Source organism: Arachis ipaensis, chromosome B4, assembly GCF_059453495.1.
Source record: "Arachis ipaensis isolate K30076 ecotype BB chromosome B4, ASM5945349v1, whole genome shotgun sequence".
NCBI lineage: Eukaryota > Viridiplantae > Streptophyta > Magnoliopsida > Fabales > Fabaceae > Arachis > Arachis ipaensis.
In genome coordinates this window covers 89541587-89613675 of record NC_142439.1, presented here as the reverse complement: position 1 = coordinate 89613675, position 72089 = coordinate 89541587, and the positions used below count along the sequence as shown (strand labels likewise).

Sequence of the window (72089 nt, the reverse complement as noted above, 5' to 3'; positions counted from 1 at the left end):
GATACAGTGGTGAACCCAAGAGAAGATTGCAAGGCTATCCAATTGAGAAGTGGTAAGGTAGCTGGTTCTGAGACTAAGGTCAATGAAGATCTAGTTGAAAAGGAAGCTCCAGAGGAGAAGAAGAAAGAAGCAGCACACGCCCCTCCTAAACGTGCAGACAACCCATTTCCTGACTCTCTTGACACTTATCCCACCTTGCCAAAGGCCCCTGAATACAAGCCAAAAATGCCATATCTTCAGAGGCTTCAGAAGGCGTCCAAAGAAAAGCAATTCTCTAAATTTTTAGATGTCTTCAAGAAGCTGCAGATCAACATCCCTTTTGCAGAGGCTCTGGAGCAAATGCCTCTCTATGCTAAATTTATGAAAGAATTGTTGACCCACAAGAGGAATTGGAAGGAGCAAGAAACCGTGGTGTTAACCAAGGAATGCAGTGCTATTATTCAACACACCCTTCCTGAGAAGATGCCAGACCCAGGGAGTTTTGTCATTCCTTGCACCATTGGAGAAGTCGGCATTCAGAGAGCTTTATGTAATCTTGGAGCTAGCATCAACCCCATGCCACTTTTAGTGATGAAAAAGCTTCAAATTGAGGAGGTAAAACCTACTCGTATTTCTCTTCAACTTGCTGATCTTTCTATTAAATTACCTGTAGGAGTGGTTGAAGATTTACTTGTTAAAGTAGGACCATTTATTTTTCCTGTTGATTTTGTTATATTAGACATGGAAGAGGAGGTAAAACCCTCTATTATACTTGGTAGACCCTTTTTAGCTACAGGTAGAGCTCTGATTGATGTGCAAAAAGGTGAATTAACCCTGAGGGTCAATGAAGAACAGGTGGTCCTAAATGTTTTTGAAGCCCTCAAGCACCCCAATGATTCTGAGGGGTGTATGAAAATAGATGTTATAGAACCACTTGTTCAAGAAGTACTGGAAGCTGAGGTACTTGATGATGTTCTGGATCCTATTTCTGAGTGTAAATTAGTTGAAGTTGATGATTCACCACCCCAAAAGGAGCTGATGAACACGCCTATAAAGGGGAAGGAAGCCCCCAAGCTTGAGCTCAAACCTTTACCTCCTTCTCTAAAATATGTGTTCTTGGGTGGAAATGATTCATACCTAGTGATTATTAGCTCTTCTCTGAAGCCTGAAGAAGAAGAGGCACTTGTTTCAGTGCTCAAAAGTCATAAAACAGCTCTTGGGTGGACCATTAGTGACTTGAAGGGGATTAGTCCAACCAAGTGTATGCACAAGATCCGTCTTGAAGATGATGCTAAACCAGTTGTGCAACCACAAAGGAGACTCAATCCAACTATGAAAGAGGTGGTCCAAAAAGAGGTAATGAAGTTATGGGAAGCAGGTATTATTTACCCTATTTCTGACAGTCCTTGGGTAAGTCTTGTGCAGGTAGTTCCCAAGAAAGGAGGGATGACAGTGATCAAGAATGAAAAGAATGAGCTTATTCCTACAAGAACAGTCACAGGATGGAGAATGTGCATAGATTACAGGAGGCTCAACACTGCTACAAGGAAGGATCATTTCCCCCTCCCTTTCGTTGATCAGATGCTTGAAAGGTTAGCTGGTCATGCTTTTTATTGTTTTCTAGATGGATATTCTGGATATAATCAAATTGCAGTGGACCCTCAAGATCAAGAGAAGACAGCATTCACATGCCCCTTTGGAGTATTTGCCTATAGGAGAATGCCATTCAGACTCTGCAATGCTCCAGCAACTTTTCAGAGGTGTATGCTTTCAATTTTTTCTGATATGGTTGAAAAGTTTATTGAGATATTTATGGATGACTTTTCTGTTTTTGAAAATTCTTTTGAATCCTGCCTTAAACATTTATCTCTTGTCTTGAAACGGTGTCAAGAATCAAACCTTGTTTTAAATTGGGAAAAATGCCATTTTATGGTTACAGAAGGCATTGTTCTTGGACACCGGATTTCAAGTAAGGGAATTGAGGTTGACAGAGCAAAGGTGGAGGTAATTGAGAAATTACCACCACCAACTAATGTTAAGGCAATTAGGAGTTTCTTGGGTCATGCAGGATTTTATAAAAGATTTATAAAGGATTTTTCTAAAATTGCTAAACCATTGAGTAACCTGTTGGTTGTTGATGTTCCTTTTGTTTTTGATTCTGATTGTCTGTATGCTTTTGAAACTCTGAAGGCAAACCTTACCTCTGCTCCCATTATAGCTCCCCCTGACTGGGATTTACCATTTGAATTAATGTGTGATGCTAGTGATTTTGCTGTAGGAGCTGTTTTAGGACAAAGGCATGGTAAGCTTGTATATGTCATTTATTATGCTAGTCGTGTGTTAAATGATGCTCAAAAAAATTACACAACTACAGAAAAGGAATTATTAGTTGTTGTGTATGCTATTGATAAGTTTAGATCTTATTTACTTGGTTCTAAGGTTATTGTTTATACTGACCATGCTGCTTTGAAGTACCTTCTAACCAAGCAGGATTCTAAACCAAGATTAATCAGATGGGTGTTGCTCCTTCAGGAGTTTGATATTGAGATAAAAGACAGGAAAGGGTCAGAAAATCAAGTAGTTGACCATCTCTCCAGAATTGAGCCTGAAGCAGGAGTACAACCACCCACAGCTGTGACTGAAACGTTTCCAGATGAGCAACTGTTCCTCATTCAGCAGGCTCCATGGTTTGCAGACATTGCAAATTATAAGGCCATGAACTTTATCCCAAGGGAGTACAGTAGGCAACAAGTAAAGAAGCTCTTAACTGATGCCAAGTATTACATTTGGGAGGAACCATACCTGTTTAAAAGGTGCTCAGATGGTATCATCAGGAGATGTGTCCCAGATGAGGAAAAGCAGCAGATTCTTTGGCACTGTCATGGGTCTGATTATGGAGGCCACTTTGGTGGTGAAAGGACAGCTGCAAAAGTCCTTCAGAGCAGATTTTATTGGCCGACTCTCTTCAGGGACTCAAGAGCATTTGTGAAGCACTGTGGCAGATGTGAAAAAGCTGCAAATCTCCCTGCCAATCATGAGATGCCACAACAGGGGATTCTTGAGGTTGAGTTGTTTGATGTGTGGGGAATTGATTTCATGGGACCCTTCCCACCCTCACATTCAAACAACTATATTCTAGTGGCAGTCGACTATGTGTCCAAATGGGTGGAAGATGTGGCTTTGCCCACCAATGATGCCAAGGTGGTAATGAGCTTTCTTCAGAGGTATATCTTTAGCCGGTTTGGTGTCCCAAGGACACTCATTAGTGATGGAGGAGGTCACTTCTGTAACAGACAGTTGGACTCTCTTCTGCATAGATATGGCGTCCATCATAAAGTGGCAACCCCCTATCACCCTCAGACAAGTGGACAGGTTGAAGTTTTCAACAGGGAACTTAAGAGGATTCTGGAGAAGACCGTCAGTATCTCAAGAAAGGACTGGTCTAGGAAGCTTGATGATGCTCTCTGGACTTACCGGACAGCATACAAGACTCCAATTGGCATGTCCCCGTATCAGTTAGTCTATGGCAAAGCCTGTCACTTGCCAGTGGAGCTGGAGCACAAGGCTTATTGGGCAATTAGGTACCTGAATCTTGATTCAGAAGCTGCAAGAATTAAGCGGATGCTTCAGTTGAATGAGCTTGATGAATTCAGATATTCAGCCTATGAGAACGCCAAGCTCTATACGGAGAGAACCAAGCTACTGCATGACAAGAAGATTGCCATTAGAGTCTTTGAGCCAGGACAGAGAGTGCTTCTATATAATTCAAGGCTCAAATTCTTTCCCGGGAAGCTGAAATCCCGATGGTCAGGACCGTTTGTGGTTACCAGAGCTTCACCATATGGTCATGTGGAAATCCAGGAAGAGAATTCTGACAGAAAATTTACAGTGAATGGCCAGAGGTTGAAACACTATCTTGGAGGTGAGATTAATCGCCAGCGGTCCACTCATCTGCTGAACTAGCAGAGCTGATTGTCAAGCTAGTGACGTTAAAGAAGCGCTTGTCGGGAGGCAACCCGATAATTTCGTATCCTTCGCTATTTTTCGTAGTAGTTTTTATTAGTTATTTTATTTTTATTGAGTTTTTACTAATTCTCTGATCATGCAGCTATGTTCTTCCAGGAACAGACCACCTCAAGCTAAAAAAAAAAAAATTGCTACGCGACGCGACCGCATCAGCGACGCGTCCGCGTCGCAAGGGGAGAAGAGAAAAATAAAAACGAACAGAGAGTCACACTGGAGCGTGGCTGGAGGCGTGCCAATGGCACAATTCGTCCCACGCGACCGCGTTGCCGACGCGTCCGCATCGTATGGGCGTAATGGCCTCCCACACGACCGCGTGACCCACGCGGCTGCGTGCCCTGATTTTCGACGTAAAACGGGTGCACAGCTGAAAGTTGTGCTAGAGTGGTGCTGGACTGGCGCTGGATGCGCAATTTCCTTCACGCGACCGCATGCCCCACGCGGCCGTGTCGTACCCCATTAACTGCCCACTCGCGCGATCGAATGCCCCATGCGATCGCGTCACCCCAATTTTGGCAATTATATCAATTTGAACAGAGAGTTGTGCTGGCGCGAGGCTGCACTCGCGCCAGAAGCACAAACTGGGTCACGCGACCGCGTGACCGACGCGATCGTGTCAATCAGTATAAGATCAATGCGCGCGACCGCGTGCCCCACGCGGCCGCGTCGCTTGCGCCTCCCAGTTTTCTTTCTCTCTCTCTCCCAATCCTACTTCTCTCTTATTTGTTATCCTTTTATTTTTTCTTTCATTTTAATATTTGTCTTTTCTATTTTCAGTTCTTCTTTGCTTGAGGACAAGCAAACCCTTAAGTTTGGTGTTGACGCTGCGCTTATAGGTTTTCTAGTACAAAAGGGAGGTGAATCATCTTCGCGAAGGAGCACAACCTGAAGAATAAAGCGACCGCTAGGATAATTAAGGTGGTTGAGTTCCTTTCATTTTTTATTCCTCCCCTCTTTTTCTATGTTATGTTCCGGTTTCCTGTTATTTTGCTTTGTTTGTTGCATGATCCTTTATTAGTTAGAATCCTAGGACTAGTTTAGTTTTCCTATTTCTTTAATTCTGAAAAGATGTCTCATGTATTACTCACTGAACTTAAATTAAAAAAAAATATAGGAGTGATATATTGCATGAGAAAGTGGGTCTATATTGAATAATAGTCTTATTTACTTAAATGTGGTGGTATTTTCTATGATTCTGAATGCATGACATGAACAGTGCATATTTTTTGATAGTGAAGTTTATGAATGTTAAAATTGTTGGCTCTTGAAAGAATGATGACAAAGAGAAATGTTATTGATAATCTGAAAAATCATAAAATTGATTCTTGAAGCAAGAAAAAATAGTGAAAAAACACAAAGCTTGCGAAAAAAAAATAATAATAAAAAAAAAGAAGCAAGCAGAAAAAGCGAATAACCCTTTAAACTAAAAGGCAAAGGGTAAAAAGGATCCAAGACTTTGAGCATTAATGGATAGGAGGGCCCAAGGGAATAAAATCCTGGCCTAAGCGGCTAAATCAAGCTGTCCCTAACCATGTGCTTGTGGCATGAAGGTGTCAAGTGAAAAGCTTGAGACTGAGCGGTTAAAGTCGTGATCCAAAGCAAAAGAGTGTGCTTAAGAGCTCTGGGCACCTCTAACTGGGGACTCTAGCAAAGCTGAGTCACAATCTGAAAAGGTTCACTCAGTTATGTGTCTGTGGCATTTATGTATCCGGTGGTAATACTGGAAAACAAAATGCTTAGGGTCACAGCCAAAACTCATAAAGTAGCTATGTTCAAGAATCAACATACTGAACTAGGAGAGTCAATAACACTATTTGAATTCTAAGTTCCTATGGATGCCAATCATTCTGAACTTCAAAGGATAAAGTGAGATGCCAAAACTGTTCAGGATTGCAGTTGTAAACCCCACTATAAGAGAAGACATGGGCTTAATTGAACTCTCATTCTCATGCAAATTCACATCCTAAGCTTATATTAGTTTTGGTTGCTTGAGGACAAGCAACAGTTTAAGTTTGGTGTTGTGATGCGTGAGCATCTTGTCTATCTTTTCCTAGTGAATTTGCATCTAATTTATTGAGTTTAATTAAGAATTAATTATATTTTAGCCACTATGGATGCTATTTTGAGTTTTGTACAATATTGTTTATTTTAGGTAGCATTTGGCGGAATTTGATGGAGTTTCTGCAGAGAAAGAGAAGAAGCCAAGGAGATGACCAGCGAATATCGACGCGGACGCAAGGCTCACGCGACCGCGCGGGATGGAGGAAATCACAATGACGCGATCGCGTGCATGACGCGATCGCGTGAACTAGAATCTTCACAAATGACGCGAACGCGTAAACGACGCGGACGCGTCACATGCGCCACGTGCAGAAAAAGTAGAAAAATGCTGGGGGCGATTTCTGGGCTGTTTTGACCCAGTTCTTAGCCCAGAAATGACAGATTAAAAGCTGCAGAATGGACAAATCAAATGGTCCCACCCATCAGCTGAAGACTTGTTAATTAATTCGAATTTTAAATTCAAATCTTATTTTAGGAAAAGATATTATTTTAATTTTAATTTTAGATATTTGATTTTTTAATTATTAGGATTAGATATAAAAGGGATCCCAATAGGGTGGTTCCGGAGAACATTCCACAACATTATTCCATACAAATTTACATTTCATATTCCATGAGCAACTAATCCTCCACTGTTAAGGTTAGGAGCTCTGTCTATTGTATGGATTGATAATATTATTTTTCTATTTTAATTCATGTTTTGATTTATATTCAATAATTGTTTTCGTTCTTTATTTTATGACCTTGGGTGGAACGGAAGTATGACCCATGTTCTATTTGAGTTCTTGTAAAACTTGGAAAAGCTCTTTACTTGAACAATAGCTTGAAAACATATTATCCTGAATTTCTAATTGTTTGTAATTAACGGGATACGTGACATATAATCCCTTTATTTTTGGATAATTAGGATTCTTGTGGCATATAAACTAGAATTTGATCATCACCCTCTAATTGGAATCAATTGACCAAGGAATTGGCAGTTGATGAATTTTAGAGGAGACTAGGAAGGTCTAAGGAATTAGGGTCTAGTCACAAATAGTTTGCCAAGAATTAAATCTTGCATGATTAAAATAGTTAATAAGAAAAGTCAATCCAGAAAATAGATAACTCTGAAACCTTAACTGCCTTCTCCATATATTATTCCCAACTTAGTTACTTGCCCTTCTTCAATATTTTTGATATTGTTTAATGTCTTTTATACTGCATCTCAACACCAATTTTTGTTTGTCTAACTAAGCCTATCAAATACTATTGTTGCTTAGTCCATCAATCCTCGTGGGATCGACTCTTACTCACGTAAGGTATTACTTGGTACGACCCGGTGCACTTGCCGGTTGGTAAGTGTGGTTGTAAAATACCGTACCAACTTGCTGATGTTTTGTGGTTTATAAAATTCGCATCAAGTTTTTGGCACTGTTGCTGGAGATTAATCATGGTTAACAAACTACCAATCAATTGATTACCTAGATTAGACCTTTTCACTTTTTGTTTATTTACTATTTTTTTTTGTTTTATTCCCCCTTGGGAATTCTCTTTACAACGTGAAGAGAGTTTCAATTTGATTTCCTTGTTGTCTTTGACTATGCAGAATAGTAGGGATAAAGAACCTCTTCAATATGATCCTGAGATTGAATAAACTCTTTGGCGATAAAGGAAGCAAGCTAGAAATCAACGAGTTGAAGAAGAGATTGACGAAGTGGTTGGAGAGGAATTTGAGCAAAACATGGTAGAGAATAACAATGCTAATGCTCCTCCACCTAGGAGGACTCTTGGATATTGTGGTAGGTATGAATATGATTGTGGATGTGGTAGGTATGGATGTAGTGTGTATGCATACGGTTGTGGACATGGTGGTTGTTCTTGCTGAGGTGGGTGTTGTGGCTGAGGTGGTTGTTCTTGTTGATGTGGTTGCTCTTGTTGCGATTGTTACTCTTGATTGACATACTCGGAGAAGCACAGGTGATCACCGAATATACAAATATGCCAATCCATGTACTGGTCAGATGGTTGATAGTGGTTGACTAGTGCACCGGTCAATACACATGCAGGACTATTTAACCATTGTGAGATATATTTTCGTGCTCTACGACCCAGTTCTTGTTTTTTAGACCCGTCAGGACTATGTTATGAGACGCTCCGAGTTTCACAGGTTCGACCGGAGGGGGTCTTAATGAAAGCCAAACTGTTTGCTGACCTTATCATTCGGATGCCACTCCACAACCTCAAAGCATATTAAAGGCACAGTTGCACTCCAGAGATCTGCACCATCATTGATCTCAAATGGAATAAGATGTGGCGCAATCCTGTTGGGACTGTATGTGTCCTACATAAACTGTAAAAATATATCAAATCTCAAAGGTGTAAATGCATAATCATCAATTTAATTTAATATAAGAAAGTGTAAATGGCATAACACGTACCTTGTCGAGAGAAAGATCGTCCAACCTTCTCCTAACATTAGTGGTTGTCCAATTTTTATATCCCTCGATGTTTGGTTGATAATCATTCCACCTGACATATTGTAACAACCCATATTTTTATAAAAATTCGGATATAACCTCCCTTAAAAGTGGAGTTAACCACCTTTAAGGGTTCCCTCAATTCATAAATCATTTGAACCATCAAACACAATATCATCAAATTAAATCATGACTTATTTGTAATATCAATTACTACAACAAAAATTACTAAATTCACATCTTTGCTAAACTTTACCTGCGAGCAAGTGGAAAGTTGGTATCCATCGGCAGCGGTCCTATTGACGGCATCGGTGTCCGGGCCCCCACACATTGAGCAACGTTAGAGGACCATCCATGTCCTTGCAATCATACCTCGATGCCTGACATAGGGATCGATACATGTGTGCAAGGCAAGCTGAATCCTAACTAAACTTATGAATCTGAGAAAATTCATGAAGCAAGGGCAAATACTTCCAGTGCACAGTGATTCTAGACTTGTCTCTAAATAACGTCGTTCCAAATAAACACATTATGTGACATTTCACAAAAATTTTTCTACTTACTTGGTCAGTCAAATGTTGGCGCCGCTTTAAGGTGTGGAACCATGCCAGCTTGATTCTGCTTCCTCTATGGTCGTTCGGGCAGGAGCACTACCAAATTGGGTCATGCACTTATTCTCTAGCCACTTGTGATGTGATTAGTTGATCCAGTCACTGGAAAACCGTGAGTTCAGAGTCCAAAAATCATGGCGACGTCCTCCAAGGTGATGGTGCACTCGCCGTGTGGAAGATGAAACATGTGCGTCTTAGGACGCCACCTTTCAACCAGTGCATCTATACTCGGACTGTGAGTCAAGATCCTTCCTATCTAAGATATATGATAGAATCCGCTCTCTCTGAGTTGTTCTTCCACCCTAACATCATATGAGTCTATTTGATGTAAGTGTCTCGTGTGCAAATTTCTTGAACACTGAAAACAAAAGTAATAATTAACAATCAATAATTAGAACTAGTCAATAATTATTATACTAAATTACTACAGATCCAAATAATTTATAGTTACTAACTGAATTATTAATTATTAAATACTACAGTAAACACAAAAATTACTTATATATAGGATGTTGAAAATAACGTGAGATATACTCGTGAGCATGTGTGATGTCACGTTTTCCTATCTTCGTCTTTAACTCTACGATAAAAAAACATACGAACTGTTAATTATAATTATATCCTATTTACTGGTTATTAATCTTTTACAATCATTATTTGAAAATATATATTGTAAATTAATAATAAATAATTAAAATACTAATAAATTACTGTTTTATTGTTAAAAATTTTAAATAAACCATACTCTATTAAAAATAATTCAAAACATTAATATTATTAATTCTAATTTTCTATTTTTAGAAACAAAACTAAAATTAATAAATACATGTGCTAACAATTAATAACATTAATTCTACTACAACAAATTCGGTTTTATTATTAAATATTTAATATAAACATACCCTAAACAATAATATTAATAATTATTTTCTTAAAAACATTCCAAATAAAACTAAAATTAGTAAGAATATAGGTTAACAATTAACAATATTAATTCTGTTTTCTATAAATAACTAGTGTAGGTTCCTGTACTCTGTACGAGATAATACATAAATATAAATTTAAAAAAAAATTAAATAAAAATATATAGTAATTATTATTATAAATATTTTACAAAGTTATAACTAAAATCAAACTCTCAAGATTTTTAATATTAAAATATTAAAAATAATTAGTATTTGTCTTAATTAATTTGAGTTTGTTATGTGATCATCTCACTCATTTGCTTAAACAATTATTAGAAGTTAGAATCTCACTTTGTGTGTGTAGCAATCCATTGGCTAGCGAAAAAATATTAATAAATAGAGCATAAATACGTGGTTAGACTTGGCAGGAGTACCCGGATATGTGGATACCCGAATATGTGGATACCCGATCAGTCCATACCCAGTTGGAGAGGGTAATAACTTACCTGAGTCGGGGCAGATTTTGCTCAGGACAGGGCATGGTCAGGTTCAGAGTGTACCCCGCGTCCAGATATATACATATAAACACTTTTCTAGGTATTAGGATTTTCCTCATATTACAAATTCAGTGATTCACAACTTCAATCCATACTCTATAGCCACGCAAGAGAAACTCAGTCATCCTCACCCATAGTCTTCTTTTTCTCGACTTCTTCACAGAAAACCTCATAGCTCCCATCATCGTCGTTGCTGAGCCCATCACTGCCTACCCCCTTCACAGCTCATGTCGTCATCACTGCTTATCCCGTTACCGTCGCTATTGAGCCCATCGCCACTTTTCTCCTGCTGAGTCCCTTTTCTCTATGTAAATTTCTCCTCTCTCTGTGAGTCTGTTAAGTTCTTCTCTTCTTCCACAGACTTATCACTTAGTCACCGTCACTATGAATTCGGACATTGCTGTTATAATTTCATCTGAGTCTGTCACCGAATAAATAAAATTTTTATTCAAGTTGAACCAGTTGAAAATAGGCATGCATGAGATCATTTTTGCATGTAATTTCTAAATTTTCACATCCAAATTTGATCTACGTGGTTGAGTATTTTAGTTTGGCGATCATCGTGGTTTCGTTGCAACATTACTGTGATAAAAGCTACGGTAATTTTATAGCTAATATATGAGACAGACCAGATTATTAAAGTAATCAGGGAAATAACATTTAGACGTACGCATAAAATTTATAAGATGTGATTATCTCAAAAAAATATATGTGTATAGCCCAAGTGGAAGATTGTTAGGAAATTATTATTTCTTAATATATTTATGGATAATACATATATTAATTATAATTTCAAATTAAGTAATTTCACATTAAATGACTTATATAACGGTGATCTTATCTATTGTCATAAATATTAAATTAAATAAGTCATTATTACTTTTGATTTGGATAAATGAGATTAAAACCATAGATACTATTTGAGTTTTAGGGTTTAATGAGTGTCACACTCAAATATAAATAATGACTTCAGAATTTTGGTCTCTAACACATCAAACTCGCCTCCGTAGCTCTTTTCCACAGTGCAGTTGTGATTCAGCCATATCAGGGATATAGAAGATTTTGGTTGACGAAGATCAAAGAGCCACAAGAGCCAAACTCTCTGATCTCAATCATGCTCTCAAATGAAGGGACGCTTTCACGCTCTCAGTTATATTTCTTAATGATTTAACATGTATGAATGATCTTGAGATTGACAAATTCTAAAATTTTCAAATAAAATAGAATTTTTATTCAATCAAATGATGATAAATAATTTTATTGAAGTAAATTATACTAATATGATCATTGGATGATAAAGAATGCTAGAAAAATAAATAAATAATATTTTAAGAGTATAAAAATATTAAATTGTCATTTCACTTTACTTTTTTAATCAACGACAACAAATATCATGAATTAATTACATTTTTATAAAAAATTATATACCTAAAATTATTTTATTTTTTCAAAAATCTTTTGAACATATAATGGTTCAATGAGAGGTTGACTATTGAGAATTGAATATAATATTTTTAAATTTGTATTTTCAATAAAAAGATGTACTTAGTTCTATCCATCCTAAATAATTCTATATTCACTATTACTTATCCATCTAATAATGTTAACATTGATAGAATATTATTTTTAGATGCAAAAAATTTAAAATATATTTATTCTATTTCAAAAATCAATATTCATATTTAACTTAGAATTTCAACAAATATGGCAAAAAGATTATATTTTTTAGTTAAAAAAGTAAAATATCTATAAATATATTTTTGTGCTTTAGCTTTAAATTTTTCAAAAAATTTGACAAGTTAATGGAATAAAATCATATTTCTATAACATATATAAGAATATATATTACACATAAATAAAAAATGTTAGGTGTAATAAGAACAAATACATAAATTAAACTAAAATTTAAAAAATAAGAACCAATAAAATATTGAAAAAAAGAAATATAAATGGAAGGGAAACAAATTATCAGACGGAAGAGAAATAATTTAATAATTTTATGTGTATATAAAAGAGGAATAAAAAAAAGATATACAATGCCTTGTTTAATATAATTTAGTAAGATTTATGGGAATAAACACATAGAAATAAGAAAATAAAAATTAATAAAAAAACATAAATATCTGAATTAATATAAAAAATAAAAAGTAATAAAATAATGATAATCCATCTATATCTTAATCTTTTAATATAATTAATTAATAACAATATAATTAGTCTACCATAATTTTAATCTAATCTTTTAATATAATTAATTCTAATTAAGTAATCAAATAAATTGAATATAAAATGTCTAATATAATCATATATATATGGGATAAAATGTCACTTTAAAATGAGATTATTATTAATGATGTATAAATATTAAAATTCTATTAATGCATTAATTGAAATACATTATTAGAATAAATAGTTGCAAGAATTAAAATAACTGAAATTTATTAATTTTAATTAGTTAAATTAGCATAAAATAAGAAAAAGATTATTAATCAGATTAAATAAATTAAAAAATATTACTGAGCAAACTAAATGTCACAATAATTATATTACTAATTAAAAAATCAATTTAATCAATTCAAATTTTTTTAATAGACAATTAAAGATCAACAATGAATAAAAATAAATGGGATATAATAAAGAATAATTTTGGTAGTATAAATAACTAAATTAAATTATTATATACAATTTTTACTTACCTTATTATAATTTAAGTTAACATTAATGATAAAAAACTAATTTTAAATAGTCCCAATTTGTATTTTACAACGTAACTAAAGCACAATTCACAATTTTTTATTTTGTGATTAATCAACATTTTTTAAATTTTTTTGTTTAAATCTTCTGTATTTTATGATTGATAATTTTTTCTACAAAATACAAATTTATGATAAATTATTACAATCACAATAAATTAAGAAAATCAAGAAAAAATTATAAAAAATTAAATAAAAGATAAAAATAGAGTAAAGATTTATTTTGAAACTAAAAAATTGTCAATTATGCTAGAAATTATAAAAGTTTGTATCTTATTATATAATCAATTTTGTTACTCACTTCAACTTCGTTATCCCTTTGTATCCAAAAAAGTATATAATGTCACATTTATTTCAAAAAAAATGAAACTCTTCAAATACACGATATAATGTATAATTTAAGAATAATAAAATAAAAAATATCTAAAATTTAATAATAATATTTGAAATTTTCAATAACGATAATACAAAGAGTTTAAATCTACCAAATAAATTCAATAGTTACCTTTTGCACATCTTATTTAAATTTGAATTTTAAAATTTAATTTGTATCTTCTTTATTTCTCCTAATATAAATTATTTTTGACAAAAAATAGGAAAAAATCTATTAGACCAAAAAAATATTCTATCAAAGAAGTATTATAAGGAAATTTATAATTAGAGAAGAAAATAATAAAAGTATTAATAATAATAAAGAAAAAGAAATGAAGCTCATATTAAAGAATATTAGAAAAAAAAATCATAAAGTTCATATTGATAATAATAATGCTAAGTAATGATATTGCTGTTTTAGGCTTCTAACCTCCGCCTTTGGCTATCGTTTTTTTCTTTCTTTGATTTTTTTTATTTAAATTATCAAGTCATAAAAAAATAAAGAACAATTCAAGAAAACGAAAATAGCAAGATCAATTGTAATAACTATATAATCAAAATACATCGGAGAAAAACAAACTATTATATGATAGAATTAACACGAGTATATTCAATCATTAAATAAACAAAGTTAACGCAAAACAAAATTACACGTAAAGAGAAAAAAAGAATTAAAATATCAAAGTGATAAAAAGATTATTTTTACAATTTTATTTTGTCATGTTTATATATATAGAAGACTATAAAATAATGAACATCTAACTAAATTAAATTGTATTTATTATTATTAGAAATGGTAAGAGAGAGTAGTAGAGAAAAAATTTGTATGTATTCAAGTTGTGTAGAATGATACAATATAGAAGGGTATTTATAGATGCTAAGAGAATCGAAATAATAAAGACGTAATATCCTATAATAAATATTCAGATATGTTGAATAATACTAATTGATCTAATTGATATACATAATATTAAATTGTGTGATACTTAACTATCTAATCAAATCAATTAGTTGATATAATTTATCTATCATAATGAATTATATTTAATGAGTTAAAAGAAATAAATCAGGAAATACTTTTAGAAGCATGCTACGTCAACTTTATCATTAAGTGCAAAAACCTGATTTTTATATAATAGAATAGATTAGAATACTAAAAAAATCCAGTCTTATTATTAAATACTAATAATTCTATTTTTATTTATTTTAAAAACCTTTCAAATAAAATTAAAATTAGTAAAAATATATGCTAAGAATTAATATCAATTCAGTTTTTTTAAATAAATAATTAAAATACTGAAAAACATTCAGTTTTATTATTACATATTTCAAACATAACTAAAATAACTAAACTAATTATTAATAATAATCAAGGCCAAAATATTTTAATAAAATTTTCAAACCTACACCACTAAAAAACATATAATAACAACTATTTATTAAATAAATTTTAAATCTGTTGTTAAAAAAAATAGTTCAAATAAAACTAAAATTACTAAAATATATACACTACAAGAAATTACTAGAATAGCGACCGATTTAGTGACCGATTCTGGTGGTCGCTAATTAAAAAATAGCAACCAACTTCGGTTGCTAACGGCTAGCGACAGATTTTAGCAACCGATTTTTAAACAAGTCCATCAAACCTTCACCAAATTTTCTGCCATTAAATCAATCGTTGAATAAATCACTCGCTAAATAGTGACCAACTTCTTGGTTGCTACATCGGTCGCCGATGAAATCGGTCGCTAAACTAGTCGTCCATGCCTGATTTGAAAAGTCGCTAAATTGATCACTAATTCTGAAACTAAAAATCTGAATTGGTCACTGTTCCTGATCCAAAACTTAATTTTCATAATAATTATATTTGCACAAAATATAAAAAGAATCAAACATAGATCATTTTTTCAAATAAATAACAAAACCATTCACAATATCTACATAGAAATATAGAATTTAAAATATTAAAAATTCCTAAATGCATCAAATTTATGATCCACAATTTAGACTAAAACATAGTAAAAATAATTCAGGAACAACATAACTATATTCTATTCAATATCTACTTAGACCAAGCAATTACATTTATCTCAGCTTGTGCACTCTGTTATAACTCGAGTCTCTTTCAAGGACACCACGTCTTTCCATGATCGTAGGATTCCCACATAGTAATGATGACAACCGCTTTTACTGCAAAACAATATATTAAGATCAAATGAAATACATCATAAGAACATTAAAAAATAATGTTCACTAAATACATGAAAATATTACAAACTATATCAAATGCACAAATGTTCCAAACTATTACAAGCGACTTAACATAATAGTTTAAGCTCTACTCACAAAAAAAAAATAGTTTCAGCTTTAAAAAGAATTGGTTCATACCAATTATATTCTAAGTTCTAATGTGAAATCCCTAAATTACGTAATCTTTTGTTTTAGACCTATTCTAAATTCTAATGTATATTAAATAAATGTTTACTTTTCCAATCTAGCAACTATTGTTCTCTTCTGTAGCATTCAGAATTTGAAATTCCTCACTCAACTCATTGATTACTAATAAGAAACTATCCAACACTAAATATGTAACAATCCTGAACTTTATTTATTTTACTGATTTATCGTTGTTACTTGATGGAATTTTCAATGTCTATCACAAACCTATACTTGACATCTTTATTTATGATCCTTTCAAAAGCTTCATTAGCATATTCAATGGGAATCACTTCTATATTTGGATAAATCTCCTTTTCAGCACACAAATCAATCATTTCTTGGGTATCTTTTATGCCTCCTGCAGCACTTTCAGAAATGCTTCTCATCCCTATAAACCACAAATAATGCACATTCAAAGTTTCATTGCTTCAATATAAATTAGTGCTTATCATTACAAAAATTTATTTTTCCATAATTCAGAAGCAACATACCACCAATAAGGCTTCCTGGGCTTAATTTGATTTCACTTGGAGCCCCAACTAAGGCTAAGACAGCACATGTTTTCAGAAGAAACATGTAATAACAACCTACTTACACTCATTTGTTCTTAATTAGATGTAATAACAATCTCACTAGCTCTCAATCTCATATCTGCTTATAAGTTATAACATGATTTATTATTTAAAGAAAAGGAAATTATGACAAACAACAACTTAAAGAGGATAAATTATTAAGTAAAATAAATATTACCATTTAACAGTAACATCACATAAGAGAGATTTAATGTATTTTAACATTTATGCAATTTATCTTCTAACTTCTTTCTTCTTTTTCTGAATATATATGTAACAACAGGCCAATATCATTATCATTCCAAAAATTGTAGCAATTGTGCTTCCTACTATTATTCCAACTATCTTCTTGTGATTTTCCCCTCCAGATTCTGATATCCAAAATTCACCATTTAATATAAATATGAAACTAACATTACAAAATACACTTTGATAAAAGAAATAATAAACAACACAGTGACAATTATAATTTTTAACAAATGTGGACAATAATTAATCAATGATTAAAATAGGTTAATACATACTGTGTTTCTCTGAAGCTGACATTCGAATATAAAGATCAGCAATAAGAAGTAGTGTGTGAAAGTGAAATATAGATGTAAGAGAAGCATACTTGAACTCAACCTCAGGCTTGTTATGCCTTTCAACTTCTTGACAAGGGAAGTTTTGCAACCAACCAAAAACCACAACAATTCTTAGTTCCACAACAACAAGAAACAATAATAATTAAAAAATAAAAGGTGAAAAAGCAAAAACATACCTGGAGGCACAAAGCAGCGTCAAGGGTGTTGCGAATGCACATCAAGTAAGGGCGCAAGGTGGAGGACTGCAAAACATTCAAAATAGAATGAATTGAATTGAATTGAGGAGCTAATAACTGAAAAGAAAAACAAAGGTTCATTGAAATTGAAGTACGTGTGGGTGCGTACCATGGGACTTTGGTGGTAGTGGTGGTTGCTTCTGAAATCTGAATCTTCAACAAAAGAAAGAAATGGAAGTGATCCGAAATCAGAAAGAAATCTTGGAGTATAAGCAAATCAAATCAATGAATGTGTTTGAGGCTTCAGAATATCAAATAAATTAGTTTGAGAGTGAAGTTACCGGAGAGACAATTGTTGTTGTTGTTGCCGGAGAAGAAGTTACCAGAGGAGGTGGCGGTGAGAAATGAACTACACGACAAGGAGCAAAGGCAGATCTGGACAGCAGGAAACGATATGCAACAAAAGAGTGAATAGAGGAGGTGGCATTACCAAAGGAGGTGGCACTACCAGAGGAGGCAACGGTAAGAAAAGAACGGCATAACAATGAGAAAGTCAGATCTGGATGGTGATGAGACGATCTGCAAACTTAGACGATGCCAACGCCGCCAAGATCTCAAAGATGAAGGCGGCGATGCCGAGACCTCAGAAGACGACGGCGATGAGACCTCAGGAGACGGCACTATAATCAGAAGATGACAAAGACAGCCATGCGACAAAAAAGACGGTGTTGTGCTTCTGGCAGTTAACTCGGTACTTTTTTGGAGGAGATGAAAATGGGTGAATTTAGGGTTTGCAAAGGTATTTTAGTAACTATATTATTTTATTTAAATTAGTGACTGATTTAGCGACCATTGCTTTAGAGACCGAATTAGCGACCAAACAATTTTTTTACTCTATCTCTCTATCGGTTGCAAAATCGGTCGCTAAGTTAAAAAATAGTGACCGATTTTGTGAACAAGAATCCCAAAGACATTACTTCTCTTATTTTGGTTGCTAATTCGGCCGCTAAATTAAAAAAAATAGCGATCGATTTAGCGACCAACTTTATTCTAGTTGTATAATAAACTTATCGGTCGCTAATTCGGTTGCTACTAGTGACCAATTTTGTTGGTTGCCAAAATCGGTCGCTATCTTAACAATTAGCATAGCGACTGAATTAGTGACCAAACAAATTTTCACCCTTTTTCTATCGGTTGCAAAATCGGTCGTTAAATTAAAAAATAGTGACCGATTTTGTGACCAAAACTCCCAAAGTCATTTCTTCTCTTGTTTTGGTTGCTAATTCGGTCACTAAATTAAAAATATTGACTGATTTAGCAATAACTTTATTCTGGTTGTATAATAAAATTATCGGTCACTAATTCGTTTGCTATTAGTGACCAATTTAGCAACCAATTTTTTTCTGGTCCTAAAAATTCTATATCGATCGCAAATCAGTCGCTATTAGCAACCAATTTTTTCAGTTGTTAAAATTGGTCGCTATTTTGATAATTTTTTATGGTGATACTAATAATTAATTAATAATATCCTAACAATAATTAACTAATACTAACCCTAGAACTACTACTACAACTACAACAACAAAATTATAAACTATTTTTTCACTATTGTTTTCACCTTAAAACAAATTAATAATAATAATAATAATAACTAATAATCCAACTTACCTTGGTCCCACAAAGTTAGAATGGAGAAAGCTTGTCCTCTTGTTCTAGCAGAGCCATTTTCTTCAAGGGCAATTATAATGTACAGACCCCGAGTATGTAAGAATTTACAGATTTTCGATTGGAAGAACACAGCAGCAACACATGTCCATGAGCCATGCGTCTGGGTGCAGCATGGAATTGAGTGGAGAAAGGGGTGTGCCCACCACGGAGCTGAGCCTCCTACGCTGGGTCATGGGATGGCTCCGTTTGGTTTTAAATTTTTTGTTTGGACAAGCTTCATATGGATAGGTGGACCAAGGCATGGCTTTGTAATGAATGGGCCCGGTCAACAAAAAAGTGATCAAATGATGTTGTATGAAGAACATATAATTGAAGGGCTTATGACTCAAATGGAACAAAATATATATATGATGAAAAAAGGATTATTAATTTAATATAATAAATGTGATTTAAGCAAGATTTAATATGTGGTTTGACACTGTTGTATTAATGATAGATGTATGACACAGTTTATGTTGCCAAAAAATTATAACGAAAAATTTTTTTGAAGGTAATATACTTTAGAGTTAAGGATCTTGAGTGTAGGATTTATATTTTGGGAACTAGTGTGTAGGTAATCGTAGGTAGGATTGGGGTTTTAGGATTTAGGGTTTAGGAACATAAATTATTTTAATATTTTCATGTATTACTTTCTGCTCTGCTCTAAATTTTTCGGTATCTGTCACTGGTTTGCAGTATAATTACTGAATACGAAACTTTTAGTCCAGTGTGCAGTGTTACGGTGACTTAATTTTTTCCTTCTAAGTATTAACGTTAATTAAATGAAGGCAAAAGGAAAAGTGAGCTTGGTTAGTGTGGATGTGGCTACGCCTCCGATGTGGAAATAGAATTGTTGACCTGTAGAATGTAAAATAAGAAAATAGTCGGTCTTCACTGTATTCTGAGTGGAAGTTATGAAATAGTGGAAGTTATGAAAGTGTGGAAGAATTAAGGACGAGACAAAATGAACACGAGACTCATGATTAATACAAACGAGTTGTTAATTCGTTGTGGTGAACATAAATTGTCACATTAAATCGTAACATTAAACTGCAAACACGAGAGTGTAAACGCTGAACCCTAAACTTGAGCCCCGGAACATGGACCATGAGCCCTGAATCCTAAACAAGGTAAACCCAAAGAACAGAACCGGTATTCGTAATCCACAAAGAAGAATTCGTATATCCGTTAGAGACGGAATGCTATATACAAATTCGTAGGAGAGAAATCCTGAACCGTGAAAAGTCAGTTGATTTGCTTATTCCTTTCTGGGACAATACACGGCGAGACACATTCCGGAAGCTGAACCCCGAATGTCGAACCCAGAAACTCCTAATCGTGAAAACGATGAACCATGTTGTGGGAGCCCGAGAACCAAATTCCGTTAACACCGTATCCAAAATCTTAAATCGCAGTTGATTTGTTTATCCCATTTGGTGAAAGAACACCATGACCCTATATGCTGGACCCTGAACCCTGAACCGTTTAGGATGAGATGTGAATCTGGAATCTGAATCTGTAAACCAGAATTCGTATTCCGAAGTCCGTTAATGTTAAACCAGGATCTGATAAACTGGTCAGTAGAGTGGGTTGAGTCATAGATGAAAGGATTGAACCGGTGAAGCTATTGGTTTACTATTATTTCGGTTTAACCGATAAGTTACTTGTTGAACCGACAAAATCGGTCTTCCTTGGATAGAAAATATAAAATAGTCAAAAGTATGAAACTAAAATTTAAGATAGATGTGTTCACTAATATTTGTGACAGTACAATCTATATTTAGTAAGTTATTTTCACCAATTTATAATTCAGTTATCACTAAGAAACATTATAAGTATATAGTATTTTTTCATATTAAATACGTAGCAAGTTTGTTATTGCACTGAATGTGAGTATTTTAGATTCTGGTATCTGAGTACGTCGTCTATAATTATTATATTGTGTTTATTAGAATAAAAATTCACGTAACTCAAAGAAATAAATTGCTTGAATGGCCTAAAGTGAGCATACTGCTTTTCTTTTCCTCTTTTACAGATGACATAAGTTATTGTTAGTGCTATAGTGAGTAACAATGAGTATAAATTTGTTTCGCGCATGTAGTTGGTCACCAGTTAGTCCGCAGATATGATCAGGGACCAGTGACGGAGCCAAAAAATTTAAGGGTTAGGGACAAAAATATATACACTAAAATAAATTTTGTTGAACATTATTAATTATACAAAGATATAAAAATTAAAAAAAGTTAATGAACACTTTTATTCTTAAAATACTATTCATTATTTAAAATTTATAGAAAATATTTTTTTATTTATAAAATTTGAACTTAAAACATTTTAATTAAATTATGTATAACTTGTTATTCTAACTAATTTTTTTATAGACATTTAGTAATAAAAGGCTGAATCAACTGGCACATTAGCGACTAATGATACACTAGTATTTATAATTCAAAACTAAAATTATATATAAATACCAGAGCATGTAAATATGTATATAAAAAGTATGTTTGTATAAAACAAGAGAAACTTAATTTACAATTTTTTTCTTTCTTTCTTTTTAAAATAATTAAATTTGTTATATATTTTTTAATTTAATTTTGATATAATTTTAGATAAAGATTTTATTCACCTTTTTAATTATGTATTATAGTAAAATTTTTTGTCATTACTATTTCTAAAAATAAAAAATATATTCTAACGTAGTAAATTAATCAATTTATTTTAAAATTTTATATGCAACATAAATACATACAATAGTAATGACATAATAAAGGTAAAAAACAAGTAATAAAGATGAATAAATTGATAACAAAATAAAATATATAAAATCATGAAGAGAATAAAATATTAGATTAATACCTAAACTATAATTGTTTGAATTAAAATTTACAATTGAAAATATCAAAAAGAGTAGCAACGAAATTGGAAGATACATAGAATTATAGAAAGCTATGTAAAAAACTTCACGCATCAACTTCAATTGTGTCGAAACAAATGGTAATTCAAGATTCAAATAAATTTGTAACTATAGCCTTTAAAAAGAAAGGAGTGAAATAATTACAGATTTGTTGTTTTATAACTCCAATCTAATAAATAAATTGAAAGTATGAAAAAATTTGTTTACATACTTACTGAATATCACTATTATGCCGTGTGTGTATATATGATAATTTGTTTAAATTAGAGGTAGTCACTAATTTGATATCAAAAGATTAGTGCACACACAAAATAATTTCGACATAATTTAAAAATTGTGATAATTATAAATAATGAAGATTATATTTATTAAAAGTAACAAAAACAGCTTTTGTATTTGACGAGTGACATATTTATTTAATCTAAATCATTTTGTCAATATTTGAATATACATTTAAAAGATGCAAAAAAATATTTAGAGCAAAATCTGATTGGTAGATTTTATATTTTTTATTTTTCATGAAAAAAATTTAGTGATTCACAATTAAAAGTTTTTAAAAAATTCACTTGACATAAACGCTGTAAATTTTTGAGAATGCAAAGATCATAATTTTTCAATATTACTTCCAAAAAAATGCATCAAAATGTGACATCTAAAGTAATTTGTTAGAGTATATATTTAATGTATATCCACTTCTTCGGAACTTATTTGTTAACACATTTTAGAGTTATATTTTGTTAGCAATGTAAATTTTTGGATACTATTTTCGTTGTTTACTCGTTTGAAATAATTTGTTTCAAAACATTATTCTTTCTTCTATTAATTACCGTTAGGTTAGCAACTTTATTTTAAAATAATTAAAATATTTGATAGTCAATAGAATTCAGTCTAATATTTTATTAGATTTGATTACAAGTATATAAAATTATTCTGTTAAATTAATTTCAAATTAAATAAATGATATTGTTAAACTAATTTTAATCTTAAAATAAAAGATGACTGATAAAAATGTTACTCTTATGTTGACTATTAAATAAAAAATGGTTAAACAAAGGATAATACACAAATAAGAAATCAAAATAATACTATTTATTTATTGGTGTTTTCTATTTTTAGTTTAACTTTAGTTTGTTCTGAGACAACATCAGTTAAAAAAACCTTTATAAATATAAACATTATAAAGCATCCATTTTGTAAAAGTATGAGAGTTGAGTTTTCAAATAATTATTCTGCGAGAAATATAAAAAAAAAAGATGTTTGATTGTATTGACAATAAAGAGATTATTTAATCTTTTTAAAATATGAAACCTGAAAGAATAAAATTTTATTATTTAATACTTTTAAAATATGAAACCTAAAAAATAGAAATATTTTTTATATGTTATTATTTAATATATTATTTTAGTACATTAAGTTGTTGGTTAGATAATTTAAAGAATAATTATATTTTATAATAACAAAGTATAATTATAAAAATTATTATCATATTATGTATATTTTGTCTCACTCATAAAATTTTTTAGATTTGTTACTAGATATAATATAGAAGAGTAGTTTTGCTATCTAAATGTTGATCATATATATATATATATATATATATATATATATATATATATATATATATATATGAGTGAAAAACATGACAAACTTATTGTTAAAATCGTTCATGATAAGGATTTTTTTTTTTAAATTTTGTACCCTAGTTATGTAATTAATTAGGTCCCACAGGTTTGCAACACTAGTTACATTGATTAAAATTGAAATAAAATAATTAAATAAATAACGTAGGCGGTTTAGGGTTCCTCCGGAAAGCATACAGAAACGGCCCCGTAAGTGGGAGTCAGTTTCGGTGGAGTCACTATTGCTCAGCGTGTGAGTGCGAGATGCTTTTTTGGTCTATGATTTGCATGTTTATTCACTCAACAGTTAGATATGAAGGGAAAAATTCCATGTGACTGGTACAGCTTGAAAAAAAGTCACGTAGAATCGTTTAACACCAAATGCATGCATGGATGGCCCTGAACCTGATAATTCATGGAAGTTGATGCCAACGAGGTGAAAAGTAGCCGCGAACACCCTATTACGCCCTTGATTGAATGATTCATGTCTTTAGTATGGAGCAAAAAATATAGGGTCCATATAAATTACCTTGGACACACATATGTGATATCTCATATGAGGGAACATCTAACCAAGGATAATGCATACGTTATGAAAAATATTTTTTTTTTTGCGTTAATAAGAAGGAAAAATTAAGTAAGTATCAGTGCGACAACTAATCCATCGGTTGGTGTTGTGAATAAAATGACTAGAACTTGTTATTTGTTATTTATATTTTTAACAATAAATAAAAGTTGACATGATCTTAATTTCATCGCAAAAAAATTATTAGAGATGGGCCGGAATTCGCAGAAAGGTATTATAGATATGATTGTTGAGAAGAACACCATATATTGATGGTGGAAGACATATTCGTTTATAAGTGGGTGCTACCGATTCTTCCAAAATAGTTAATGAAATGGGTTGGAGAATTGTGATTAAAAACATGATTGTAGTAAATAACAAGTGATCCTATCTCTGCTCTTGAACTAGAAATAAATGTACACTTAACAATGACGACAGGAGTTAATCTAGGTAGAAAATGTAGAAAAACTGTTTTCTTGACTTGCATGGACTGATGCTAGACACATTGGTAGATCGACAATCTTGCAAGTCTTCGTGGCCTCCTTAAATGTGGAATTTGCCGCGGCGTGCAATAATGAAGAGAGTAGTCGTAGTCAGAGTCTTAGGAAGTTGATAAACTCCTTGCCAATTTCACCTATTCCCATCGTTCGATTCGGTTAGTACCGTCCAGGTCGTGGAAGTTGATCTTGCAACGTGTGGGTGGTTTAGTTGCATCAATGGTGGTTATTCCATGCAGCCTTGGCATTTTGATGGCATATATGTGTGGTGACATGAGTTTAAGCCTGATTGTGTATGCAATGTAGTTGAAGGAGGGAGAGTAGTATTTATAGCAAATTATAGTAGAATCCTATGCCTGTGGCATGGACATGTATGACCCCTTGCTATTGATAAATTTGTATAAGCATGGTACTGACCTAGCACTGGTTCATCGGTTTCTTGGTTCAGCCGAGAAGAAACCTTTTGAAGTGATAGGACCGGTCAAAGATAGTTAAAAATGCATTTAGACATGAAGAAATATGAACTTAACCTTTAAATCCGAAGTGAACACAGCTTCCACAAATGTTAATAAAGAAGTTATAATCCGGTGAATGTGAATTAATAATATAAGGTTCTATATATTTTTACCTTCAAAAGATTTACATTGTAAGGTGCAATTAAGGTTAATTTTTTTTGATTCAGTACCTAACTAACTAGTATACATTTCATGATGTTCCCTTTTCCTTGGTTAAAGTATATTGATTAAAGCTCGACAATGTCGCAATGGCGCTCTGGTTTGGCCGGTTGCACACCGATTTTCTCAGGCTTAGGTTTGGCGCCAAAGTCGCTTTTCCATTTGCACTCAGCTGACTTGGATGCAATGTCTGGAATGACAGACCTATCTGCACTCTGTAAGATTCATTGAGAAAAGGGCACACATTAATTACCATTTTGGACATGGAGATGGTGGTGCGGGTATACATTCATGTAGTGGATTAGTCATGCAAGTATATCATTTGCTATTTAGAGAAACTAGTTAGGGTAATATGGTCCAACTTTGTACTCGGTCTAAATTAAAGTTAGCACCGCCTCAACATTGCTAGAAGAAAAGCTCCAATGTCCATGGTCTCTTAGCCAATTGCGATAGGGCGTAATGTCCATGATTCCCTGATCCCCCGTGTGATTTCAAAAGCACTGGCGACTGTTTAGTAGCACGCGGGAATCTTACGAAGCTAGGAAACAGGAGTTACCAGGTGGGGGAGTCTTCCGCACCCGTGAGGACCAACTGAGAGCGAACACGTTCATCCTCGCATGCAAGAAAGTATTCCCGGTCCAAGTCACGTGTCGTTGTAGCCCATGTGAGTATAATCGTGATTACGCTATATCTCGCAATTTACTTCTTTTTTAAGCACAGGTCACATTTTTGGAATGCACTATCATCCTGTTTTGTCATAACTATTAATACCCTATACATATCCCCATGCTTGTGTTAGTGTTTGATTCATAGCATCTTTCCTCGTGACTTTGGGGAGCTAGTGATTTAATAGGTAGCAAACGTTAATGATGTGGATATGTGAAATTTCTCTTTAACTTGTGCGAGATAATCGGAAATTAGGTCGTCTTTAAATTTATTTTACAGAATCTTGCTATCCATGGACACAGGGAAAGTGGTCTTTCGTGTCACCGTTCCTAATTTCCGGAAGAGAGACGACGTCTTTTCAAAGTATGCGAAATGTGGGGTTGCATTAACCCAAATGAAGATGTGTGTTTTTTTTTGGGACATGAAGATTTGTGGTTTTTAAGTCCTTGCTAGAATATAACAATTTTTTTCCAACTGGGCTCTTAGTTAATTTCACCCAATAACACAATGCATGGTTACAACGGGCTTATATTGCATAAGCCTAAGTGATGAGAGATACATGTCTTCAAATTAGGAGAAGGTAGGTAACGAAGGAAAAAAAGGACTGGGCTTAGCTATAGCCCACTTCTACGTTTAGTATTCTGAAATGGACCACCTAAGAAAGCAACCTAACATGGAAGGCAATCATTTTGCAAAAGAGGGCGGGTTTACATGGTAACCCGATCTAAGGTTAGGGGGTGATTGAATGCACAGCCTGGGTTAGTCTTGTAGGTATCAAAGAGTTAACGAGGTCTTTGCGAAAGATTGAACCCATCGCAAGTTGACCGGCGGTAAAACCCCAACCGGCGTCGACTAATATGAGTCGGATCCGCATCCTCCACGCTCCCGTCATGAGACCAAAGGGGATGGCCCCTCGGCCACTGCATGGCCTCGCGTCACTTGTGCTCAGGGTCAGGGATATACCCATGCGGCCGAGCTTTAGGCGACGTCAGCTTGAACGGCGACGTTGTCCGACTTTGCCGGTACATGCACAAGCATGGAGTCCTTCTTCGGCAGACACAGCTGGAGGGCGCCGGCACCGGCCACGTGGTCCCCAGACCACATTCCGTGGTCACGTCACTTCTTGCCACAAGGGGTCATCATTTTCAAGGGATTGGGGCTGAGTGTATATCGAGTCTTGGATCTACTGTGCCTCGCCGGTTGAATGAGGTATTTTTCTCTTATTTGGCCTGTTTGGATGTTGCACTGTGTGGTTATGAATTTGATGCTGTGAAGTTCTCTCGATGTCGTTTTTGGGTTTACAAACAAATACAATAAAGTCGCCAATAGGGGACCATAGGAGACTTTGTAAGTTTCCTCATTTATTGGGTTACTGGAGATTTATGGTGTTTCTCGGTTTGAGCTCCTTCTCCGTCGGTCTTCTTCTGGAAAACACTACGTATATGATAAATTAAGCATTGTTCTTTCATGAATGTGACCTTATCTATTTCCAATCATAGCCTTGTTTTGCTACTTTCTGGTGTGTCCTTATCATTGGTTAAGAATCCCGTTTGATATTGTGCAGCACGCATGCTGAAGTGTATATTTTGCATTTTGATGCAGGCATCCCCGTCGTCTCTCGTTTGGCCCAAAGCCGAGTGACAATGTTGTACATGAAATGAAGGGATCCTTGCCGCTTCCCCCCTTCTAGCTCAAGATGTTCCCTGTCGTGTGCTCGAAAAAGGCCGACGACAAGCCTTGTCAGGTAAGCAAATGCCTACTTCCTTATTGGTTTGGGGAGATTATAATACGAACGTCGTGTGCTGTGTCGTGCATTGTGGTACATGATAACTGTTTAGTTGACATTGTTCTTTCAGAGTACCTCCGGAAGTGGACGACGAGCCACTCGTCTCGGCAGCGAGCTGTGACTCCGTGTGTCCAGGGCCCAACAATGTAAGCATCATAGACCAGTCTTTCGATGTCGTCCTTATTGGCCAGACCATTCGTGATTAATAAAATGCATTCTTAAATCCTCACAGGAACGCAGTCCCATAGCAATGAGCGTGGTTAGTAGCGTATCCGGGATGCAGTCCGATATCAGGAGATTGTCTGAGGCCATTCGTCGCCATGATGCGGTGGTGTCGGAGATAAGGGACACTATCAACCTTCTAACCCAACAAAAGTCTTCAATCGTGGTGGATGCACCCAGCTTTGCACCTTGCACGCATTGCAAAAGCTGCCGAAGGGAAAGCGACGTCAATCGGCCGAAAGGGAATGAGACAACCATGAAACCTGTGAGCAAGAGTTGTCGTGGAAAAAAAACATAGCCGCTTGATCTGGCATCAACTCCCGTAATTAACACCACCTTCACGGTTGATCACATCCCTTTTTTCACCAAGAGAAACAAGAAGCCCACCCGAAAACTATTCCCAACTCGGAAAGCGCTACGATCTATGCATGTCCCCGAAGTGGTGCGTACCCAGCCGCCTTTTGTATTTATTTGAACTGTAGTTGATTCCAATTTCTTTTCTTCACTGGTAGTCACGACATAATCTCGTTGCCCCATTTTTAGGTGGATCTAAGCTCGGACGACGACCTGGAGAAGACAGCGCGGCACACTAAATCCAATAGGGGCTTGGAGACATCGGGACTAGCTGGACGGCAAAGGCGCGATGCTCCTGCCCTGGGAAAAGAAGGAGTCGTGAACTTAGGCCAGCTACTAAGCATGAAAGTCGAACGCATTCCAAAAGTGATTAAGTATATATGGGTAATCAAATAAGTAGTTCTAATTGCCTAGTCCGCTCAGGGTGTCATATCCACTTGAACTGAGTGATTTTCATTGATTATTTATAGTCCATGAACTTGATCTTCCCTCCAAATAACGAAATGAATTGATTAGGTGTGAAGTTGGCCGTTGCAACTTACATCTTTGACAAAAATCTTCAAGAGAGGTATGCAAACCAATGACAATCAGTTAAGGATTATCCCGTTGCATTTTACTGCCCTGTCCCCATTAGGATCTTAGTGCCCTACCCTCAATGCTAGTCATCTAATGCTTGGGTATACTAATCGGTTGATGTGAATGTTTGTGTTAACCATAGTGAGCTTTTGATTGACGCCGGTGACTGCATAGCTAGCAGGGGAGCGCTCATGACTCTTGTCCCTAAGTGCGAAGTTGTTGACGACGTGAGTCCCTGATACCTACTGCATGTGTTCGTTGCCCTGATTTCCTCGTTGATTATCTTATTAGTGTAACCCCTAATAGGATGGTTTATATGTGTTGGTAATACTGTAGGTCTTGAATGCTGCGGTTCACATGCTAGCAAGTGCGTCGAATCATCATTATTGGTTCCTGCCTATAACCATCATGGTAAGTCTATGTCATCACGCTATGTATGAAGGGGCAGTAAAATGCTTAGTCTGGAATATGGTTGGCTCTATTTGCGACGTATACATGCTGATTACCTTTAAACCAACGCGAGATTTCTGGCGGAAATTGGCGAGTTAAGAAATTATTCTAAGAGATGCGTTGCAAGTATGGTTCTCAACCAACCAAAATTCTGCTTATCAATTTAAAAGGATTGTCACAAAATTAGAATTAAAATACTGGGAGTATGAGTCCCAGGTCGTCTCCCAACGAGTTGCAGAAAGATGTGCTATTTTATTAATCAGATGTTTTCCAAAAGGATTGAGTTTAATAGACAGGAAATTAAATTGGAGAATTTATGTAACTTAAATAAAAACCTTGACCGGGAGTAGATTAGTTGGAAGCCCTATCCTTGATGGAGTTCTCTCAAGATCAATTGATAATTGAAGGTTGTCTGCTCAGTTATCCTTTACCGGATAAAGGAAAGTCAAGCAAGTTGGAAGTCAGTTTCTATTCACAAGTTCTAATCCTCTCCCTTGGGAAGGATTAGTGTCAGTGATTAGATGGCGACCCAACGCGAATCCCAATTATAATTTTACTCTTGAGCATCCAACTCAAGGTCTTCTTGTCAATCAACTCCCTATCAAGTTATGGAACTACTCGCTCATTATGTTTGTAAAATCCATGAAATAAGAAAAGGAAATATTGAAAGACATGATAAATAATAATCAAAAGGATCAATTAAAAATAAAAATAGTTCTTGTATCAATAAATTCTAAAAATAATCCAATAATAATTCTGAGTAAATAAAGGACATGGAAGAGTTAGTGACAAGTAAGGAAACAAACTAGAATGACGAAGTCTTGATGGAAGTGATAACTCTTCTCAATATCCCAGTCCAAAAAGCAATAAAATCAAAATCCTAAGAACTATGAATGTGTAGAGAGAAAACCTAGAGGAGGAGTGAAATCAGATCTGAAACTACAAATTATGCGAAATGAATGTTGTTATTTGTCTCTGCATGTTCCCTGGCTCTAATATGCTTTTCTGGGCCGAAAACTGGGTCAAAACAGGGCCCAAAATCACCCCCAGCAAATTCTGTAGATTCTGCAGATCGCGCACGTCACGCGATCGCGTCATCCACACGTTCGCGTCATCCAGCGTCCTGCCTTGCCACGCGTGCGCGTCGTCCATGCCTTCGCGTCACTTGTGCAGTTTCCAATCCGCGCGGTCGCATGAGCTATGCGTCCGCGTTACTGCAATTTCCTCTATTTCGCACGGTCGCGTGAACCTTGCGTCCGCGTCATTTCTCGCTGGTCATCTCCTCCATTTCTTGTGTTCCTTCCATTTTAGCAAACCTCCTTTCCAATCTCCGAGTCATTCATGCCCTATAAAGCCTGAAACACTTAACACACAGATCACGACATCGAATGGAATAAAGGAGAATTAAAATATATAATAAAAAGTCTCTAGGAAGCAAGTTTTCAACCATGAAGTAATTTTGGGAAGGAATTGTAAATGCATGCTAATCATATGAATAAGTGGGTAAAGATTTGATAAAACCACACAATTAAGCACAATATAAACCATAAAATAATGGTTTATCAACCTCCACACACTTAGATATTAGCATGTCCTCATGCTTAGTTGAAGGAGATAAAATAAATGAGTAGGAACATGTAAAACTCATGCAATGCAATGCAACCTATATATGTGAATGCAACTAATGATTCTTGTCCACTTGGTCTAAAGTAAATAAGCTCTTCAAGACAATCATAGATCAAATTCCGCTAATTCAATTCTTATACAGTAAGAACAGATAAAAATGCAAGAAGGTAGCTCATGAAAACAGGGAACATAGAATTTAAGCATTGAACCCTCACTGATGATGTATGTATGCTCTAATCTCTCTAGTGTTTAGGGTAATCACTCTATCCTCCTCTAATCATGCTCTCTAATTTTTGTCCTTCTCCTAACCAATCAACAATATTTAATACACCAATGCAAACATCATGAGGTCTTTTCAAGGTTGTAATGGGGCCAAGGTATGGGTAAGGGTACATATATATGGCTAAGTAAGCTTATAAATTGAATCTTTAATTAACCCAAGCTTTCACCTAACACACATATATATTCTTTATAGCTTAAATTTCACCACCTAGCTACCCAAAATTTTGTTTTCACATTCCTTACTCATGTATCAACTTTTATTTTAATTTTATCATACATGAATTGATCTTTGAATTCTTAACTTAATATATGGGATAATTTTGTCCCCTTATTTAATTATTGAATATTTTTGGATTTTTTTTATTTTTTATTTATTTATTTATTTATTTTTTGAATCATAAATATAAACGTAGTTTATCAATGCACATAGATTTTTAATTTTTATAGTTTAACATGAGTAGGCACCCAAATTGCCATTATATTATCATGACACATTCTCTTATTATATTTTGTTCCCACAATTTTTCCGTACTCAATTAACACACAATTCTATCTTAAGCTAACCAAAGATGCAATTAGGATATATAATTGTTTATCCGCTTAAGGCTAGTAATGTGGTAAAATAAAGAACAAATGAGATTTAAAGGCTCAAAGTGGCTAACAAAGGTAACTTAAGGGGTAGGCTTAATTTGGATAAGTGAGCTAAACAAATAATGGCCTCAATCATATGCAAGCATATAAATATATTAAACATTGGACATATAGGATGAAACAAAATATAGATTACAATTATAGAGAAGTAAACACACAAGAACAAAACAATTATGGTTAAATAATGTAACCATGTATAAAGGCTCAAATCTCACAGGTTGTGTGTTCTTTAGCTCAAAAACCATGTTCCAAATACAACTTCAAGCAAATTTAACATAAAAGTTTTGATTAAAATTAGTGAAATTTTGTTCTAAAAATAGGGTCTTAGAAGAAACTTATTGTCTTTTCAATCAAGTAGAACATGCATGCAACTAACCTATTACTATGCAATTTATCCTATTTTATAAAATAAAAACTAACTAAATAACCTATTTTATTGGTGTTAGGGAAGAGAAATTACCTCCGGAAGTAAGGTACTGACCGACCTCCCCACACTTAAGGCTTTGCACCGTCCTCGGTGCAATCTGTCAGGAACAAAGGTGGGCTGGTAGCAGTATCTCCACAGTCGGGACCATCATGGCTCCCTGCGCTAGTAAAGAAAGTGGAGTCCGGGGTGTCTGAGTCTCTGTATTTTCCCTTAAGTAGCTCCTTGAGGTATGTGAATCGGCGCTTGTTACAGCGCTCTCTTAGCTTTGCTTTGTGTTCCTGCCGATCCAACCTTTCAAGTATCTGATGGAGCAGTTGGTTTGTTGTAGGTGCTTGTGGTGTTGAAGGAGGAATCTCTTCAGCCGGTTCAGTGGGTTGGCTTGTAGTTACGGCTGGAGATCTGATATATTTCTCATTAGGGACATACTGATCATCCCGTGGAAGCATGGCTTTGGTGTCCCCAGCTCTGTAGGAGACTTCGGCTGCTGAGACAAGATCTGAGACCAAGGCGGGAAAAGGTAAGTTGCTCGCAATTTGTACGTGTCCCATGGCATTCCGGATATGTCTTGGTAGGTTTAGAGGCTGGTATGTAAGGATGCACCACAGTAGAACGGCCATGTCTGCAGTGAAGGAGGACTCGTGAGTGCTCGGAAAGACATAATGGGACATGATCTGTGCCCATACGTGAGCCTCCAAGATTAGTGCGGAAGCCGATATTCCCTTAGGACGGGAACGATGGTATCCATAAATCCATTGACGAGCGAGATTTTTGCCAGTAAAAAATGTCATAAAAACAGTCGCCTTGTAGATATAGTCTCTAAACCAACAAAAATCCCTTTTGTGCAAACGTTTTGGTTGTCACAAGTAACAAACCCCTTTTAAATTTGATAACCGAGTATTTAAACTCGGGTCGTCTTCTCAAGGAACTGCAGGGAAGTATGTTCTTATTATTGATTATGGAGATTGTAAATTTAGGGGTTCAAGAATGAGGAACGAGTAAATTGATGACAAGTAAATTAAATGGTAATTAGAATAAATAAATAACTGTAAAGCAAACTTTTAGCAAGGTACAAGAAATTAGAGGTCCTATCCTAGCTATCCTTATCAATGATGATGATGGTTGAATCTTAATTCCACTTTGTTAACCTTAACTAAGATAAAGGAAGGTCAAGGGATTAATTGGTTTGATCTTCGAATCCTATTTATTTCCTAAGAAAAGATTGGGATTATGGAAGTTCAATTCAATTAACAAAGATAACAATTATCAATCATGTTTGAGTTTGATAACTCCTGAGTTACTGATTTCTTAACCAAGGCCAAAAGGAGAAAAGTAAATATACTTGGAATAAGGACGTCTTCAGAGTAAAAGCAACAATAGCATAAACAAAAGAAATCAATATTAAACTGAAATACCTCAACTAACATTAATAAAAGAGTAATCTGTAACATGAAAGAATTCATAAAGTGGCTTGTAGAAGTAAATAAAAGGAATATTGAACCTGATCAAAAGAGATAACCTTGAAAGTGAATAAGAATCCTAATTCTAAATCCTAATCCTAAAGAGAGAGAGAATCTCTCTCTTAACTAAATCTAAATCATGAAAACTAAACTAAAGTGGAATCTCTCTCTGAATGGTTGCATTCCTTCACTTCATAACCTCTAGTCTATGCCTTCTGGACTTGGATTTGGGCCAAAAAGGGTTTCAAAATTCGCAATGAGCATTTTCTGCAATTTCTGATATGTGGCCTCTGTCACGCGTCCGCGTGGGTCATGCGGTCGCGTCATTCGGAGCTTTTCCTTACCACGCGGTCGTGTCAGCCATGCGACCGCGTCGCTGTTGATTCGCGCTTGGCACGCGATCGCGTCGTCCATGCGATCGCGTGGATGCCAGTTTCTTCAGAACTCCATTTTGCACTTTCCTTCTATTTTTGTATGTTTCCTTTCCATCCTTTGAGTCATTCCTGCCTTAGAAGATCTGAAACTACTCAACACACTAATCACGGCATCGAATGGAATTAAAAGTGATTAAAATAATTAATTTAAAAGCATAGAAAACATACTTTTCACATACATCATATAATGAGGAAGGGAAAGTAAAGCCATGCAATTAACATGAATAAGTGGGTGAAGTATTGAATAAATCACTCAAACTAAGCACAAAATATATCATAAAATATGGGTTTATCATCCATCTGCTGCCAGGTAGTGCGATAACTCTGAGAATAGCATCCCAGTCAAATTGGTACATCTGGCGCTTGAGTGCGGCTTCTTGAAATGCGTCCAGTCCTTCTGGAGTAGGAGGAAGAACTAAAGCTCGTTGGGTGGCCTCTTCTGTAATGAGGACTTGCTTCTGTCGGACATAAACAGACTGCAGGGTTGGCAGGTAGAAATTGGAGTAGAACTCTACTACCCAAGAAAGATTAACCTGCCGTGGTTGTCTCTGTAGGAAACCCCATTGTCTTCGTGCAATTTGTGGCTTAACAAATTCAGTAATACGGGTCGAGAGGATAAGAAGGTATTCGTTGTTGTAACTCCTTTCTGCTAGGATGGGGAACATTTGCTCACAGAAGCGATTAGGAAATCACGCAGTGTCCTTTGCTGGGAAGGCTTTTTCCTTTTTATCAACCTTTATAATCCTCTTAATTCTTTTTGTTGAGGGCTTAACTGTAGTCGAAGATGGCTCTGCCACTAATGCTCTCTTTGTTCCTCTTCTTGCTGGAGGTTTGGGAGTAGCTTTCTCCTTGCCTTTCTTGGTGGCCATCCTAAAAGGGAGAAAAGAGAAAGTATGTCAAAATGTCAAGGGATAGAGTAAGGAAGAGAATGGGAAAGGTGGTAATTAATGCACATTAAAAGGTAAATGATGTTAACACATGGTCATGACTACATGTGAAAAATCATAAATGAAAATATAAGAAGTGCATATGATGACAATTAAATGCAAGGTGTTTATTGGCATGCAGGCAAATGCATGAGTAGCATAGATCAAGCATTCAATGTCCATGGTAGATTACCAAGCCTTTCAAACTAATAACCTATTTGTAATAACAATTATATTTAAGTAATAAAATATAAAAAGGGTTTTGTGAAAAGCAAGCATTTAGAGTAATAGGATAAAAGAAATCCAAAAATAGTACACAATGCCATACGAGCGTTTTCACAAACACGTAGCATGCATGGTAAATAAGCTAATGAAAATAATAAATTGAACATGCAAGCAACCCTTTTAAAAAGTGATATATAATTGTCAAACAGTTCCTGAATAATTCACAAGCAAATCATAGGAAAGAATAGTGACCCAAAAAATTTCCAACACCAATTAAAAGAAAAATAAAGAAAAAGAAAACATGAATAATGAAAGTAAAAAGAAAAGAAAAAGATAACATAAAAACAAGAATAGAAAAGTAAGGAGGGGAGAAGAAAAGAAAAAACCTTGATAATGGTGGTGAGAGAGAGAAAAAGTAGAGAGTGAGAAAGAAGGAAGAAGGAAGAAATAAGGAGGGAAAAGAAAAAGTAGGATTTGGGAAAGAGAAAGATAAGATATTTTGGCAGATTAGGTTAAGCTGTGCGGCGCAAGTGACGCGGTCGCGTGGGGTACGCGTTCGCGCGGATGGCGCTTAGATGAGTTGACGCGGTCGCGTTGGTCACGTAGACGCGTGACTCGTTTTGTGCTACTGGCGCGAGGGCAGCCTCGCGCTCGCACAACTCTCTGTTCAAGACTCATTATTGCCAAATTCCAGGGTGACGCGGTCGCGTGCTTGACGCGATCGCATGGGTGACCAATATTGGGATATGATGCGGACGCGTGGGGCACGCGTTCGCGTGGGGCACGCGTTCGCGTGGTAGGGACTGTGCATCCAGCGCCAGTTCAGCACCACTCTAGCACAACTTTCTGCCATGCACCCTTTTTTACGTCGATTTTCAGGTCACGCGTCCGCGTGGGTGACGTAGACGCGTCAGTGATGCGGTCGTGTGGATCAATTTGTGCCAAAGGCATGCCTCCAGCCACGCTCCCGCGTGACTTTCTGTTCGATTTGTTTTTCTTTCTAACTCACCTGCGACGCGGACGCGTCGACAACGCTGTCGCGTCGCGAACCCCTTTTTTTTTTAATAAAAATATGCAAATGCAGATGCAAGCTAAATGTGCTAATAAAGAGAAGAGTTATTGAAAAAGAAATCTAAGAATAAAGAAGGGAACGATCATACCATGGTGGGTTGTCTCCCACCCAGCACTTTGCTTTAACATCCTTAAGTTGGACGCTCCACTAGCTCAGTCTTCTGCTGTGGGTGGATCCTCCAAGAGGAAGATCTCGAGCTCCTTGGGTTTCGTCGCCTTCTCACCATGATATAGCTTTAAGCGATGCCCATTGACTTTGATGAATTCAGAGCTTGAAGGATGACTCAGATGGAAGACTCTGTATGGCTCAGCTTTCTCTACTCTATATGGACCTTCCCATCTTGATCTTAACTTGCCCGGCATGAGTCTCAGTCTAAAGTTGTAAAGGAGGACAAAGTCCCCAGGTTGGAACTCTCTCCTCTTGATGTGCTTATCATGCACAGCCTTCATCTTTTCCTTGTACAGCCTTGAGTTTTCATAAGCTTCTAGGCGAAGGCTTTCTAATTCTTGCAGTTGCAACTTCCTTTCAGCTCTGGCTTTCTCAAATCCCATATTGCACTCCTTTACTGCCCAAAAGGCTTTGTGCTCGACCTCTACTGGGAGGTGACAGGCTTTTCCATAAACTAAGCGGAAGGGACTCATCCCAATGGGTGTCTTGTATGCTGTTCTATATGCCCAGAGTGCATTGGTGCACGAAATGTGAATCACACTTTTCACAACTCGTACCATAACCAGCAAGTGCACTGGGTCGTCCAAGTAATACCTTATGTGAGTAAGGGTCGAATCCCACGGAGATTGTTGGCTTGAAGCAATCTATGGTTATCTTGTAATTCTTAGTCAGGATATCAATTATAATTATCAGTTTGGATTGCGAAAAATAAAAGAGCATGAATTAAATACTTGTTATGCAGTAATGGAGAATAGGTTGGAGTTTTGGAGATGCTTTGTCTTCTGAATCTCTGCTTTTCTCCTGTCTTCTTCTTCACGTACGCAAGGTTCCTCCTATGGAAAGCTGTGTGTTGGTGGATCACCGTTGTCAATGGCTACCATCCGTCCTCTCAGTGAAAATGGTCAAGGTGCGCTGTCACCGCACGGCTAATCATCTGTCGGTTCTCACTCATGCTGGAATAGGATCCATTGATCCTTTTGCGTCTGTCACTACGCCCAACCCTTGTGAGTTTGAAGCTCGTCACAGTCATTCAATCCCTAAATCCTACTCGGAATACCACAGACAAGGTTTAAACTTTCCAGATTCTCATGAATGCTGCCAATGGATTCTAGCTTATACCACGAAGATTCTAATTAAGGAATCCAAGAGATACTCATTCAATCGAAGGTAGAATGGAGGTGGTTGTCAGGCACACGTTCATAGGTTGAGAATGGTGATGAGTGTCACGGATCATCACATCCATCATATTGAAGTGCGAATGAACATCTTAGATAGAAACAAGAGTGTATGAATAGAAAACAGAAATAATTGCATTAATTCATCGAAACACAGCAGAACTCCTCACCCCCAACAAGGGAGTTTAAAGACTCATGACGTTAAAGAGTACAAAGTTCAGATCTAAAAATGTCATGAGGTGCAAAATAAATCTCTAAAAGTTGTTTAAATACTAAACTAGTAACCTAGGTTTACAGAAAATGAGTAAACTAAGATAGATAGTGCAGAGATCCACTTCTGGGGCCCACTTGGTGAGTGCTGGGACTGAGACTTGAGCTTTACACATGCCTAGGCTGTTTCTAGAGTTAAACGCTAGGTTGTAACCTGTTTCTGGCGTTTAACTCCAACTTGTAACCTGTTTCTGGTGTTTAACGCCAGAATGCAACATGGAACTGGCATTGAACGCCAGTTTATGTCATCTATCCTTGAGCAAAGTATAAACTATTATATATTTCTGGAAAGCCCTGGATGTCTACTTTCCAACGCAATTGAGAGCGCGCCAATTGGAATTATGTAGCTCCAAAAAATCCATTCCGAGTGCAGGAAGGTCAGAATCCAACAGCATCAGCAGTCCTTTTTCAGCCTGAATCAGATTTTTGCTCAGCTCCCTCAATTTTAGCCAGAAAATACCTAAAATTACAGAAAAACACACAAACTCATAGTAAAGTCCAGAAATATGATTTTTATTTAAAAACTAATAAAAATATAATAAAAAGTGACTAAAACATATTAAAAACTACCTATAAACAATGCCAAAAAGTGTATAAATTATCCGCTCATCATGCATCTTATAGCCTGGTGCTCCAGTCTCTTCTATGAGGTTTGACTATCTTCTGCAATATATTCTTTATCTCTCTGTTAGACACCTCAGCTTGCCCATTAGTCTGGGGATGATAGGCTGTTGCCACTTTATGAACTATCCCATGCTTCTTCAGTAATCCTGTTACTTTCCTGTTACAGAAATGGGTGCCTTGATGGCTCATGATTGCTCGTGGTGATCCAAAGCGACAAATAATGTGGTTTCTAACAAAGGAAACAACGATGTTAGCATCATCAGTGAGGGTAGGAATTGCTTCTACCCATTTAGAAACGTAATCTACAGCTAACAATATATAAAAATGACCATTAAAATTTGGGAATGGACCCATGAAGTCAATGCCCCAAACATAAAAATTTCACAAAAAAGCATAGTCTGTTGAGGCATCTCATCCCTCTTGGATATATTACCAAACCTTTGGCATGGGAAACAAGATTTACAAAATTCAGCAGCGTCTCTAAAAAGAGTAGGCCACCAGAATCCACAGTCTAAAATTTTCCTAGCTGTTCTTTGAGGGCCAAAATGTCCTCCACTCTCAGATGAGTGGCAGGCCTCTAAAATGGACTAGAATTCTGATTGAGGCACACACCATCTAATTACTTGGTCAGCGCCACATCTCCATAAATATGGGTCATCCCATATATAATATTTGGACTCACTTTTCAACTTGTCTCTTTGATGCTTAGTAAAGTCTGGAGGAAAAGTGCGGCTAACTAGATAATTAGCTACAGGTGCATACCAAGGGACTACCTCAGATACTGCTTGCAGGTTATCAAATGGGAAATTATCAGCTATAGGAGTGGAGTCATCTTTAATGTGCTCAAGGCGACTTAAGTGGTCCGCCACTAAATTCTGGTTACCACTCCTATCCTTAATTTCTAAATCAAATTCTTGTAGAAGCAATATCCAACGTATAATCCTTGGTTTGGACTCCTTTTTAGCTAATAAATACTTTAGAGATGCGTGGTCTGAGTACACTACTACTTTAGTACCAAGTAAATAGGCTCAAAATTTATCCAGAGCAAAAACAATAGCAAGAAGCTCTTTCTCAGTAGTAGTGCAATTAGACTGAGCTGTGTCTAAAGTTTTAGACGCATAAGCAAATACAAAAGGGTCCTTACCGTCATGCTGAGCCAGCATTGCTCCTACTGCATGGTTGGAAGCATCGCACATGATTTTAAATGGCTGGCTCCAGTCTGGTCCTCTCACAATTGGAGCTTGAGTCAGGACGGTCTTCAGCTTATCAAACGCTTGTTTGCAATCCTCACTGAACTCGAACTCAATATCCTTCTGCAGTAGTCTGGACAAGGGTAGTGCTACCTTACTAAAGTCCTTAATGAACCTTCGGTAAAAACCTGCATGGCCAAGGAACGAACGGACTTCCCTCACAGAGGAGGGGTAAGGTAAACTAGAAATAACATCCACCTTTGCTGGATCCACAGAAATGCCAGTATTAGACATAACATGTCCTAGTACAATCCCTTGTTTTACCATAAAGTGACATTTTTTAAAATTCAATACAAGGTTTGTATTGACACATCTCTCTAATACTCTAGATAAAATATCTAAGCAAAGGCTAAAGGAATCACCATAAACGCTAAAATTATCCATAAAAACCTCCATACAGTCCTTAATAAGGTCAGAGAAAAGACTCATCATGCACCTTTGGAAAGTAGCTGGTGCATTGCACAAGCCAAAGGGCATTCTTTTATAAGCATAAGTTCCAAAAGGACATGTAAAAGTAGTCTTTTCCTGATCTTCAGGAGCTATATGAATCTGGAAATAGCCTGTGTAACCATCTAAAAAGCAATAATGTGATTTACCTGACAGGCGATCCAGCATTTGATCAATAAATGGAAGGGGGTAGTGATCCTTACGAGTGGCTTGGTTGAGGCGCCTGTAATCAATGCAGACTCTCCAGGCGTTCTGTACTCTGGTTGCTATGAGCTCTCCATGCTCATTCTTCACTGTAGTGACTCCAGACTTCTTGGGTACCACTTGTACTGGGCTTACCCATTCACTGTCTGAGATGGGGTAGATGATATCCGCCTCAAGTAGTCTGGTCACTTCCTTTTTGACAACCTCCAAGATAGTGGGATTCAGTCTTCTCTGGGGTTGACGAACAGGCCTAGCTCCCTCTTCTAAAAATATTCTGTGCTCACAAACTTGAGGGTTGATGCCTTCTAAATCTGCCAAGATCCATCCAATTGCTCTTTTGTGTTTCCTCAGCACACTGAGTAGCTGTTCTTCTTGTTGGGAAGTGAGTTCCCTTGCAATAATAACTGGAAACTTCTGCTTGTCCAAGGTAAGCATACTTGAGGTGTGGAGGGAGGGGCTTTAATTCTAATTTCTGCTCATGGGCAGGCTCTGGATTATCTGGGGCTGGTGATAGTGGCAAAGGACCTTCATTGTCCTCTGAAAGTGTCCCCACACTTGGACCTTGTCCTGTGTACTTCTCTTCTAACTCCTCCTGGTGAACTTCAGCCACGGTTTCGTCTATGATGTCACACTGGGAGATAGAAAGGTCATCCAGAGGGTGCTCCATAGCTCCATTTAAACTGAATTTCACTATTCTGCCATCTATTTCAAAGGAATAAGTTCCGGAAAATGCGTCCAGCTTAAACTTTGAAGTCTTCAGGAATGGTCTTCCAAGCAGGATTGATGATGGCTTTCCTGAGTCATTAGGGGGCATTTCCAGGATATAGAAGTCAATGGAAAATGTGAGCCCCTTGATGCTCATTAATACATCTTCAGCAATTCCAACCACTGTAATTATGCTTTTATCTGCTAACACAAAACGAGCTGCCGACCTTTTTAAGGGAGGGAGCCTCAAAGTATCATATATAGACAAAGGCATTATACTAATACATGCTCCTAAATCACACATGCAGTCAGAAAATATCACACCACCAATAGTACAATTAACCATACATGGGCCTGGATCACTACATTTTTCATGTATACCTCACATTAAAGCAGATATAGAACTACCTAAAGGAATAGTTTCTAATTCATTAATTTTGTCTTTATGTATACATAAATCTTTTAGAAACTTTGCGTATTTAGGTACCTGCTGAATAACATCAAAAAGGGGAACAGTTACCTCAACCTTTTTGAATATTTCTACCATTTTGGGATCAAGTTCCATCTGCTTTCTGGGCTTCCTTGCAATTTGTGGAAATGGAATAGGGAGGGCATTTTCTGCAGGGTCTGCCTCCTTTGGTGTTTCCTTCTGTGGTTGAGCGTCTACTTCTTCACCCATGTCTTGTATCTCCTCTTCCTCTTCAGCATCCTCTACTTCTACCACATCTTCAGCTGAGGCGTGTTCTGATGGAATTGGCTCCTCCTGATTCCTCTCTTTCAGTGTGGTTCCGGACCTTAGGGTGATGGCATTGATGCCACCCTTTGGATTAGGCAATGGTTGAGAGGGGATTTCGCTGGAGCTCAAAGGCTGGTTGTTGGAATTATTCAGTGATCCAATCTGTGATACGAAAGCTTGTAAGGTAGAGTTTAGACCATTTAGAGTAGAAGTAAGGTTGTTTTCCATGGCCTGCTGTCTCCGATCAATAGATTGTAGTAACTCATCATTAGAAGATGAAGAGGGATAAGTGATCTGAGAGGTCTGCTGTTGGTTGTGCTGTGGTTTTTGAAATTGCCTCAGGTGAGGTGCTATGTAAGGCTGGTTCTGCTGCCTGTTGTTGTTATTATTCCACCTCTGATTTCTCTGATTGTCTCTGCCTCCTCTGTTATTATTGTCCTTCCAATTCTGGTTAGAATTATCTCTCCAACCCTGGTTAGAATTATCCTACCATCCATGGTTGTAACTGCCACATTGATTGTATCCTTGATTGGGGTGATCATAAAAGTTATGAGTTGCTGCTACAGTGTTGTCTTCCTACTGGAGCTGCGGACATTCATCAGTATAATGGCTATAATCAGCACAGATCCCACACACTCTCTGTGGAACCAACTGTTGGCTTTGCTGTGGTGGAGAAGGTTGAGCTTGTTGTTGACTCAACTTCATCTGCTTCAGTAAGTTGGTCATTTCACAGATACTCTGAGTTAGAGTAGCAGTCTCTCTGTTAGAGGATACTTCTGCAACAGCTTTTGACCGGCTTTGTTTTTGCCTGTGATTCCTAGTAGATTCAGCTAAGTCGCTGATCAATTGCCATGCCTCATCAGTGGTCTTGTACTTTTTCATAGACCTATTGCTAGTACTTTCCAATGTGGTCTTATCTTGGGGCCTCATGCCCTGTGTGACATAGCCGAGCAACACTATCTTGTCAATCATATGGTGGGGGCATGCTTCCAGAAGGTTGTTGAAGCGCTCCCAGTATTCATAAAATGTCTCGGATTCGTCCTGAACAATCATGGAAATGTCTTTCCTCAGTTTGTCAGTAACTTCAGCTGGAAAGAATTTTTTCAAAAATTCTCTTCTAAGCGTATCCCAGTCAGAAATAGTTGCTGCGGGTTGAGTGTAGTACCACTCTCTCGCCTTTCCCTCAAGAGAGAATGGGAAAGCTTTTAACAAAATAGAAGTTTCATCTGCACCATCGCGCCTGAAAGTAGAACAGGCTGCTTGGAAATCCCTCAGGTGCTTAATAGGCTCTTGAGTAGGTAAGCCATGAAACTTAGGCATCAAGTTGAGCAGTGCAGTCTTTATTTCAAAATCTGTGGCCACTACTGGGTGATGCGCTTGAAACGGTTGCATTGTGAAATCAGGGGCTCCAGCCTCCTAGATAGTAACTCTCCTAGGTTCTGCCATGTCACCTGCACGTGAATCAACCGAATCAGTAGAACGGGGGCTTGCTTCTTCCTCAAGTGACGTTTCAGATCCGCCCTCAGAGAGGACTAACTGGTATGCGAAATTGTTACTCAGGTTGTAAAATTTGTTGCTCGTTCTCTCCCTGGCAATGGCGCCAATAACTGGTGCACAATACCATGGTCCAAACATAACTTCACAACTTCGCACAACTAACCAGCAAGTGCACTGGGTCGTCCAAGTAATAAACCTTACGTGAGTAAGGGTCGATCCCACGGAGATTATTGGTATGAAGCAAGCTATGGTCACCTTGTAAATCTCAGTCAGGCAGATATCAAATGGTTATGGAGTTTTCGAATAATAATAATAAATGAATAGAAAATAAAGATAGAAATACTTATGTAATTCATTGGTGAGAATTTCAGATAAGCGTATAGAGATGCCTTCGTTCTTCTGAACTTCTGCTTTCCCGCTGTCTTCATCCAATCAGTCTTACTCCTTTCCATGGCAAACTTTATGTAAGGACATCACCACCGTCAATGGCTACATCTCATCCTCTCTGTGAAAATGGTCCAATGCGCTGTCACTGCATGACTAATCATCTGGAGGCATCACTGTTGTCAATGGCTACATCCCATCCTCTCTGTGAAAATGGTCCAATGCGCTGTCACTGCATGGCTAATCATCTGGAGGTTCTCGATCATACTGGAATAGGATTTACTATCCTTTTGCGTCTGTCACTACACCCAGCACTCGTGAGTTTGAAGTTCATCACAGTCATTCAATCCCTGAATCCTACTCGGAATACCACAGACAAGGTTTAGACTTTCCGGATTCTCATGAATGCCGCCATCAATCTAGCTTATACCACGAAGATTCTGATTAAGAGATCCAAGAGATAATCATCCAATCTAAGGTGGAACGGAAGTGGTTGTCAGGCACGCATTCGTATGGGAATGATGATGATTGTCACGTTCATCACATTCATATTAAATTGTGAATGAATATCTTAGAAGCGGAATAAGTTGAGTTGAATAGAGAAACAGTAGTACTTTGCATTAATTCGTGAGGAACAGCAAAGCTCCACACCTTAATCTATGGAGTGTAGAAACTCTACCGTTGAAAATACATAAGTAAAAGGTTCAGGCATGGCCGAGAGGCCAGCCCCAAAGCGTGATCACAGGATCAAAAATACAATCCAGGATGTCTAATACAATAGTAAAAAGTCCTATTTATACTAAACTAGCTACTAGGGTTTATAGAAGTAAGTAATTGATGCATAAATCCACTTCCGGGGCCCACTTGGTGTGTGCTTGGGCTGAGCTTTAGCTTTCCACGTGCAGAGGCTTCTTTTGGAGTTGAACGCCAAGTTGTAACGCTTTTTTGGCGTTCAACTCTGGTTCGTGACGTGTTTCTGGCGTTTAACTCCAGACTGCAGCGTAGAACTGGCGTTCAACGCCCTTTTGTGTTGTCTAAACGCGGCCAAAGTATGGACTATTATATATTTCTGGAAAGCCCTGGATGTCTACTTTCCAACGCAATTGGAAGTGCACAATTTTGAGTTCTGTAGCTCCAGAAAATCTACTTTGAGTGCAGGGAGGTCAGAATCCAACAGCATCAACAGTCCTTCTTCAACCTCTGAATCTGATTTTTGCTCAAGTCCTTCAATTTCAGCCAGAAAATACTTGAAATCACAGAAAAACACACAAACTCATAGTAAAGTCCAAAAATGTGAATTTAACATAAAAACTAATGAAAACATCCCTAAAAGTAACTAGATCCTACTAAAAACAATGCCAAAAAGCATATAAATTATCCGCTCATCACTAACCGACGCCGAGCTTGCCTTATACGTGAAATAGTTCTTTCAATCTCAGGATCAAATACTGGCAAGCTTGGATCAGGAAGTGAATGCGTCATTGAACGAAAGAAACATGCAGCTCATAGTAGCAAAATAAAATAAAATGCAAATAAATAAATTCCAATCAATAACTTAGCACTCTATTGCAACTCCCCGGCAACGGCGCCAAAAATTGACGTGGCGGAAATTGGCGAGTTAAGAAATTATTATAAGAAATGCGTTGCAAGTATGGTTCTCAACCAACCAAAATTTCGCTTATCAATTTAAAAGGATTGTCACAAAATTATAATTAAAATACTGGGAGTATGAGTCCCAGGTCGTCTCCCAACGAGTTGCAGAAAGATGTGCTATTTTATTAATCAGATGTTTTCCAAATGGATTGAGTTTAATAGACAGGAAATTAAATTGAAGAATTTATGTAACTTAAATAAAAACCTTGACCGGGAGTAGATTAGTTGGAAGCCCTATCCTTGATGGAGTTCTCTCAAGATCAATTGATAATTGAAGGTTGTCTGCTCAGTTATCCTTTACCGGATAAAGAAAAGTCAAGCAAGTTGGAAGTCAGTTTCTATTCACAAGTTCTAATCCTCTCCCTTGGGAAGGATTAGTGTCAGTGATTAGATGGCGACCCAATGTGAATCCCAATTATAATTTTACTCTTGAGCATCCAACTCAAGGTCTTCCTGTCAATCAACTCCCAATCAAGTTATGGAACTACTCGCTCATTATGTTTGTAAAATCCATGAAATAAGAAAAGGAAATATTGAAAGACATGATAAATAATAATCAAAAGGATCAATTAAAAATAAAAATAGTTCTTGTATCAATAAATTCTAAAAATAATCCAATAATAATTTTGAGTAAATAAAGGACATGGAAGAGTAAGTGACAAGTAAGGAAACAAACTAGAATGACGAAGTCTTGATGGAAGTGATAACTCTTCTCAATATCCTAGTCCAAAAAGCAATAAAATCAAAATCCTAAGAACTATGAATGTGTAGAGAGAAAACCTAGAGGAGGAGTAAAATCAGATCTAAAACTAAAAATTATGCAGAATGAATGTTGTTATTTGTCTCTGCATGTTCCCTGGCTCTAATATGCTTTTCTGGGCCAAAAACTGGGTCAAAACAGGGCCCAAAATCGCCCCCAGTGAATTCTGCAGATTCTGCAGATCGCGCACGTCACGCGATCGCGTCATCCACGCGTTTGCGTCATCCAGCGTCCTGCCTTGCCACGCATGCGCATCGTTCACGCCTTTGCGTCACTTGTGCAGTTTTCAATCAGCGCGGTCACGTGAGCCATGCGTCCGCATTACTGCAATTTCCTCTATTTCGCGCGGTCGCATGAACCATGTGTCCGCGTCACTTCTTGCTGGTCATCTCCTCCATTTCTTGTGTTCCTTCTATTTTAGCAAACCTCCTTTCCAATCTCCGATTCATTCATGCCCTATAAAGCCTAAAACACTTAACACACAGATCACGACATCGAATGGAATAAAAGAGAATTAAAATATATAATAAAAAGTCTCTAGGAAGCAAGTTTTCAACCATGAAGTAATTTTGGGAAGGAATTGTAAATACATGCTAATCATATGAATAAGTGGGTAAAGATTTGATAAAATCACACAATTAAGCACAATATAAACCATAAAATAATGGTTTATCACTTAGTTAGACAAACAGAGAAGAGCGTTGAGAGTTCAAAAAGCATTAAACAATAAATTCAAAATATCAGAAGGCAGGCAAGTAAATAAGCTGGAGAAACAATATGGAGAAAACAGTTAAGGCTTCAGAGTTATCTATTTTCTGGATTGACTTTTCTTATTAATTTATTTTAATCATGTAAGATTTAATTCATGGCAAACTATATGTGACTAGACCCTAATTCCTTAGACCTTTCTAGTCTCCTCTAAAATTCATCAACAACCAATTCCTTGGTCAATTAATTCCAATTAGGGGGTGAAGTTTAATTTTAGTTATATGCCATAGAAATCCTAATTACCCAATTATAAGAGGATTATATGTCACGTATCCCGTTAAATTCAGATAAACTAGAAATTTAGGAGAATATATTTTCAAGCTGTTGTTCAAGTAAAGAGCTTTTCCAAGTTATACAAGAACTCTATTAGAAAGAGGGTCATACTTCCGTTCTACCCAAATTCATAAAATAAAGAACGAAAACAATTCTTGAAATATAAATCAAGACATGAATTAAAATAGAAAAATAATAGTATCAATCCATACAATAGACAGAGCGCCTAACCTTAACAATGGAGGTTTAGTTGCTCACGGTTCAGAGAGAAAAATAAGGATTCTGATAAAATGTATTTTGGCTGAGGTGGAATGAAAAGTTAACTAATTGGGAAAATATAGGAAAGATGCTCACGCATCACAACACCAAACTTGAATTATTGCTTGTCCTCAAGCAACCAAAATAACATAGGCTTAGAATGTGACTTTTCATGAGAATGAGAGTTCGATTAAGCTCATGTCTTTTCTTATAGTGGGGTTTACAACTGCAATCTTGAATAGTTTTGGCATCTCACTCTCCTTTGATTCAGAAGGATGTCAGGGTCATTCGGAATTAGAATTCGGATAATATTATGAATTCTCTGATCTTTTTTTAACTCAATTTAACCCTTGAGCACAGCAATTAGAATCTAGCCGTGACTTTAAATATTTTGTCTCAAGTTTTATTTGACACAGAAACACCACAAGCACTTAACTGGGGAACTCTTTTGAGGTTCTGATTTTTCTTTTAGCTACTCCCAGACAGTGGTGCTCAAAGCCTTTGGCATACTCTGTTAATTGCAATTGATCTCGACTCTAAATATTTTGTCTCAAGGATTATTCGACACAAGAACACCACAAGCATATGACTAGGAAAATAACTCTTTGAGCTTTTAATCATGTCTGACCTCCCTAGTCATTGATGCTCAGAGCCTTGGACCTTGCTTTTATATCCTCATTTTTTTTTGCTGTTTCTTTTGCTTCAAGGATTAAATTTTTGTTTATTTCAGAGAAGTCATAATAATTCTCTAAATCCCTGTTCCTTGTACATCAACATTCTTTGATTCAAATTTAAATATGCACTGTTCACGTCATGCATTCAGAGTCACAGAAAATACCACTACATTTAAGTGAATAAGACTGCTCTTCAATATAAACTCAATTTCTCATGCAATATATCACCTCTTTTTTTTTTCTTTTTCTTTTTAGATTCAAGTTCAATGAGCGGTACATGAGACAAATAACAGAATAGAACTAACTCTAAGAACTAAAAGTACTAAAGACCATGCAGGCAATCAAAGCAACACAAAAAAGAAAACAACAAAATAAGAACAGAAGAGAAATAGAATGAAAGGAACTCAACCACCTCAGTTATTCTAGTGGCCATCTCATTCCTCCATGAAGAACATTCATCTCCCTTTGGTGCTATTAAAATAAACAGAAAAGCAATAAGCGAAGCGACAACATCAAACTTAAAGGTTTGCTTGTCCTTAAGCAAAGAAGAACTGAAAACAAAGAAAAACAATCATTATGATGAAAGAAGAATAAAAGTATAAAAGAACAAGAGAGGATTAGGATTTGGGAGGGAGAGAGAATGAAAATTTAAAACTGGACGGTGATAGTGATGCGTAAGTGTTTGGCACGCGTACGCGAGCCCTTGTTATGTGCAAATCGCGCGAAGGCGGCCGCGCGCACGCACAACTCTCTGTTCGCGTGGCCTAGGAACCAAATTTTCATATGACGCGTGCGCGTCATGCACGCGCACGCGTGGATGGCCATTTGGGGAAAGGACGCGCACGCGTCAGGGACGCATACGCGTGATCAAGTTTGTGCCTCTAGCACAATTCCAGCCCCAAGTAATCATAACTCTCTGCCCAAACACTCATTGATGCCGATTTTTAGGGTCACGCGTTCGCGTCAGTGACGTGCACGCGTAGGTGGCAAAAAAGTGCAAACGACGCGCACGCGTGAGGTACACATACGCGTGATGCGGCTTGTGCGCCCAGCACAGTTCCAGCCCCGCTCCTGCTCAACTCCCTGTCCAATTTTATTTTTCATGCACACACATATGACGTGTACGCGTCGTGTGCTCTTTTTTTTTTGTCGCCTGAAGTGTTCGGTTCCTGTTATAAAATAGCTGCATGATCAGAAAAATAGTAAAAACTCAATAAAAAATCAACTAAGTAAGAAAACTACTACTACGAAAAATAACTAAGGATACAAAATTATCAGGTTGCCTCCCGACAAGCGCTTTTTTAACGTCACTAGCTTGACGGTCAACTCCTCTAAGGAGGAGGATCATAGGGGCTCAGCTCTTCACCCCTTACTTTGAACTTCTTTCCTGTGTCTCCGTAAATTAGCTCAATATTCTCCAGAGAGAGGATTCTGTTCACTGTGTTAGTCCATACTGGATTCCTAGTCAACACCACCTTCATTCCTGGGGAGAAACCTTCAGTGGGGATCTTTTTGTTTCTCCACCGCCTGGGTACTTTCTTCTTTTTGGGGACCTCCTCCTTGGTAGATGATGCATTCCGAACACCAAACTTAGGTTTGATATCAGGAGGAATTTTATTGATTGTCACCAAAGGAGGGTTGAGCTGCAATTTTTGCTGTGCATCATCAGGGGGATTTTGAAGGTTTGGATCAATAAGCTCAGTCTACGTGCACCTCTCGTCTTCACCTACTGAATGTATATCTTTGAAGACATGAAAGACTAGTTGCTCATTATGCACTCTAAGCACTAATTCACCTTCTTCCACATCAATCAGAGCTCTTCCAGTGATTAGGAATGGTCTTCCTAGAATTATAGAGGCATTCTCATCCTCTTCTATGTCAAGAATCACAAAATCTGCTGGGAGGATGAACTTACCCACTTTGACCAAGATATTCTTCACTAATCCGTATGCAGGCTTCATAGATTTGTCTGCCATCTGTAATGCTATCTTTATGGGTTGTGCCTCTTGGATTTGCAACTTCTTCATCACAGACAAGGGCACTAGATTGATGCTTGCTCCCAGATCGCATAATGCTTTCTCAAAGGTTGTGCTCCCAATGGTGCATGGAATTTGGAAGCTCCCTGGATCTGGCATCTTCCTTGGTAAGTTATTCTGAATGATGGCATTGCATTCTTTAGTCAGGACCACTGTCTCATCTCCCTTTAAAGGGTTCTTCTTTGACAATAACTCCTTCATGAACTTGACATAGATAGGCATTTGCTCCAAAATCTCAGCAAAAGGAATATTGATTTGCAACTTTCTGAAGACTTCCAAGAACTTTGAAAACTGCTTGTCTTTGGTCTCCTTTTGAAGTCTCCGAGGATATGGCATTTTAGACTTGTACTTAGGAGCCTTTGGCAATGTAGGATAAGTATCAAGAGAGTCTGGAAATGGGTTGTCTGCACGCTTTGGAGGGGCGTGCTCTACTTTTTCCTTCTTCTCCTCTGGACCTTCTTTTACCACTAACTCTCCATTGACCTTGGTCTCAGAGCCAGCTACTTTACCACTTCTCAATTGAATAACCTTGCAATCTTCTTTTTCAACTAGCTTCTCATTAACTTGTGCTTTAATACTTGCCACTTGTCCACTTATCAAGGTGATAGCTTTACATTCCTTTCTTGGATTTGGAATTGTGTTACCAGGAAGGCTATTAGTGGTCCTCTGATCAATTTCATTAACTCTTGTGGCTATTTAACCCATCTGAATCTCCAAATTCTTGATTGATGCTCTGGTTTCCTGCACAAAACTCCTCATCATTTCCCAATTAGAATCTTCTTGGGATTTAGAATTTTCCTGTGGAGGTGGTTGTTGTTGATGAGATTGAAATTGGCGGTTATTGTGATTGTTCTGTTGGAAGCCGCCCTGAGAATTATTGTGTTTCTGAGGTTGGTCCCTCCATCCAAAATTTGGGTGATTTCTCCACCCCTGATTGTAGGTCTGAGAATAGGGATCATTATTGGGATATCTAGGAGCACTCCCTATGTAATTGACCTGTTCAGAAGAGGATTGAGCATAATCATAATTATCATTTTGCACAAAGTTACCTGTCATGTCATAAGAGACCTCTTGAGATGAATTTTGGGTGTTGATAGGTGAGACTTGCATGCCACCCATCTACTAAGAAAGTAAATTTATCTGCTGAGACATAAGCTTGTTCTGAGCAAGAATAGCATTAACAACTTCCATTTCCAACACACCTCTCTTCTGAGAAGTCTCTGAGTTTACAGAATTCCTGTTAGATGAGTATAAATATTGATTGTTTTCAACCAATTCAATGAGCTCAATAGTCTCCTCCGGTGTCTTCTTCTTATGCAATGAACCACCTGCAGAATTATCTAAGCACATCTTGGACATTTCACCCAAGCCTTCATAAAAGATATCTAGTTGGGTCCATTTGGAGAACAAGTCCGGAGGGCATTGCCTAGTCAGTAGCTTGTATCTCTCCCAAGCTTCATAAAGAATTTTACCATCCTTCTGCCTGAAGGTCTAAACCTCCACCCTAAGCTTAGTCAGCTTCTTTGGTGGAAAAAATTTAGTAAGAAACTCAGTAACAACCTTGTCCCAAGTATCCAAACTCTCCTTGGGTTGGGAATCTAGCCATAGCTTTGCTCCATCCCTCATAGCAAACGGGAAGAGCATGAGTTTGTACACTTCTAGGTTCACTCCATTTGTCTTCACAGTATCACAAATATGTAGAAAATTCGAAATAAATTGATTTGGGTCTTCGTGGGGAAGACCATGATACTGGCAGTTTTGTTGCACCATGGTGACCAGTTTTGGCTTCAACTCAAAGTTGTTCGCAGCTATAGGAAGTACCACAATGCTTTTTCCATAAAGATCTGCAGTAGGAGCAGAATAAGAGCCAAGCACTCTCCTTTGTTGCTCATTCCCATTTGGATTTGCCACATTGGCATTAACAGCATTATTAGGATCCATAGTGGATTCTGCGGCCTTGTAAAGTCTTGCTTATTGCAAACACCGCGTGAAAGTTCTTTCAGGTTCAGGATCAAAGTCTAAGAGAGATGTTCTTTGTCTCTGTTCCTGCGTATAAACAAACAAAAAAAAGAAAATATGGGAATCTCTACGTCAGAGTGCAGAGAACTCCCAGTGAGGTAACCTGTGTAAACTAATAAAATAAAAATACTAAATAAAATAATTAAAAAAATTTTGAAAATTATAGGTAGAATTAAGACAGAAAAATTCGAAATTAACAAGAAAAATAAACAGGAAAAACTAAAATAAAAAATAAATAGGGGACACCAAACTTAATTTTAGAAACTAAAGAAAAATATTAGTGCGACATTTTTTATATAATTTTTTTTTGGAAATTAAAGACAGAAATAAAATAAAACTAATAAAATATAGAAAAATAAAAAAGAAAATTTAATAATGAACAGAAACAAAACGAAAATATAAGAAAATAAAAATAAAAAGGAAAATAAAAATAAAAAAAGAAACGACGTAAAATTTTGAAAAGAAAAAAAATAAAAGGAAGTGAAATCAAACAGTGGGACAAGGGAAACCAAAACGAAAAGCAAGAGAAAAAAACAAAGAAAGAAAGAAAAAAATGAAAATAGAAATTAATAATATTAAAACAAAGAGAAGACTAGAAAGGTCTAAGGAATTAGGGTCTAGTCACATATAGTTTGCCATGAATCAAATCTTGCATGATTAAAATAAATTAATAAGAAAAGTCAATCCAGAAAATAGATAACTCTGAAGCCTTAACTGCCTTCTCCATATTTTATTCCCAACTTATTTATTCGCCTGTCTTTAGTTTAATGCTTTTTGCACTCTCAACACTCTTTTCTGTTTGTCTAACTAAGCCAATTAATCAACCATTGTTGCTTAGTCCATCAATCCTCGTGGGATCGACCCTCACTCACCTGAGGTATTACTTGGTACGACCCGGTGCACTTGCCGGTTAGTTTGTGGTTATAAATTCTACACCAAATTTTTGGCGCCGTTGCCGGGGATTGATTGTTATTGACAACTTCTCGTTGTTTGATTGCTTAGATTAGATAAATTTGCTTTTAATTAGTTTTATTTTAGTATTATTAATTCTTATTTTTCATTTATTTTTTTCTCTTTTCGTTTTGTTTTCATCTTAATTTTTTTCTTCCTTTCCGTTCAGCATCCCTCTCCCCTGTTTCGTTTTCTGTTTTTGTTTCTTTTATTAGTTAGTTTTAAATAAAAAAATTTAAAAAAATATATATATTTTTTTAAAATAAATAAATAGCACTAATAATTTTTTTTAATTTCTGAAATTAAGTTTGGTGTTACCTAGTTAAATTCATTTTAATTTTCTTGCTTATTTTTCCTGTTAATTTTCGAATTTTTTTTAGTTATCATTTTCAAAATTTTTCTGTTTTATTTATTTAGTATTTCTATTTTATTATTTTACACAGGTTACTTCACTGGGAATTCTCTACACTCTAACGTAGAGATTCCCATCTTTTCTTGTTTTCTGTTTGTTTATGCGCAGGAACAGAGACAAGGAACATCTCTCAGACTTTGATCCTGAACCTGAAAGAACTTTCAGGAGACGTTTGCAACAAGCAAGACTTTGCAAGGCTGCAGAATCCACTATAGATCCTAATAATGCTGTTAATGCCAATGTGGCAAATCCGAATGGAAATGAGCCACAAAGAAGAGTCCTTAGCTCTTACTCTGCTCCTACTGCAGATCTTTATGGAAAAAGCATTTTGGTGCCTCCTATAACTGTGAACAACTTTGAATTGAAGCCACAATTGGTCACCCTGGTGCAACAAAACTGCCAGTATCATGGTCTTTCCCACGAAGACCTAAATCAATTTATTTCTAATTTTCTGCAGATTTGTGATACTGTGAAGACAAATGCAGTGAAACCAGAGGTGTACAAACTCATGCTCTTCCCGTTTGCTCTGAGGGATGGAGCAAAGCTATTGCTAGATTCCCAACCCAAGGAGAGTTTGGATACTTGGGAAAAGGTTGTTACTGAGTTTCTTACTAAATTTTTCCCACCAAAGAAGCTGACTAAGCTTAGGGTGGAGGTTCAGACCTTCAGGCAGAAGGATGGTAAAATTCTTTATGAAGCTTGGGAGAGATACAAGCTACTGACTAGGCAATGCCCTCCGGACTTGTTCTCCAAATGGACCCAACTAGATATCTTTTATGAAGGCTTGGGTGAAATGTCCAAGATGTGCTTAGATAATTCTGCAGGTGGTTCATTGCATAAGAAGAAGACACCGGAGGAGACTATTGAGCTCATTGAATTGGTTGAAAACAATCAATATTTATACTCATCTAACAGGAATTCTGTAAACTCAGAGACTTCTCAGAAGAGAGGTGTGTTGGAAATGGAAGTTGTTAATGCTATTCTTGCTCAGAACAAGCTTATGTCTCAGCAGATAAATTTACTTTCTTAGCAGATGGGTGGCATGCAAGATGGTGCACGAAATTGTGATCCTTAACAACGGCGCCAAAAACTCGGTGCTCGGAACGTAATTCACACACTTTGTCACAACTCCGCACAACTCACCAGCAAGTGCACTGGGTCGTCCAAGTAATAAACCTTACGTGAGTAAGGGTCGATCCCACGGAGATTGTTGGTATGAAGCAGGCTATGGTCATCTTGTAAATCTCAGTCAGGCGGATTCAAATGGTTATGGTTATTTGATAATTAAAATATAATTAAAAAATAGAATAAGATAGAGATACTTATGCAATTCATTGGTGAGAATTTCAGATAAGCGTATGGAGATGCTTTGTTCCTTCTGAACCTCTGCTTTCCTACTGCCTTCATTCAATCCTTCATACTCCTTTCCATGGCAAGCTGTATGCTGGGCATCACCGTTGCCAAAGGCTACTTCCCGTCCTCTCAGTAAAAATGGTCCAAATACGCTGTCCCCGCACGGCTAATCATCTGTCAGTTCTCGATCATGTTGGAATAGGATCCATTGATCCTTTTGCGTCTGTCACACGCCCAATAATCGCGAGTTTGAAGCTCGTCACAGTCATCCCATCCCAGATCCTACTCGGAATACCACAGACAAGGTTTAGACTTTCCGGATCTCAAGAATGCTGCCAATAATTATAGTTTATACCACGAAGACTCCGATCTTTCGGAATGGAGGCTAAGAGATAAACGCTCAATCCAAGGTAGAACGGAAGTGGTTGTCAGGCACGCGTTCATAGGTTGAGAATAGTGATGAGTGTCACGGATCATCATATTCATCATATTGAAGTGCAAGCGAATATCTTAGAATAGGAATAAGCTTGAATTTGAATAAGAAAACAATAGTACTTTGCCTTAATTCATGAGGAGCAGCATAGCTCTACACCTTAATCTATGGGGTGTAGAAACTCCACCGTTGAAAAATACATAAGTGATGAAGGTCCAGACATGGCCGAACGACCAGCCCCCTAAACATGATCTCTCCACCTAAAACTATGCAAAGGATGATCTGAAGATATAAATACAATAGTAAAAAGTCCTATTTATACTAAACTAGTTACTAGGGTTTACAGAGATAAGTAAATGATGCAGAAATCCACTTCCGGGCCCACTTGGTGTGTGCTTGGGCTGAGCATTGAGCTTTCATGTGTAGAGACTCTTTTTGGAGTTAAACACCAGTTTGTAGCCTGTTTCTGGTGTTTAACTCTGGCTTGCAATCTGTTTCTAGCGTTTAACTCCAGAATAGGGCAGGGAGTTGGCGTTTGAACGCCAGTTTGCGTTATCAAAACTCGTGCAAAGTATGGACTATTATATATTTCTGGAAAGCCTTGGATGTCTACTTTCCAACGCAATTGAGAGCGTGCAAATTGAAATCCACTTCAAGTGCAGGGAGGTTAGAATCCAACAGCATCTGCAGTCCTTCTTCAACCTCTGAATCAGATTTTTGCTCAAGTCCCTCAATTTCAGCGAGAAAATACCTGAAATCACAGAAAAACACACAAACTCATAGTAAAGTCCATAAATGTGATTTTTATTTAAAAACTAATAAAAATATACTAAAAACTAACTAAATCATACTAAGAACATACTAAAAACAATGTCAAAAAGCGTATAAATTATCCGCTCATCACAACACCAAACTTAAATTGTTGCTTGTCCCTAAGCAACTGAAAATCAATTAGGATAAAAAGAAGAGAATATACTATAAATTCCAAACCATCAATGAAACTTAGCTTCAATCAGATGAGCGGGACTAGTAGCTTTTTGCCTCTGAATAGTTTTGGCATCTCACTTCATCCTTTGAAGTTCAGAATGATTGACATCTATAGGAACTTAGAATTTAGATAGTGTTATTGATTCTCCTAGTTCAGTATGTTGATTCTTGAACATAGCTACTTTATGAGTCTTGGCCATGGCCCTAAGCACTCTGTTTTCCAGTATTACCACCGGATACATACATGCCACAGACACATAACTGGGTGAACCTTTTCAGATTGTGACTCAGCTTTGCTAGAGTCCCCAATTAGAGGTGTCCATGGTTCTTTTGCTTTGGATCTCGACTTTAACCACTCATTCTCAAGCTTTTCACTTGACACCTTCACGCCACAAGCACATGGTTAGGGACAGCTTGGTTTAGCCGCTTAGGCCAGGATTTTATTCCTTTAGGCCCTCCTATCCAGTAATGCTCAAAGCCTTGGATCCTTTTTACCCTTGCCTTTTGGTTTAAAGGGCTTTTGACTTTTTCTGCTTACTTTTTCTTTTTTTTCTTTCTTTCTTTTTTTTTTTGCCATTTTTTTCTTTTTTTTTTTTGCAAGCTTTTGTATTCACTGCTTTTTCTTGCTTCAAGAATCAATTTTATGATTTTTCAGATTATCAATAATATTTCTCCTTTTTCCTTATTCTTTCAAGAGCCAACATATTTAACATTCATAAACAACAAATTCAAAAATATGCACTGTTCAAGCATTCATTCAGAAAAACAAAAAGTATTGCCACCACATCAAAATAATTAAGCTAATTTCAAAGATGAATTTGAAATCCATGTACTTCTTGTTCTTTTGTTTTTAGAACGTTTTTCATTTAAGAAAGGTGATGGATTCATAGGACATTCATAGCTTTAAGGCATAGACACTATACACTAATGATCATGTAATAAGACACAAACATAAACATAAAGCATCAAGAATAGAAAAATAAATAGACAAGGAGATTAAGGAATGGGTCCACCATAGTGGGGGTGGCGCCTTCTTCCTCTTGAAGAACCAATGGTGTTCTTGAGCTCCTCTATGTCTCTTCCTTGCCTTTGTTGCTCCTCCCTCATAGCTCTTTGATCTTCTCTAATTTCATGGAGAATGATGGAGTGCTCTTGGTGCTCCATCCTTAGTTGTCCCATGTTGGAACTTAATTCTCCTAGGGAGGTGTTAATTTGCTCCCAAGAGTTTTGTGGAGGAAAGTGCATCCCTTGAGGCATCTCAGGGATTTCATGATGAGGAATTTCCTCATGCTCTTGTTGAGGTCCATGAGTGGGCTCTCTTATTTGCTCCATCCTTTTCTTAGTAATGGGCTTATCCTCATCAATGAAGATATCTCCCTCTATGTCAATTCCAGCCGAATTGCAGAGGTGGCAAATGAGGTGAGGAAAGGCTAACCTTGCCAAAATGGATGACTTGTCAGCCACCTTGTAGAGTTCTTGAGGTACAATCTCATGAACTTCTACTTCCTCCCCAATCATGATACTATGGATCATGATGGCCCGGTCTATAGTAACTTCAGACCGGTTGCTAGTGGGAATGATTGAACGTTGGATGAACTCCAACCATCCTCTAGCTACAGGCTTAAGGTCCGGTCTTCTCAATCGAACCGGCTTGCCTCTTGAGTCAACTTTCCATTGAGCTCCTTCCACACATATGTCCATGAGAACTTGGTCCAACCTTTGATCAAAGTTGACCCTTCTAGTGTAGGGGCATACATTTTCTTGCATCATTGGCATGTTGAATGCCAACCTTACATTTTCCGGACTAAAATCTAAGTATTTCCCCCGAACCATTGTAAGCCAATTCTTTGGGTTTAGGTTCATGCTTTGATCATGGTTCCTAGTGATCCATGCGTTTGCATAGAACTCTTGAACCATTAAGATTCCGACTTGTTGAATAGGATTAGAGAGAACTTCCCATCCTCTTCTTCTAATCTCTTGTCGGATCTCCGGATACTCGCTCTTTTTGAGCTTAAAAGGGACCTCAGAGATCACCTTTTTCTTGGTCACAACTTCATAGAAGTGGTCTTGATGGACCTTTGAGATGAATCTCTCCATCTCCCATGACTCAAAGGTGGAAGCAATTGCCTTCGCTTTCCTCTTTCTTGAAGTTTCTCTGGCCTTAGGTGCTATTGATGGTTATGGAAAAATAAAAAGCAATGCTTTTAGCACACAAAAATTAAAAGATTTTCTCGTCCTCGAGCAAAAGAAGAAAGATAGTAGTAGAAGAAGAAGAAAATGGAGGAGATGGAGTGAGAGAGTGTATTCGGCCAAGGGGGAGAAGTAGTGTTTGTGATGTGTGAAAATGGAGTAGTGTTAAGGGGTTTATATAGGGGTGGGGGAAGGGTAGGTTTCGACCATTAGGGTTGGGTTTGGGAGGGAAAAGAATTTGAATTTGGAGGTAGGTGGGGTTTTTGGGGAAGAGTGGATGGATGTGAGTGGTGAAGGGTATTTGGGGAAGAGGTAAGGAGGTGATTGGTGAAGGGTATTTGGGGAAGAGTATTATGAAAAGGTGTGAAGAGGAGAGAAGAAGATGTGGGGTAGGTGGGGATCCTGTGGGGTCCACAGATCCAGAGGGGTCAAGGACTTAGCATCCCTACTCCATTTAGGCATGCAAAACGCCCTTAGAGTGCATGTCTAGCGTTAAACGCCAGCTTGCTGCTTGTTTCTGGCGTTTAACGCCAGCTTTTCTCCCATTCTTGGCATTAAACGCCAATTCCATGCTCTGTTCTGGCGTTAAACGCCAGACTGTAGCTTGTTTCTGGCATTTAACGCCAGCTTGATGCTTCTTTCTGGCGTTAAATGCCAGTTTGATGCTTCTTACTGGCGTTTAAACGCCAGTAAGCTCTTCCTCCAGGGTGAGCTATTTTTAATGCTCTTTTTCATTCTGTTTTTGATTTTTCAGTTGTTTTTGTGGCTTCACATGATCATCAACCTAAAGAAAACATAAAATAGCAATGGAAAATAAATAGATATAATTAAATAACATTCGGTTGCCTCCCAACAAGCGCTTCTTTAATGTCAATAGCTTGACAGTGAGCTCTCATGGAGCCTCACAGAAAATCAGAGTAATGTTGGGGCCTCTCAACACCAAACTTAGAGTTTGGTTGTGGCCTCCCAACACCAAACTTAGAGTTTGAATGTGGGGGTTTTGTTTGACTCTGTTCTGAGAGAAGCTTCTCATGCTTCCTCTCCATGGTTACAGAAGGTGAACCTTAAGTCTTAAATACAAGGTAGTCCTCATTCAACTGAAGGACCAACTCTCCTTTGTCAACATCAATTACAGCCTTTGCTGTGGCTAGGAAGGGTCTTCCAAGGATGATGGATTCATCCTCATCCTTTCCAGTGTCTAGGATTATGAAATCAGCAGGGATGTAAAGGCCTTTGACCTTTACTAACACGTCCTCTACCTGTCCATAAGCCTGTTTTATTGATTTGTCTGCCATCTCTAGTGAGATTCTTGCAGCTTGTACCTCAAAGATTCCCAGTTTCTCCATTACAGAGAGTGGCATGAGGTTTATCCCTGACCTAAGGTCACACAGAGCCTTTTCAAAGGTCATGGTGCCTATGGTACAGGGTATGAAGAATTTTCCAGGATCCGATTTCTTCTGAGGTAATGTTTGCCTCATTAATGCATTCAGTTCATTGGTGAACAAGGGGGGGTTCATCCTCCCAAGTCTCAGTACCAAATAACTTAGCATTCAGCTTCATGATTGCTCCTAGATACTTAGCAACTTACTCTTCAGAGGAAGAATATTCATCAGAGCTCATGAATGGCAGAAGAAAGTTCAAAGGAATCTCTATGGTCTCTGTATGAGCCTCGGATTCCTTTGGTTCTTCAAAGGGAAACTCCTTTCTGTCCAGAGGACGTTCCAAGAGGTCTTCCTTACTGGGATTCACGTCCTTCTCCTCCTCTGGGCATTCAGCCACACCATGTAAGGTTATGGCCTTGCACTCTCTCTTGGGATTTTCTTCTGTATTGCTTGGGAGAGTACTGGGAGGAGTTTCAGTAATCTTCTTACTCAGCTGACCCACCTGTGCCTCCAAATTTCTAATGGAGGACCTTATTTCATTCATGAAACTTAGTGTGGCTTTGGATAGATCAGAGACAGTGGCTGCCAGGCCAGAATGGATCTGTTCAGAGTTCTCTGTCTGTTGCTGAGAAGATGATGGAAAAGGCTTGCTATTGCTAAACCTATTTCTTCCACCATTATTGTTGAAGCCTTGTTGAGGCTTCTGTTGATCCTTCCATGAGAGATTAGGATAATTTCTCCATGAAGGATTATAGGTGTTTCCATAGGGTTCTCCCATGTAATTCACCTCTGCTATTGCAGGGTTCTCAGGATCATAAGCTTCTTCTTCAGAAGATGCTTCTTTAGTACTGTTGGATGCAGCCTGCAATCCATTCAGACTCTGAGAAATCATATTGACTTGCTATGTCAATATTTTGTTCTAAGCCAACATGGCATTCAGAGTATCAATTTCAAGAACTCCCTTCTTCTGAGGCGTCCCATTATTCATAGGATTCCTCTCAGAGGTGTACATGAACTGGTTATTTGCAACCATTTCAATGAGTTCCTGAGCTTCTGCAGGGGTTTTCACGTGAAGAGATCCTCTGGCAGAATAGTCCAATGACATTTTTGACAACTCAGACAGACCATCATAGAATATACTTATGATGCTCCATTCTGGAAGCATGTCAGTAGGACATCTCTTGATCAGTTGCTTATATCTTTCCCAAGCTTCATAGAGGGACTTACCTTCCTTCTGCCTGAAGGTTTAGATTTCCACACTAAGCTTGCTCATCTTTTGTGGTGGAAAAAATTTGGCCAGGAAAGCACTGACCAGCTTATCCCAAGAGTTCAGGCTATCCTTAGGTTGTGAATCCAACCATGTTCTAGCTCTGTCTCTTACAGCAAAAGGGAAAAGCATGAGCCTGTATACCTCGGGATCAACTCTATTGGTCTTGACAGTGTCACAGATTTGCAAGAATTCAGCTAAAAATTGATGAGGATCTTCCATTGGAAGTCCATGAAACTTGCAGTTCTGCTGCATTAGAGAAACTAATTGAGGCTTAAGCTCAAAGTTGTTTGCTCCAATTGCAGGAATTGAGATGCTTCTTCCATAGAAGTTGGAAGATGGTGCAATAAAGTCACCAAGCATCTTCCTTGCATCTCCACCATTGTTATTGGGTTCGGCCATGTCTCCTTCTTTTTCGAAAATTTCTGTTAGGTCCTCTCCAGAGAGTTGTGCCTTAGCTTCCCTTAGCTTCCTCTTCAGAGTCCTTTCAGGTTCAGGATCAGCTTCAACAAGAATATTCTTATCCTTGTTCCTGCTCATATGAAAAAGAAGAGAACAGATAAAATATAGAATCCTCTATGTCACAGTATAGAGATTCCTTATGTGAGTATAAGAAGAGAAGAATAGGAGAAGGAGAAGAGAAAAACTCGAACACAGAGAAGAAGATGGGGTTCGAATTATGAGTAGAAGAGAAGTGTTAGTAGATAAATAAATAAGTAGAAGGAGATGAGAGAGGGGGGAGAATTCGAATACTAACTAAAAGAGAAGAAAAATATTTTTGTTTTTATTTTAATTATTAGTTAAAATTCGAAAATTAAGAGAAGAAATAAATTAAAATTAAAATTTTAAATAATTAGTTAATTAAAAGAATTTTGAAAAAGAGGAAGGTGATTTTCAAAAATTAGAGAGAGAAAATTAGTTAGGTGGTTTTGAAAAAGATAAGAATTTTAAAACAAACAAAAAGTCAATTAGTTAGTTGAAAAAGATTTGAAATTCAATTTTGAAAAGATAGGAAGTTAGAAAAGATTTTAGAAATCAAATTTTTGAAAAAGATATGATAGGAAAAGATATGATTAAAATTTATTTTGAAAAAGATTTGAAAAGGAAATTAAAAAGATTTTATTTTTAAAATTAAAATTGATTACTTGACTAATAAGAAACTAAAAGATATGATTCTAGAATTTAAAGATTGAACCTTTCTTAACAAGAAAGTAACAAACTTCAAATTTTTGAATCAATCACATTAATTGTTAGTAAAATTTTCGAAAATTATGAAATAAAATTAAGAAAAAGATTTTGAAAAACAATTTTTAAAATTTTCGAAAAAACAAAGGAAAAAAAATGAAAAAGATTTGATTTTGAAATAGATTTTTGAAAAGATAAATTTTTGAAATTGAAATCTTGACTTGACTAACAAGAAACAACTTATTTTTAAAAATTTTTGACTCAGTCAACCCAAAGATTTCGAAATTTATGAGAGAAATAAGGAAAAGATATATATATATATATTTTGAATTTTTAATGAGGAGAGATAAAAACACCAATTTGAAGCAAAATATAAAGATCATGAATCAAAACAACTAATGCATGCAAGAACACTATGAATGTCAAGATGAACACCAAGAACACTTTGAAGATCATGATGAACATCAAGAACTTATTTTTGAAAATTTTTAAGAAAAGAAAAAAACATGCAAGACACCAAACTTAGAAATTTTCAAGTTTAGACACTATGAATGCAAAAATGCATATGAAAAACAACAAAAGACACAAAACAAGAAAATATGAAGATCAAACAAGAAGACTTGTCAAGAACAACTTGAAGATCATGAAGGACATATGCATGAATTTTCGAAAATTTTTAGGAAATTAAAAAGATGTAATTGACACAAAACTTAAAAATTAACACTAGACTTAAACAAGAAATATCAAATTCTTGGTTTTTTTTATTTTATTAATTTTTTTTTGTATTTTTCGAAAATTGTTTGGAAAAAGAAAAATAAGGATTTCAAAATTTTTAATGAGAATTCCAGGAATCATGCAATGTTAGTCTAAAACTCCGGTCCAGGAATTAGACATGGCTTACTAGCCAGCCAAGCTTTCAGTGAAAGCTTGGGTCCAAAACACTAGACATGGCCAATGGCCAGCCAAGCTTTAGCAGATCATTACATACAACAACTAATTTGCTGAGAAAGACAAAGAAGCTCTTCTAAGGATAGTTGAAACCTCGGTCCAAAAGATTAGACATGGCTTAACAGCCAACCAGGATTCAACATATCTCATGAAACTCTAGGATTCATTCTTAAAAATTCTGAGAAACATAGAATAATAAAATTTTTTTTTTGAAATTTTTTTTTTCGAAAATAAAAATAATAAAAATAAAAAGCTTAAAATTAAAATAAAATTACCTAATCTGCGCAACAAGATGAACCGTCAGTTGTCCAAACTCGAACAATCCCCGGCAACGGCGCCAAAAACTTGGTGCTCGGAACGTAATTCACACACTTTGTCACAACTCCGCACAACTAACCAGCAAGTGCACTGGGTCACCCAAGTAATAAACCTTACGTGAGTAAGGGTCGATCCCACGAATATTGTTTGTATGAAGCAGGCTATGGTCATCTTGTAAATCTCAGTCAGGCGAATTCAAATGGTTATGGATATTTGATAATTAAAATATAATTAAAATATAGAATAAGATAGAGATACTTATGCAATTCATTGGTGAGAATTTCAAATAAGCGTATGGAGATGCTTTGTTCCTTCTGAACCTCTGCTTTCCTACTGCTTTCATTCAATCCTTCATACTCCTTTCCATGGCAAGCTGTATGCTGGGCATCACCGTTGTCAATGGATACTTCCCGTCCTCTCAGTGAAAATGGTCCAAATGCACTATCACCGCACGGCTAATCATCTGTCGGTTCTCGATCATGTTGGAATAGGATCCATTGATCCTTTTGTGTCTGTCACACGCCCAACAATCGCGAGTTTCAAGTTCGTCACAGTCATCCCATCCCAGATCCTACTCGGAATACCACAGACAAGGTTTAGACTTTTCGGATCTCAAGAATGCTGCCAATAATTCTAGCTTATACCACAAAGACTCTGATCATTTGGAATGGAGGCTAAGAGATAAGCGCTCAATCCAAGGTAGAACAGAAGTGGTTGTCAGGCATGCGTTCATAGGTTGAGAATAGTGATGAGTGTCACGGATCATCATATTCATCGTATTGAAGTGCAAGCGAATATCTTAGAATAGGAATAAGCTTCAATTTGAATAAGAAAACAATAGTACTTTGCATTAATTCATGAGGAGCAGCAGAGCTCTACACCTTAATCTTTGGGGGTGTAGAAACTCCACCATTGAAAAATACATAAGTGATGAAGTTCCAGGCATGGCCGAATGGCCAGCCCCCTAAACGTGATCTCTCCACCTAAAACTATGCAAAGGATGATCCGAAGATATAAATACAATAGTAAAAAGTCCTATTTATACTAAACTAGTTACTAGGGTTTACAGAGATAAGTAAATGATGCAGAAATCCACTTCCGGGCCCACTTGATGTGTGCTTGGGCTAAGCATTGAGCTTTCATGTGTAGAGACTCTTTTTGGAGTTAAACGCCAGTTTGTAGCCTGTTTCTGGCATTTAACTCTGGTTTGCAACCTGTTTCTGGCGTTTAACTCCAGAATAGGGCAGGGAGTTGGCGTTTGAATGCCAGTCTACTTTCCAACGCAATTGAGAGCGCGCCAATTGGGTTTTTGTAGCTCCATAAAATCCACTTCGAGTGTAGGGAGGTCAGAATCCAATAACATCTGCAGTCATTCTTCAGCCTCTGAATCAGATTTTTGCTCAAGTCCCTCAATTTCAGCCAGAAAATACCCGAAATCACAGAAAAATACACAAACTCATAGTAAAGTCCATAAATGTGATTTTTATTTAAAAACTAATAAAAATATACTAAAAACTAACTAAATCATACAAAGAACATACTAAAAACAATGTCAAAAAGCGTATAAATTATCCGCTCATCACAAATCTCACCTATCAACACCCAAAATCCATCTCAAGAGGTCTCTTATGACAAGACAGGTAACTTTATGCAAAATGATAATTATGATTATGCTCAATCCTCTTCTGAACAGGTCAATTACATGGGGAGTGCTCCTAGATATTCCAATAATGATCCCTATTCTCAGACCTACAATCAGGGGTGGAGAAATCACCCAAATTTTGGGTGGAGGGACTGATGAGCGGATAATTTATACGCTTTTTGGCATTATTTTTACATAATTTTTAGTATGATTTAGTTAGTTTTTAATTAAAAATCACATTTCTAGACTTTACTATGAGTTTTTGTGTTTTTATATAATTTCAGGTATTTTCTGGCTGAAATTGAGGGACCTGAGCAAAAATCTGATTCAGAGGTTGACAAAGGACTGCTGATGCTGTTGGATTCTGACCTCCCTGCACTCAAAGTGGATTTGCTGGAGCTACAGAAGTCCAAATGGCGCGCTCGCAATTGCATTGGAAAGTAGACATCCAGGGATTTCCAGCAATATATAATAGTCTATACTTTGCCCGAGTTTAGACGATGCAAACTGGCGTTCAACGCCAGCTCTCTGTCCAATTCTGGAGTCAAACGCCAGAAATAGGTTGCAAAGCAGAGTTAAACGCCAGAAACAGGTTACAAACTGGCGTTTAACTCCAAGGAAGACCTTTACATGTGAAAGCTTCAATGCTCAGCCCAAGCACACACCAAGTGGGCCCCGGAAGTAGATTTCTGCATCATTTACTCATTTCTGTAAACCCTAGTAACTAGTTTAGCATAAATAGGACTTTTTACTATTGTATTAGACATCTTTGGATGTTTAGTTCTGAGATCATGGAGGCTGGCCTCTCGGCCATGCTTGGACCTTGTTCTTATGTATTTTCAATGGTAAAGTTTCTACACACCATGGATTAAGGTGTGGAGCTCTGCTGTTTCTCATGAATTAATGCAAAGTACTATTGTTTTTCTATTCAATTCACATCTATTTCTTTTCTAAGATATCCATTCGCACCCAAGAACATGATGAATGTGATGATTATGTGACGCTCATCATCATTCTCACTTATGAACGCATGCCTGACAACCACTTCCGTTCGACATGCAAACAAGCTTGAATGCATATCTCTTAGCCTCCTGATCGTGAGATCAGAGTCTTCGTGGTATAAGTTAGAACCCATGGATGGCCATTCCTGAGATCCAGAAAGTTTAAACCTTGTCTGTGGTATTCCGAGTAGGATCTGGGAAGGGATGGCTGTGACGAGCTTCAAACTCGCGAGTGTTGGGTGTAGTGACAGATGCAAAAGGACGATTGAATCCTATTCCAGTATGATCGAGAACCGGCAGATGATTAGCCATGCAGTGACAGCGCATTGGACCATTTTCACTGAGAGGACAGGATGTAGCCATTGACAACGGTGATGCCCAACATACAGCTTGCCATAGAAAGGAGTAGGAATGATTGGATGAAGACAGCATGAAAGCAGAGGTTCAGGAGGAACGAGAGCATCTCTATACGCTTATCTGAAATTCTCACCAATGAATTACATAAGTATCTCTATCCTATTTATATTTTAATTATCAATTTACCATAACCATTTAAATCCGCCTGACTGAGATTTACAAGATGACCATAGCTTGCTTCAAGCCGACAATCTCCGTGGGATCGACCCTTACTCACGTAAGGTTTATTACTTGGACAACCCAGTGCACTTGCTGGTTAGTTGTGCGAAGTTGTGACAAAGTGTGTGAATTACGTTCCGAGCACCAAGTTTTTGGCGTCATTGTTAAGGATCACAATTTTGTGCACCAAGTTTTTGGCGCCGTTACCGGGGATTGTTCAAGTTTGGACAACTGACGGTTCATCTTGTTGCTCAGATTAGGTAATTTTATTTATTTTTTATTTTTTTATTATTTTATGTTCAAAAAAAATCTTTCAAAAATTTCTCCCTATTTTCGAAAATTATTCTAAATTTTTAAGAATGAATTCTAGAGTTTCATGAAACATGTTGAAGCCTGGCTGGCTGTAAAGCCATGTCTAATTCTTTTGGACCGAGGCTTCCACTCATCAGCACAGAAGCAAGTTCAATGAAGTATCAGCTGTTGTATGTCTGATTTGTATCTGCTAAAGCTTGGCTGGCCATTGGCCATGTCTAGTGTTTTGGACCAGAGCTTTCACTGAAAGCTTGGCTGGCTAGTGAGCCATATCTAATTCCTGGACTGGAGCTTTAGACTAACATTGCAAGATTCCTAGAAATCTTATTAAAAATTTTGGAATCCTTATTTTCCTTTTTCAAATCAATTTTCGAAAAAAATCCAAAAAAAAAATTTTAAAAACCAAAAATATTGTGTTTCTTGTTTGAGTCTTGTGTCAAATTTTAAGTTTGGTGTCAATTGTATCTTTCTATTTTTTTTTTCTTTCTTGCATTTATCGAAAATTCATAATGTGTTCTTCATGATCTTCAAGTTTGTCTTGATGATTTTCTATGTTTGATCTTTAATTTTTCTTGTTTTGTGTCTTTTCTTGTTTTTCATATGCATTCTTGCATTCATAGTGTCTAAAAATTAAAAATTTCTAAGTTTGGTGTCTTGCATGTTTTTCTTTTCTTAAAAATTTTCAAAAATAAGTTATTGATGTTCATCATGATCTTCAAAGTGTTCTTGGTGTTCATCTTGACATTCATAGTGTTCTTGCATGCATCATTTGTTTTGATCCAAAATTTTCATGCATTGAGTCTTTTTATTGTTTTTCTCTCATCATTAAAAATTCAAAAATAAAAAAATATCTTTCCTTTATTCTCTCATAAATTTTCGAAAATTTGAGTTGACTTTTTCAAAAATTTTTAAAATCTAGTTGTTTCTTATGAGTCAAGTCAAATTTTCAATTTAAAAACCTTATCTTTTTCAAATCTTTTTCAAAAATCGAATCTTTTTCATTTTTCTCTCATAATTTTCGAAAATTTCAAGTTGATTTTCAAAAGTCTTTTTCTTATTTTGTTTCATAATTTCAAAATCTTTACTAACAATTAATGTGATTGATTCAAAAATTTTAAGTTTGTTACTTGCTTAGTAAGAAAGGTTCAATCTTTAAATTTTAAAATCATATCTTTTTGTTTCTTGTTAGTCAAGTAATCAACTTTAATTTTCAAAATCAAATCTTTTTAAATTTCTTTTTCAAATCTTTTTCAAAATAAGTTTCAATCACATCTTTTTCAAAATTAATTTCAAAATCTTTTCTAACTTCTTATCTTTTCAAAATTGATTTTCAAATCTTTTTCAATTAACTACTTGACTTTTTGTTTGATTTTAAAAAGTTTACTATTTCAATCATATCTTTTTCAAAACTACCTAACTATTTCTCTCTCCTAATTTTCGAAAATCACCTTCCTCTTTTTCAAAATTCCTTTTTTTATTAACTAATTGATTTAAATTTTAATTTAATTTAATTTTTCTTTTTTTTTAAAAAAAATTTTCAAACTTTAACTTTAATTTTAAATTAAAAACAAAAATATTTTTTATTTTATTTTATTCAATTTTCGAATTCTCTCACCCTCATCTCTTTCTAATTAATTTTATTTATCTACTAACACTTCTCTTCTTCTTAAAAATTCGAACCCTCTCCCTCTTTCTGTGTTCGAATTTTTTTTCTTCTTCTACTCACATAAAGGAATCTCTATACTGTGACATAGAGGATTCCTCTTCTTTTCTATTTTCTTCTTTTTCACATGAGCAGGAACAAGGATAAGAACATTCCTGTTGAAGCTAATCCTGAACTTGAAAGGACTCTGAAGAGGAAGCTAAGGAAAGCTAAAACACAACACTCTGAAGAGGACTTTACTGAAATTTTCGAAAAAGAAGGAGACATGGTTGAAAATAATAACAATGCTGGAGATGCAAGGAAGATGCTTGGTGACTTTACTACACCAAATTCCAATTTACATGGAAGAAGCATCTCAATCCCTACCATTGGAGCAAACAATTTTGAGCTTAAACCTCAATTAGTTTCTCTGATGCAACAGAATTGCAAGTTTCATGGATTTCCATCTAAAGATCCTTTTCAGTTCTTAACTGAATTCTTGCAGATCTGTGATACTGTTAAGACCAATGGGGTTGATCCCGAGGTCTACAGGCTTATGCTTTTCCTGTTTGCTGTAAGAGACAGAGCTAGAATATGGTTGGACTCTCAACCTAAAGATAGCCTGAACTCTTGGGATAAGCTGGTCACGGCTTTCTTAGCCAAGTTCTTTCCTCCTCAAAAGCTTAGTAAGCTTAGAGTGGATGTTCAAACCTTCAGACAGAAGGACGGTGAATCCCTCAATGAAGCTTGGGAGAGATATAAGCAACTGACCAAAAAGTGTCCTTCTGACATGCTTTCAGAATGGACCATCCTGGATTTATTCTATGATGGTCTGTCTGAGTTATCAAAGATGTCATTGGACCATTCTGCAGGTGGATCCATTCACCTAAAGAAAATGCCTGCAGAAGCTCAGGAACTCATTAACATGGTTGCTAATAACCAGTTCATGTACACTTTTGAGAGGAATCCTGTAAGTAATGGGACGCCTCAAAGGAAGGGAGTTCTTGAAATTGATGCTCTGAATGCCATATTGGCTCAGAACAAAATATTGACTCAGCAAGTCAATATGATTTCTCAGAGTCTGAATGGAATACAAGCTGCATCCAACAGTACTCAAGAGGCATCTTCTGAAGAAGAAGCTTATGATCCTGAGAACCCTGCAATAGTAGAGGTGAATTACATGGGTGAACCCTATGGAAACACCTATAATCCCTCATGGAGAAATCATCCAAATTTCTCATGGAAGGATCAACAAAAGCCTCAACAAGGCTTTAATAATGGTGGAAGAAACAGGTTTAGTAATAGCAAGCCTTTTCCATCATCCACTCAGCAACAGATAGAGAATTCTGAGCAGAATCCATCTAGCTTAGCAAATATAGTCTCTGATCTATCTAAGGCCACTTTAAGTTTCATGAATGAAACAAGGTCCTCCATTAGAAATTTGGAGGCACAAGTGGGCCAGCTGAGTAAAAGGGTCACTGAAACTCCTCCTAGTACTCTCCCAAGCAATACAGAAGAAAATCCAAAGAGAGAGTGCAAGGCCATTGATTTGACCATCATGGCCGAACCTACAAGGGAGGAGAAGGACGTGAATCCTAGTGAGGAAGACCTCTTGGGACGTTCAGTGACCAATAAGGAGTTTCCCTTTGAGGAACCAAAGGAATCTGAGGCTCATCTAGAGACCATAGAGATTCCATTGAACCTCCTTCTGCCCTTCATGAGCTCCGATGAGTATTCTACTTCTGAAGAGAATGAAGACGTTACTAAAAAGCAAGTTGCTAAGTACCTTGGTGCAATCATGAAGTTGAATGCCAAGTTATTTGGTAATGAGACTTGGAAAGATGAACCTCCCTTGCTCACCAATGAACTGAATGCATTGGATAGGCAGAAATTACCTCAAAAGAAACAGGATCCTAGTAAATTCTTAATTCCCTGTAACATAGGCACCATGACCTTTGAGAAGGATCTGTGTAACTTGGGATCAGGCATAAACTTAATGCCACTCTCTGTAATGGAGAAACTTGGGATCTTTGAGGTGTAAGCTGCCAGAATATCATTGGAGATGGCAGACAACTCAAGAAAACAGGCTTATGGACAAGTAGAAGACGTGTTAGTAAAGGTTGAAGGCCTTTACATCCCTGCTGATTTCATAATCCTAGACACTGGGAAGGATGAGGATGAATCCATCATCCTTGGAAGACCCTTCCTAGCCACAGCAAAAGCTGTGATTGATGTGGACAGAGGAGAGTTGATCCTTCAACTGAATGAGGACAACCTTGTGTTTAAAACTCAAGGATCTCCTTCTGTAACCATGGAGAGGAAGCATGAAAAGCTTCTCTCACTGCAGAGTTAACCAAAGCCCCCACAGTCAAATTCTAAGTTTGGTGTTGGGAGGCCACAACCAAACTCTAAGTTTGGTATTGAACCCCCACATTCAAACTCTAAGTTTGGTGTTGGGAGGTTCCAACCTTGCTCTGATTATCTATGAGGCTCCATGAGAGCTCACTGTCAAGCTATTGACATTAAAGAAGCACTTGTTGGGAGGTAACCCAATGTTATTTAATTATATCTATTTTATTTTTTATTTCTATTTCGTGTTTTATTAGGTTGATGATCATGTGGAGTCACAAAAACTACAAAAAATCAAAAACAAAATGAAAAATAGCATTAAAAATAGCACACCCTGGAGGAGGAGCATTCTGGCGTTTAAACGCCAGAAACAAGCATCTTTCTGGCGTTTAACACCAGAACCAAGAACCAAGCTGGCGTTTAACGCCAGAAACAAGCATCTACCTGGTGTTAAACGCTAGAAACAGGCTACTTTTGGGCATTTTACACACCTAATTGGAGCAGGGATGTTAAGTCCTTGACCCCACTGGATCTGTAGACCCACAGGATCTGTGGACCGCACAGGATCCCCACCACTTCTTCTCTCCTCTTCACAACTTTTCATAACTCTCTTCCC

At 36.8% G+C, this 72089-nt stretch overlaps 1 protein-coding gene and 1 pseudogene across 1 annotated transcript; both read right to left on the bottom strand.

The window, feature by feature from the left end:
- Positions 1-15810: 15810 nt before the first annotated feature.
- LOC148568308 (putative cinnamyl alcohol dehydrogenase 1) lies at positions 15811-16735 on the bottom strand. Its single transcript, XM_088483355.1, has 3 exons — positions 16651-16735; positions 16385-16547; positions 15811-15910 (listed from the first exon to the last, which is right to left on the bottom strand). Exons 1-3 carry the CDS (start codon positions 16733-16735, stop codon positions 15811-15813), a joined length of 348 nt encoding a protein of 115 aa, XP_088339481.1.
- A 12445-nt stretch (positions 16736-29180) lies between these two features.
- LOC148568307 (uncharacterized) lies at positions 29181-52447 on the bottom strand (annotated as a pseudogene).
- Positions 52448-72089: the final 19642 nt, after the last annotated feature.

What these genes read in the sequence shown, in the direction of transcription:
- LOC148568308 (XM_088483355.1), bottom strand. Translation starts at nt 16,735, where the DNA reads ATGTTTCTTCTGAAAACATGTGCTGTCTTAGCCTTAGTTGGGGCTCCA. An exon ending in CCCAGGAAGCCTTATTGGTG is followed by an intron (nt 16,548 to 16,650) that starts GTATGTTGCTTC and finishes TGTGGTTTATAG; the next exon opens with GGATGAGAAGCATTTCTGAA. An exon ending in AATAAAGATGTCAAGTATAG is followed by an intron (nt 15,911 to 16,384) that starts GTTTGTGATAGA and finishes ATTGTTTTGCAG; the next exon opens with TAAAAGCGGTTGTCATCATT.